We start from the raw sequence: 72089 nt of genomic DNA on the forward strand, positions 1-72089 counted from the left end.
ACGCAGGGCAGTCAGAGAACTGATCTTTTGTTATAAGTTCTTCTTTAAATACTCTGACAGAGATAGTTCCCGCTCCCTGCTGGGCCTGTCAGAATAGAGGCTAGGCGTGGTTTAAACTTACCCAGCCTATCGCTGGCGCTCAGGCTGATCCCAGTCCCTTGGCGCTCCACTGTTGTCAGGCGTTAGTTGTTATCTTTACAACTTGTCTCGAGTCAGCAACCTCAGACATAGTTTGTTCTTCTTCAGCTTTCGGTACTTTTCCACTCTAACTGTGCTCTATGTACACATGTCCTTGGGCGGTTTAACAAAGAGGCAGTGTGTGTGTGTGTGTGTGAGTCACAAGTCTTATCTCAGCCTACCCCCTAACGGTTCCCCACATTAATCACAGCTTGTTATATTAAACAATCTATATCAGTACAGTACAAACCTATTATGTTTAATCATTAATGCTTTCTTATTAAGCTAACAGCACATCTAAAACATAAGATAATAATTTCCCACAATAGATAAGCTCTCCTTCCCACCAGACTACCTGCAGGTGTCTCTCTCTGTCTCAGAAGAGGAGGTTGACTGTGGGAAAAGCTTAAATCGCAAGAAGCACCTAACTGAACATAGACTCACACAGGAGAGAAACAACATGGCTGCTCATTCTGTGGTAAAAGATTCACTCAGAAGACTCATCTGCTGAAGCATATGGATAATATCCACAAAGAGAGGAAAACCGAAAGAAGAAAGAACATCTTCAGTCAGAAGATGGGAATAAAAAGGCAGGATGTGAACAACACTCTTAGGAAAGGAGAGCATCTCCAGACCATTCATACTGTGGGTCTTAGATAAATAGATCTCTGATGGATTTAATGTCATAAAACATTGTATGTAAATAAAGTTTGATTTGATTTGAATTATTAGGTAAGGATCAAACAGTACAAAGTATTGTAGGAAATTCACAGGTCTTCATTTGAACAGGAATAACTAGTCATTTGATTTATCAGGCTGATGTAATTGATACAGGAAATGAAAAACGATTCCAATGCTGCTCATTCGTGACGTTGATTTAATCTTGTATGGAGTAATGATAAACAGTTGGCTCCTGATGAATAATGTATTTTCCCAGATCATCCTATAGTAATGATAACCACTGTTTATCTACATGTAGTCATCGTATTCCTTTACTACTGGTCTGTAGGCAGCCTTGCACAGTAAACTCCCATCCAGCTGGCGGCGCTGTTGGGGTTCGTCACCAACTACTAGAACAAAGGATGTCCTTAGATTCCTTCACTAGAACACGGAAGTAGGATTGGTAACGAGTTTTTTTTTGTGTGGCTTAAAGAAAGACATACTGACTAAGTTAAATAGGCTACTCAGCTCTCATTTTACTGAAAATGTCTAAACAACAGTTGTTGCGTGTGTTTTTAAATGAGCGTTTAACGGTGGCTGCTGTGGAGATTTTCGGGGCAGTTGAGAAAACGGTAGTGGAGTACCAGGAGGAGAATGATCAGCTACGGAGAATGCTGCGTTTGACTCCGGAGATACAACTATGTCGAATAGGTTCGTATGTAGATACTGATAGCTAGCTATAGTTCCACTTTATTGACGAACTGTTAACTGATCACGTCTTCATACATTTTGAAGAAGTTGTTTTTAAACTTACCGTGTATGGATAAAAATATTGTCTTAAAAACAGGAAGTGATTTTAATATATAATTCAAAAATGGTTAAACTTTAGTAATAAATAGCTTCTCCAATTACTGAGAAGTATTGAATTGGAATTATAGTTTACCTAGCCTTGAATTTACTGGCTTATAAATTCAAATTGACCCCAACCCTGATGTCTGTGGTCCTCTGTAGCTCAGCTGGTAGAGCACGGCGCTTGTAACGCCAAGGTAGTGGGTTCGATCCCCGGGACCACCCATACACAAAAATGTATGCACGCATGACTGTAAGTCGCTTTGGATAAAAGCGTCTGCTAAATGGCATATTATTATTATTATGTCTGAAGCCTGTATAGAACCCCACAGTGGAGGTGTCATAATACCCATAAAACCTAGCGGTCAAACAGGGAAATGGTTCCAATCGTTTTTCCACCATTGGAGACGGTTTTGTGTAGGCTTACCCTAGCGTGACGTTTTGATAACCATGTAAATCTCTCTCATAGAAGGTGACTTTTAGCAATATATTCGGCATTGGCGGTCGATGCCAATGTAACATTGCTAGGTTTAGGCTACTACATGATAATCACATGTTCCCTATACCCATCACGAGGTTGCTACAAACTAGCCTATGAATGAAAGTTTACAACGTAGATGCACAGGTTGAGAAACATTTGAGTAATCAAGGTGACAGACAGCGACACATTTAATACCGCCTTGCACACTCTTGCCTGCATCTAGTGGATCTAGGGTGTAATCATTAGTCCAACAGTTGCAAACAAGTGTTTCTATTGGACAAATTCAGGTATGTTTATTCCCATTCCGTTTGCTTCTGTTTAATAAAGTTTTTCAACAGAATCGGTGGAATGAATACACCCCTGATCACACGCAAACACAGTTCACTTTCATAGCAGCCACATACAAACAGTATGACCAGTTTGAACATTGTAGCTATAATTCCTTCTCACATTTACATGCTCTCCTCCTCTCACCTTTTCCCTTCAGTGCACAACACATCAGCTGTCTCTGACCAGGCGAAAAAACATTTACAAGCAACACCTTCATATCATAACCGCTAACCGCTACACACATCCTACATCGTTGTAACCGTTATTAGCTAACGTCATAGTCAGCAAAAAAATCTTTCCAATCCGAACCTTCATATATACAGTGGGGAGAACAAGTATTTGATACACTGCCGATTTTGCAGGTTTTCCTACTTACAAAGCATGTAGAGGTCTGTAATTTTTATCATAGGTACACTTCAACTGTGAGAGACGGAATCTAAAACAAAAATCCAGAAAATTAAGTAATTAATTTGCATTTTATTGCATGACATAAGTATTTGATACATCAGAAAAGCAAAACTTAATATTTGTTACAGAAACCTTTGTTTGCAATTACAGAGATCATACGTTTCCTGTAGGTCTTGACCAGGTTTGCACACACTGCAGCAGGGATTTTGGCCCACTCCTCCATACAGACCTTCTCTAGATCCTTCAAGTTTCGGGGCTGTCGCTGGGCAATATGGACTTTCAGCTCCCTCCAAAGATTTTCTATTTGGTTCAGGTCTGGAGACTGGCTAGGCCACTCCAGGACCTTGAGATGCTTCTTACGGAGCCACTCCTTAGTTGCCCTGGCTGTGTGGTTCAAGTCGTTGTCATGCTGGAAGACCAAACCACGACCCATCTTCAATGCTCTTACTGAGGGAAGGAGGTTGTTGGCCAAGATCTCGCGATACATGGCCCCATCCATCCTCCCCTCAATACGGTATAGTCGTCCTGTCCCCTTTGCAGAAAAGCATCCCCAAAGAATGATGTTTCCACCTCCATGCTTCACAGTTGGGATGGTGTTCTTGGGGTTGTAATCATCCTTCTTCTTCCTCCAAACACGGCGAGTGGAGTTTAGACCAAAAAGCTCTATTTTTGTCTCATCAGACCACATGACCTTCTCCCATTCCTCCTCTGGATCATCCAGATGGTCATTGGAAAACTTCAGGTGGGCCTGGACATGCGCTGGCTTGAGCAGGGGGACCTTGCGTGCGCTGCAGGATTTTAATCCATGACGGCGTAGTGTGTTACTAATGGTTTTCTTTGAGACTGTGGTCCCAGCTCTCTTCAGGTCATTGACCAGGTCCTGCCGTGTAGTTTTGGGCTGATCCCTCACCTTCCTCATGATCATTGATGCCCCACGAGGTGAGATCTTGCATGGAGCCCCAGAACGAGGGTGATTGACCGTCATCTTGAACTTCTTCCATTTTCTAATAATTGCGCCAACAGTTGTTGCCTTCTCACCAAGCTGCTTGCCTATTGTCCTGTAGCCCATCCCAGCCTTGTGCAGGTCTACAATTTTATCCCTGATGTCCTTACACAGCTCTCTGGTCTTGGCAATTGTGGAGAGGTTGGAGTCTGTCTGATTGAGTGTGTGGACAGGTGTCTTTTATACAGGTAACGAGTTCAAACAGGTGCAGTTAATACAGGTAATGAGTGGAGAACAGGAGGGCTTCTTTAAGAAAAACTAACAGGTCTGTGAGAGCCGGAATTCTTACTGGTTGGTAGGTGATCAAATACTTATGTCATGCAATAAAATGCAAATTAATTACTTAAAAATCATACAATGTGATTTTCTGGATTTTTTTTAGATTTTTAGATTCCGTCTCTCACAGTTAAAGTGTACCTATGATAAAAATTACAGACCTCTACATGCTTTGTAAGTAGGAAAACCTGCAAAATCGGCAGTGTATCAAATACTTGTTCTCCCCACTGCATATTTTTTTTTTGTCATTTAGCAGACGCTCTTATCCAGAGCGACTTACAGTTTTTTTAGTGAGTGTATACATTTTCATACTGGCCCCCCGTGGAAAACGAACCCACAACCCTGGCGTTGCAAACGCCATGCTCTACCAACAAATCTTTACAAGCCTTCATATCATAACCACTAACCGTTACACACAGCCTACATCGTTGTAACCATTATTAGCTAACGTCATAGTCAGCATAGCTACTAGAACTAACACGTTAGTAAAACCTCTACAATCATGCAGTACGGTGTAGTCAGCAAGCAGTTTAGCGGTTACACCAGTGGGCCCCGGTGGCAATAAATTAATACAACCAAAAGCTTACCTTGACTTGGAAGAGTTCAGTGTTAGCCATAGCCAGTGAAAAATATATGAAATATAGCTAGCTCTCTCTTCCAATTTTGAAGAAATGAATTCGTTCAAAAGTGTTCAACTATTGTCTTTCTCTCACTTTGAGTCAACTACTCACCACATTTTATGCACTGCAGTGCTAGCTAGCTGTAGCTTATGCTTTCAGTACTAGATTAATTATCCAATCCTATGATTGTGTGGACAACATGTTCGTTCATGCTGCAAGAGCTCTGATAGGTTGGAGGATGTCGTCCGGAAGTTGTCATAATTACTGTGTAAGTCTATTGAAGAGGGTGAGAACCATGAACCTCCTAGGTTTTGTATTGAAGTCAATGTACCCAGAGGAGGACAGAAACTAGCTGTCCTCCGGCTACACCATGGTGCTAACTTACAGAGTGCTGCTGAGGCTACTGTAGACTTTCATTGCAAAACAGTGTGTTTTAATCAATTATTTGGTGACGTGAATGTATTTAGTATAGTTTTATCTAAAAAGGATAACTTTTTTAATGTTTCACTATTTTATTTTTTTATGAAATTCACTGAGGAGGATGGTCTTCCCCTTGCTCTGAGGAGCCTCCGCTGATATTCGGCTCTATTTACTCTGATTCGAAAATGCTAATTAGCATCAAAGTAGACATAATACAAAACTACAAATCCCTGCAAGCGCCTGCACGTCATCTCTAACTGACACCTTTGCGATCAGGTATTTTGTCCATTTAAAACTTGCACAAGACAGTTCACAGAATTGTCAATTTGTAAGAAATGAAGCCAATTTATGCATTACTATATTTAGATAACATTAGATAGTTAATCCAGAGAATCTTAACTTTGCCTCGATTCGACAGTCTCGTCCAGATCATCATGGCGTTTGTAGTTCTTTATGATTAGCATTTCATTTTGGGGGGTTAAATACAGGCGAATATATTGATAAAAGTCACCTTGTCCTAGAGAGATTTACACAGTTATCAAAACATCACGCCAGGGTAAGCCTACATGAAACACAGTCCTTATTTTAAGTAATTGTAAAATCCCTTATGGGAAAAATGAATGGTGGAAAAACGATTAGAACCATTTCCCTGTTTGACCGTTAGGTTTTGTGGGTATTATGACTCATACTGTGGTTATTTGGTATTTTATATTGGGATTCCCATTAGCTGTTGCAAAAGCGCAGCTACTCTTCCTGGGGTCCACACAAAACATGAAACATGACATAATACAGAACATTAATAGACAAGAGCAGCTCAAGGACAGAACTACATAAATGTTTAAAAAGGGCACAAGTAGTGATATGACGACTGTTTGATACAGGATTCATTAATGTAGGTACAACTCCTAAGCTGCATGAGGGAGAGAGGACAAGGAGCCATGTGTTTATAGAAGTCACTGGTGAATGAGGGTCGGTGATAGATTGGGGGCCACTTGGGATAATCTTATAAGGTGTACGTGATGGACTGGCCTGGCTAGGGTGACACACAATCCCAAATATGTGGATGCTATTGTAGTAGATGAGTGACAGTCAATAATGGTTGGCAACTGTTTGGGACAGAAGCAGCTCGGAGAGCATTAAATAAACTTGAGAGATTTTCTATGGAAGTCATTCATATGACAAGAGGCTACGTCCGTACCGCCTGTCATTGAATCCAGTACTGTTACCATTAAATAGTGACTGAATCAAATCTCCATCTAAGTGTCGACTACTCTCTTGCATCCTGAACTTCTCGATACCAGAAACTCATCATAACACGTAGCCTACATATCAATACATACACACAACATATCTAAGTCAAATAGGGGAGAGGCGTTGTGCCGTGAGGTGTTGCTTTATCCGTTTTATTTAAACCAGGTTTGCTGTTCATTTGAGCAATATGAGATGGAACAGAGTTCCATGCAACAATGGCTCTATATAATACTGGACGCTTTCTGGAATTAGTTCTGGATTTGGGGACTGTGGTAACCTCTGCTCCTCTCCTTCCCTCCAGACTCCCTGCAGCTCTCTCTCTCTGTCTCTGAAGAGGAGGTTCCCCCTGAGCAGCAGCACTGTGAGCAGGAGTGGAGCCCCAGTCTGGGGCAGGAGGACCCAAAGCCCACACAGATTAAAGAGGAGCAGGAGGAACTCAGTATCAGTCAGGAGGAAGAGCAGCTTCAAGGGCTGGAGGCTGATATCATAGAGTTCATATTCACTCCTCCTTGTGTGAAAAGTGAATGTGATCTGGAGGACCCACGTCAAGAAGCCATACTAGCTGAACACCCAACTCTCAGTCCACTGAAAATCTCTAAACTACAGTTGTTTCGAGAGTTTTTAAATGAGCGTTTAACGGCGTTTGCTGCTGTGGAGATTTCCGGGGCATTTGCGAAAACATTAGCGGAGTACCAGGAGGAGAATGATCGACTACGGAGACTGCTGCGGATCTCACCGGAGATAAAACTATGTAGAATAGGTTTGTATGTAGATCTTCTGATATCTTCATACAGTTCTACTCAATTAATATGTTTTTATTTACTTTTACTGTACATGGATAAAGACGTGTCTGTGTCACGAAAACCAGGAAGTTATTTGAATGTATGAAAATAGGTTCTAGAATTTACTGACTTGAGAAACAGAAGAGAAAAAAAAAGATACACATTTCTTTAATTTTGGCTTTCGGTCATTCAACCTTCATCAGAGCAAATCTCCTCAAACAGTAGGAAAGATAAAGCCACTAACGCTGCGTTTATTGAGACCAATTCTGATAGTTTTTCTCCACGAATTGTTCTTTTGACCGATCACATCAGATCTTTTCGCATCAGATAATTTTTTTGTGCTGATCTGATTGGTCAAATGACCAATTAATGGGGAAAATATCAGACTTGGGCAGCCTTAGCGAGCCAGAGATAATTACAGACACCTGTATTCAGACCGCTTGACTTTTTCCACATTTTGTTACGTTACAGCCTTATTCTAAAATTGATGAAATTGTTTGTTTCCTCATCAATCTACACACAATACCCCATAATGACAAAGCAAAAACAGTTTTTTTGATTTAGAAGTTATAAAAACGGAAATATTACATTTATATAAGTATTCAGACCCTTTACTCAGTACTTTGTTGAAGCACCTTTGGCAGCGATTACAGCCTTGAGTCTTCTTGGGTATGACGCTACAAGCTTGGCACACCTGTATTTGGTGAGTTTCTCCCATTCTTCTCTGCAGATCCTCTCAAGATCTGTCAGGTTGGATGGGGAGCTTCGCTGCACAGCTATTTTCAGGTCTCTCCAGAGATGTTAGATAGGGTTCAAGTCCGGGCTCTGGCTGGGCCACTCAAGGACATTCAGAGACTTGTCCCGAAGCCATTCCTGCATTGTCTTGGCTGTGTGCTTAGGGTCGTTGTCCTGTTGGAAGGTGAACCTTCGCCTCAGTCTGAGGTCCTGAGTGCTCTGGAGCAGGTTTTCATCAAGGATCTCTCTGTACTTCAAATCAAATTTAATTGGTTACATACACCTATTTAGCAAATGTTATTGCGGGTGTAGCGAAATGCTTGTGTTCCTAGTGCCAACAGTGCAGTAGTATCTAACAATTCACAACAATACACAAATCTAAAAAGTAAAAGAATGAGATGAGTAAAGCACTATGTAAACATTATTAAAGTGGCCAGTGTTCCATTATTAAAGTGGCCAGTGATTCCATGTCTATGTATATAGGGTAGCAGCCTCTAAGGTGAAGGGTTGAGTAACCCGGGTGGTAACTGGCTAGTGATGGCTATTTAACAGTCTGATGGCCTTGAGATAGAAGCTCTTTTTCAGTCTCTCTGTCCCTGTTTTGATGCACCTGTACTGACCTCGCCTTCTGGATGATCATGGGGTAAACAGGCCGTGGCTCAGGTGGTTGATGTCCTTGATGATCCTTTTGGCCTTCCTGTGACATCGGGTGCTGTAGGTGTCCTGGAGGGCAGGCAGTGTGCTCCCGGTGATGCGTTGGGCAGACCGCACCACCCTCTGGAAAGCCTTGCGGTTGCGGGCGGTGCAGTTGCCGTACCAGGCGGTTATACAGCCTTTCAGGATGCTCTCAATTGTGCATCTGTAAAGGTTTCTGAGGGTCTTAGGGGCCAAGCCGAAATTTCTTCAGCCTCCTGAGGCTGTTGCGCCTTCTTCACCACACTGTCTGTGTGGGTGGACCATTTCAGATTGTCAGTGATGTGTACGCCGAGGAACTCTCCACTGCGGTCCCGTCGATGTGGATAGGGGCGTGCTCCCTCTGCTGTTTCCTGAAGTCCACGATCATCTCCTTCGTTTTGTTGACGTTGAGGGAGGGGTTATTTGCCTAGCACCATGCCAACAGGGCCCTCACCTCCTCCCTGTAGGCCGTCTCGTCATTTTTGGTGATCAGGCCTACTACTGTTGTGTCGTCTGCAAACTTGATGATTGAGTTGGAGGCCTAAAGTATGTATCCAGCAGAGTTGTCTCCTCCTCTTGGTGCCACTTCCACCTGGAATTGAAGAGAAGACACACTGAGAGCACCGGACAAAGTGACAAGCAACAAGATCATTTTCGTCCTTGCTACATCTCTGTTTCAAGCATCTGGATGTCTGGCCCACGTACATGTTGTCACAAACACAGCCTAGGATGTAAATCACATGTCATGTGACCACGCCTTTAACACTATCTTTTTTCCAGACCTAGGGTGTCGGAACTCTGAGGTTTTATATAGCTAGGTAACCTCTGGATCAAGGCTGTATAGCTAGGTAACCTCTGGATCAAGGCTGTATAGCTAGGTAACCTCTGGATCAAGGCTGTATAGCTAGGTAACCTCTGGATCAAGGCTGTATAGCTAGGTAACCTCTGGATCAAGGCTGTATAGCTAGGTAACCTCTGGATCAAGGCTGTATAGCTAGGTAACCTCTGGATCAAGGCTGTATAGCTAGGTAACCTCTGGATCAAGGCTGTATAGCTAGGTAACCTCTGGATCAAGGCTGTATAGCTAGGTAACCTCTGGGTCAAGGCTGTATAGCTAGGTAACCTCTGGATCAAGGCTGTATAGCTAGGTCACCTCTGGATCAAGGCTGTATAGCTAGGTAACCTCTGGATCAAGGCTGTATAGCTAGGTAACCTCTGGGTCAAGGCTGTATAGCTAGGTAACCTCTGGATCAAGGCTGTATAGCTAGGTAACCTCTGGATCAAGGCTGTATAGCTAGGTAACCTCTGGATCAAGGCTGTATAGCTAGGTAACCTCTGGATCAAGGCTGTATAGCTAGGTAACCTCTGGATCAAGGCTGTATAGCTAGGTAACCTCTGGATCAAGGCTGTATAGCTAGGTAACCTCTGGATCAAGGCTGTATAGCTAGGTAACCTCTGGATCAAGGCTGTATAGCTAGGTAACCTCTGGATCAAGGCTGTATAGCTAGGTAACCTCTGCTCCTCTCCTTCCCTCCAGACTCCCTGCAGCTCTCTCTCTCTGTCTCTGAAGAGGAGGTTCCCCCTGAGCAGCAGCACTGTGAGCAGGAGTGGAGCCCCAGTCTGGGGCAGGAGGACCCAGAGCCCACACAGATTAAAGAGGAACAGGAGGAACTCAGGATCAGTCAGGAGGAAGAGCAGCTTCAAGGGCTGGATGCTGATATCATAGAGTTCAAATTTATACCTTCCTGTGTGAAAAGTGAATGTGATCAGGAGGACCCACTTCGGTCCTTGACTCTTCCCCAAACCCAGACTGTGGAGAACAGAGAGAGTGACTCTAAACCAGTGGATCTCAAACCTTTTGGCACTGTGACCCACCTAAAGGGTCTCTACATTCCCTGTGACCCTCCAGATAATCAAAACAATGCTTCCAGCCACAGCTCAGCCGTAAGCAGCTTAACATTGGATCGAAACCCACCAATGGGTGAACACAGTTTCAAACCCAGCACCAAGTCTAGAAATACTCACTGCTGCTGTGACTGTGGTGAAACGTTTGCCCTGAAAGATGACCTGCAGAGGCATGTGACCCTCACCAAGAAGAGACTCGGTGAATGCCACTTCTGCAAAAAACTCTACAACTCCACCTGTAAACTGAAGGCCCACGTCAAACTCTGTCAAGGTGGGAATCCCTGCACCTGCCCTGTTTGTGGAAAGACCTTCAAATACAAAGGAGTTCTGTCCAAGCACATGATGATTCACACAGGAGATAAACCATTTAGCTGTGGTGACTGTGGGAAAAGCTTCAAACGGAAGGTGAGCCTAACTGAACATAAACTGACTCACACAGGAGAGAAACCATTTAGCTGTGGTGACTGCGGGAAAAGCTTCAATCGGAAGGGGCACCTAACCCTGCACAAGCTGACTCACACAGGAGAGAAACCATTTAGCTGTGGTGACTGTGGGAAAAGCTACAATCGGAAAGGGCACCTAACCCTGCACAAGCTGACTCACACAGGAGAGAAACCATTTAGCTGTGGTGACTGCGGGAAAAGCTTCAATCGGAAAGGGCACCTAACCATGCACAAACTGACTCACACAGGAGAGAGACCATTTAGCTGTGGTGACTGCGGGAAAAGCTTCAATCGGAAAGAGCACCTAACCCTGCACAAACTGACTCACACAGGAGAGAAACCATTTAGCTGTGGTGACTGCGGGAAAAGCTTCAATCAGAAGGGGGACCTAAGGAGGCACAAATTGATTCACACAGGAGAGAAACCACATGGCTGCTCATTCTGTGGTAAAAGATTCACTCAGAAGACTAATCTTCTGAATCATGTGGATAAAATTCACAAAGAAAGAACACAGGACAGAAACTGAAAGAGGAAAGAACATTAGGACAAAGAGATTATATTCACTTACCTGACAGACAAAGGCAGGATGTGGACAAATCTCTTAGGAAGCAACAGCGATATGGCCCTCATCAAATATGCAGACGACATGGCTCTGGTTGCTTGCCTGGAGGACAAGTCCATCTCAAGCTACTACCAGTCCATTTACTGCCTCTTGACGTGGTTTGACAATATCTTAGGAGCTCAGTCGGGGTCTCAACTTACTATTGAAAGTAAGAATAGTAGAATACACCAGGTGCAATTTAGACATTTGGTTGTGAGTCAGCAGTTTTTTTTTCTTATGTCAGTCACTGACAGTCAATCAATTAGCGATGTCAGCTAACAATTTTTTGATTGGAAGTTAGTCTAGCCAGCTATCTAAACTTAGTAGGAATCATGGCCGAATACCGACCGATAAGTGCGTTTTGTTTAGGTGCTAACTCTGTTTTAAGTGAACTACAGTGTTTTTTTTCTTTATCATTTCTTTATAATTTCTCTTGATAACTGCTTTCTCTGGTTTAGTGTACGCTGTCACATCAGTCCCAAGCCGTAGCAGCTGTCAGGAGTCACTGATCTTACAATGTGTTTTCTGGATTTTTATTAAGTGATCATCCTATATCACCACCCTGTTACTTATTATAACTATTTCCCCTCATTGTAGTTATCCATTTCCATTATCACTGGTCTGTACCTTAGTAAAACCCTGTAGAAAAGTCTGTCCTGCTCCCCTCCTCTCTACCCAACTTCCCCTCCCAGTCCCTTAAGTGGTCATGGGTAACTGCATATGGACGACCAAACCTGCTGTAATTAGAATTAAATAAATAAATGCACACATAAATTGGTGATAAAGTCTATGATATGCTGCTGTGCCGCATTCGCACCATAAAAAAAACACAAAAAAGAACAGATGGAACATTGCTTGAAACAGGTGAACAGTTTTGGAACACCGAGCCATTGACTGCCTGCCTGAACCAGGTGGCTGTTACAAGTGGGTTGCTTTTGACAATAAGCAAATATGCATGCACTGAAATAAAAGTTCCCAGAAATGTTCCATACACACAAAAAGCTTATTTCTTTCAAACGATGTGCACAAATGTGTTTACATCCTTGTTAGTGAGCATTTCTCCTTTGTCAATATAATCCAAAGCTGCCTCCAACAATGTTTTAGAGAATTTGGCAGTGCGTACAACCGGCCTCACAACCGCAGATCACGTTTGACCACGCCAGCCCAGGACCTCCACATCCGGCTTCTTCACCTGCCGGATCGTCTGAGGGGGGTGCTGATGTGTAATCACATATTTGAAATATCATATGCCTACCTGTGTCTTTTGAAAATGATTTATTTGAGGCTATGTATTTTTTTCAGCCACTCACGGTACAGTTTTGAATAAGTCATACAAATAAGCATTGGATATTAAATGCTCCAGGAATTAAATATAATTTTAGTATTGTGCACATGCTAGGCAGAGATGGTAGGGGGATTCACAACTCATAATACACATATTTTGTCTGTGTAGAGTAAGATGACGTCTTCAACTAGTAGGCATAAACCACCTGAATATTGATATTCATTAGGTTTTCCTTGAAGATTGGATGATTTTGAGAAATTAATTGTTATAAAAAAGAACATTTTCAATCACTTGGGAAACATAAGTCTGGGGTGGCCAACCCTCCTGGAGAGCTAGCAGGATTTTCTCCCAGACCTATTTTTAAAGAGCGAGTTCACCAAAATCACAAAATATAAAATGGTTGTGTCCTTACCTTTTTAAAGGCGGCAGGTGGCTTAGTGGTTAAGAGTGTTGTGCCAGTAACCGAAAGGTCTCTGGTTCTAATCCCCGAGCCGACTAGGTGAAAAATCTGTCGATGTGCCCTTGTTGCTCCTGTAAGTCGCTCTGGATAAGAGTGTCTGCTAAATGACTAAAATGTAAAATGTTAAAGCATTCTATGGACAAGCAGAGTCCATTCTAGGATTTGGTTACCCACTACCATCAACCATTAATATTTAAATATCCTGTGTAGATCCTTGGTGTAGAGGTGACAGTTCCCTGGCACGTGTAGCATGCAACTTTCCACCTTAGAACATAGATCAGGGTAGCCAACCCTCCTGGAGAGCAAGCAAGATTTTCCACAATGCCAAGAGTGCAAAGCTGTCGTCAAGGCAAGGGGTGGCTACTTTGAAGAATCTCAAATATATTTTGATTTGTTTAACACTTTTTTTTTTTATTACTACATGATTCCATACATTAACAGTCAAAAGTTTAGACAGGCTTACCCATTCCAGAGAATGAGTAAGTGTGTCCAAACTTTTGACTGGTACTGTATGTTATTTCATAGTTTTGATGTCTTCACTATTATTCTACAATGTAGAAAATAGTAAAAATAAAGAAAAACCCTGGAAAGAGTAGGTGTGTCCAAACTTTTACTGGTACTGTATATCTGACCAAATTATGAAAGACAAGCATTGTAATTTTGAATTCTGTAAAGTGAGTGTGGAAGAGGTGTAAAAAGTATTGTTGTCTATCAACAATGACAAGCCCCGGGGTCTGACAACTTGGATGGAAAATTACTGAGGATAATATTGGACGATATTGCAACTCCTATTTGCCATATTTTCAATTTAAGCCTACTAGAAAGTGTGTTCCTTCAACAAAAAACAAAAAAAGTCAGTCCGCTACCTATAGTAAAGCCCCCTTTACTGGCTCAAATAACCGACCAATCAGCCTATTACCAACCCTTAGTAAACTTCTGAAAAAAATTGTGTTTGACCAGATAAAATGCTATTTTACAGTAAACAAATTGACAACAGACTTTCAGCACGCTTATAGGGAAGGACATTCAACAGGTACAGCACTTACACAAATGACTGATGATTGGCTGAGAGAAATTGATGATAAAAAGATTTTGGGAGCGGTTTTGTTAGACGTCAGGGCGGCTTTTGACATTATCGATCATAGTCTGCTGCTGGAAAAACGTATGTGTTATGGCTTTACACCACCTGCTATAATGTGGATAAAGAGTTACCTGTCTAACAGAACACAGAGGGTGTTCTTTAAGGGAAGCCTCTCCAACATCATCCAGGTAGAATCAGGAATTCCCCAGGGCAGCTGTCTAGGCCCCTTCCTTTTTTTCAGTCTTTACTAATGACATGCCACTGGCTTTAGTGTCTATATATGCGGATGACTCAACACCATACATGTCAGCTACTACAGAGACTGAAATGACTGCAGCACTTAACAAAAAAAACAGATACAAATACACCTAATGGAACAGCAGGACTGTGAAGCAACACAAACATAGACACATGCATACACATACACATGGACTTTGTAATGTAGATTTGTGGTAGTGGTGGAGTAGGGGCCTGAGGGCACACAGTTTGTTGTGAGGTCTGTGAATGTATTTTAATGTTTTTAAAATTCTATAAACTGTCTTAATTTTGCTGGACCCCAGGAAGAGTAGCTGCTGCCTTGGGGATCCATAATAAATACAAATCCCTGCCTCCAACCTTCCCACTATTTCAAGCATTTGCCTGTCTCCCAATCTCATTTCATTACCGTCAGAATAAAGTGACAAACCACCTAAAAGAAAAATGTATTCAATGTCGTCGAATTTTGAGTGTTCATTTAATGTTCAAAGCATCCTAAATGCAGCTAATTGTCCACCCTGGTCATAGGCCTAAGCCATGTCAAAATATGTAGAATTGCAGGAAATGAGCTTTAAAACAGTAAAATCTTCCTGGGGGAGGACCCCCAGTCCCCTGGGGGAGGAGCCCAGTCCCCTGGGGGAGGAGCCCAGTCCCCTGTATAGGGATTGTGCCAGGGGCAGTGGTGATTTTAGCATGTAACTCTGGGTGGGGCTAACTCCACCCAATTTTTTTAGATGCATGACAGCAAAGCCACTACACAACACAACACTAAACAATACATTAATAGCACTATAACGGTGACAAACGGTGCCAGACATTTTCTGGCCAATGGCATGTGAATGTTTATCCTTTTAAACTTGTAAAAGAGACCCTTAAACCCAGACTTGGAACACACACCCACTCCACTGAGTAGCAGGCTAGTGATTGCTTTGCAGTGCTTGCAGTTAGCCACTGATTCCTTCCAAACCACTCATTGTTGAATTTGCTCCTCTGTCCTCCACTCGTTACCTGTATTAATGGCACCTGTTTGAACTTGTTATCAGTATAAAAGACACCTGTCCACAACCTCAAACAGTCACACTCCAAACTCCACTATGGCCAAGACCAAAGAGCTGTCAAAGGACACCAGAAACAAAATTGTAGACCTGCACCAGGCTGGGAAGACTGAATCTGCAATAGGTAAGCAGCTTGGTTTGAAGAAATCAACTGTGGGAGCAATTATTAGGAAATGGAAGACATACAAGACCACTGATAATCTCCCTCGATCTGGGGCTCCACGCAAGATCTCACCCCGTGGGGTCAAAATGATCACAAGAACGGTGAGCAAAAATCCCAGAACCACACGGGGGGACCTAGTGAATGACCTGCAGAGAGCTGGGACCAAAGTAACAAAGCCTACCATCAGTAACACACTACGCCGCCAGGGACTCAAATCCTGCAGTGCCAGACGTGTCCCCCTGCTTAAGCCAGTACATGTCCAGGCCCGTCTGAAGTTTGCTAGAGTGCATTTGGATGATCCAGAAGAGGATTGGGAGAATGTCATATGGTCAGATGAAACCAAAATAGAACTTTTTGGTAAAAACTCAACTCGTCGTGTTTGGAGGACAAAGAATGCTGAGTTGCATCCAAAGAACACCATACCTACTGTGAAGCATGGGGGTGGAAACATCATGCTTTGGGGCTGTTTTTCTGCAAAGGGACCACGACGACTGATCCGTGTAAAGGAAAGAATGAATGGGGCCATGTATCGTGAGATTTTGAGTGAAAACCTCCTTCCATCAGCAAGGGCATTGAAGATGAAACGTGGCTGGGTCTTTCAACATGACAATGATCCCAAACACACCGCCCGGGCAACGAAGGAGTGGCTTTGTAAGAAGCATTTCAAGGACCTGGAGTGGCCTAGCCAGTCTCCAGATCTCAACCCCATAGAAAATCTTTGGAGGGAGTTGAAAGTCTGTGTTGCCCAGCGACAGCCCCAAAACATCACTGCTCTAGAGGAGATCTGCATGGAGGAATGGGCCAAAATACCAGCAACAGTGTGTGAAAACCTTGTGAAGACTTACAGAAAACGTTTGACCAGTGTCATTGCCAACAAAGGGTATATAACAAAGTATTGAGAAACTTTTGTTATTGACCAAATACTTATTTTCCACCATAATTTGCAAATAAATTCATTAAAAATCCTACAATGTGATTTTCTGGAGAAAAAAAATCTGTGTAGAAAAAGAGGTCTATGAAGAGGGGTAGGGTTCTTTAAGATTCAGATTAGGCATAGATGCTTGTAATGTCCAACTGGTTTAGTCATGATGGTAACACTGACATAATAACATCATGACAGCCCTCCAAGTCAACACCTACGGTACCTCCTGTACACAGAAGGTTAGTGGCACCTTTAATTTGGGAGGACTGGCTCGTGGTAATGGCTAGAGCGGAACTAGTGGAATGGTATCAAATAAATTAAACACGTGGTTTCCGTGTGTTTTATGCCATTCCATATGCTCCGTTCCAGCCATTACTATAAGCCGTCCTCCACTCAGCAGACTCCACTGCTCCTGTACAATACAATAACGGGGGGAGGTTAGCATTTTTGGAAGGTATGATATTTGTGCGGCTTTAACTTTCTCACTCATCATTATTCACGATTCATTCAGGAGTATACGTAATCATGATAGCATCCACATGAATCTGTAAGTGTTTAGAAACATTCTATTCTTCTTTACAATAAAAGATAGGAATATGGGACCAAATACTAAACTTTTGACTACTTTAATACACATGTAAGTGAATATGTCCCAATACTTTCGGTCCCCTAAAATGGGGGGAATATGTATAAAAAGGGCTGTAATTTCTAAATGGTTCACCCAATACTTTTTGGACATATTATTGGGACAAATTAATGTATATGTGTATTAAAGTAGTCAAAAGCTACTTAACCCACTACCCTGGCGTTTCAAGCGCCATGCTCTACCAATTGAGCTACAGAGGAATCATGTAGTAACCAAAAATTGTTAAACAAAGCAAAATTTATTTTATATTTGAGATTATATTTGAGATTCTTCAAAGTAGCCATGCAACAGCTTTGCACACGCTTGGCATTCTCTTAACCAGCTTAATCTGGAATGCTTTTCAAACAGTCTTGAAGAGCTTCTGCTAAATGATGTAAATGTAAACGTAAGGAGTTCCCACATATGGACGGCTCATAATAATGGCTGGAATGGAGTCAATGGAATGGCATCTACCACATCAAGTGGTTTCCATGTGGATGATACCACTCAATTGACTCCATTCCAGACATTATTATGAGCCGTCCTCCCCTAAGCAGCCTCCACTGGTATGTAGTACCCTTTATTGGTCATAGTATGGATATAATTAATATGCTAAAAGTTCCCTGATGTTGTACTATATTAGCCAAAATACGAAGTATACAAGCAGTGGACACTGTTTCTGTACTTTTTGGGCCCATAATGCAATTCTTCCAGAAATGGGCGTGGCTTCACCATGTTTTCAGATTTGAAGAAAATGGCGGAAAATATGCAGCCGAAGTCCGACGAGAGAAGATACAAATTCATTGCTTGAACAAATTATGACAAATGTTGAGCAATGTAATAAAGTAATGACTTTAAGAATAAGTTACGTTGGCTGACAATTTGTTAGCTACGCTATCCTTACGAACCACATAGCATATCATTACAGCGATATGTGTACCGGTATGTTAGCTACCTACCTACCGTTAGTTGGCTACTAATACATAAAACTTGCGAGTATATTAACTATATGCTAATTTACTAACTACCCATAGTTTATTGACTTGATTATTCCTGTCATTTTTAGGGTGTGTTCGTAAATTTAATCTGGAGTGCCAGAGCGAATTATTGATGCTCTGGCCGAGGGCGGCAGGTAGCTTTGTGGGTAAGAGCGTTGTGCCAGTAACTGGTTCTATTCCCCGAGCCGACTAGGTGAAAAATGTGCCCTTAAGCAAGGCACTTAACCCTAATTGCTCATGTAAGTCGCTCTGGATAACGTTGGCTAGCTACTTCCAGACACAAATGAGAGAACACCTCACTCTGACCATTTCACTCGCCCTAGCAGAGCTGGTTAGGCTGTTTTCATGTTATCCAGAGCGTTGGTGAATGTAACTGCTAATGGCAAAAATTGAATTAGGCTTTTTTGCCGACTTTGAACATTTTCAATGAGAGAACACCTCACTCTGACCATTTCACTCGCCCTAGCAGAGCTGGTTAGGCTGTTTTCATGTTATCCAGAGCGTTGGTGAATGTAACTGCTAATGGCAAAAATTGAATTAGGCTTTTTTGCCGACTTTGAACATTTTCAATCGGAAGGGGAACCTGAACTTGCACATATGGACTCACACAGGAGAGAAACAACATGGCTGCTCAGTCTGTGGTAAAAGATTCACTCAGAAGACTCATCTGCTGAAGCATATGGATTATATCCACAAAGAGAGGAAAGAAGAAAGAACATCTTCAGTCAGGAAATGGGAATAACAAGGCAGGATGTGGACAACACTCTTAGGAAAGGAGAGCAACTCCAGACCATTCATACTGTGGGTCTCAGATAAATAGATCTCTGATGGATTTAATGTCGTAAAACATTGCATGTAAATAAAGTTTGATGTGATTTGAATTATTAGGTAATGATCAAACAGTACAGAGTATTGTAGGAAATTCACAGGTCTGCTGTTCAAATTCTGTTTAATTTTTCCCTTGATTTGAACAGTAATATCTGGTCATTTGATTTTGGTCAGGCTGATGTAATTGATACATTAAATGAAAAACAATTCCAGAAAAGGTCTCCTTGTATTTGTCCAAGACTATTTCTCATAAATTCTGACCTAATGCTGCTCATTCATGATGTTGATTTAATCTTGTATGGAGTAATGATAAACAGTTGACTCCTGATGAAGAATTGATTCCCCCAGATCATCCTATAGTAATGATAACCACTGTTTATCTACATGTAGTCATCGTTTTCCTTTACTACTGGTCTGTAGGCAGCCTTGCAAAGTAAACTCCCATCCAGCTGGCGGCGCTGTTGGGGTTCTTCACCAACTACTAGAACAAAGGATGTCCTTAGATTCCTTCACTAGAACACGGAAGTAGGATTGGTAACGTGTTAAAATAATATATAATCCGTTCCTTGTGTGGCGTAAAGAAAGAAATACTGACTGAGCTAAATAGGCTACCCAACTCTAATGTTACTGAAAATGTCTAAACTACAGTTGTTGCGTGTGTTTTTAAATGAGCGTTTAACGGTGGCTGCTGTGGAGATTTTCGGGGCAGTTGAGAAAACGGTAGTGGAGTACCAGGAGGAGAATGATCGGCTACGGAGAATGCTGCGTTTGACTCCGGAGATACAACTATGTCGAATAGGTTCGTATGTAGATACTGATAGCTAGCTATAGTTCCACTTTATTGATGAACTGTTAACTGATCACCACTTCATCCATTTTTAAGAAGTTGTTTTTAAACTTACCGTGCATGGATAAAACATTGTCCTAAAAACAGGAAGTGATTGTAATATATAATTCAAAAATGTATAAACTTTTGAACTAAATAGCTTCTCTTCAGTTACTGAGAAGAAATTGAAAAAGGATTCTAGTTTTTAATTATTGAATTGGAATGATAGTTTTCCTAGTCTTGAATTTACTGGTTTAAAAATTCAAATGGACCCCAACCCTGATGTCTAAAGCCTGTATAGAACCCCACAGTGGAGGTGTCATAATCCCCATAAAACCTAGCGGTCAAACAGGGAAATGGTTCCAATCGTTTTTCCACCATTAATTTTTCCCATAGGGGATTTGAGAAAAACCTTAAAATAAGGACTGTGTTTCGTGTAGGTTCACCCTGGCTTGATGTTTTGATAACCATGTAAATCTCTCTCAGACAAGGTCTTTTAGCAATATAATTATGAGCACAGCCTTATTTCTATTACAGCATATTGAATGACTCATTCATATTCCATTCACCCAGCTCAATGTAACAGTGCTAGGTTTAGGCTACTACATGATACTCACATGTTCCCTATACCCATCATGAGGTTGCTACAAACTAGCCTATGAATGAAAGTTTACAACGTAGATGCACAGGTTGAGAAACATTTGAGTAATCAAGGTGACAGACAGCGACACATTTAATACCACCTTGCACACTATTGCCTGCATCTAGCTGATATCATTAGTCCAACAGTTGCAAACAAGTGTTTCTATTGGACAAATTCCAGTATGTTTATCCCTGTTCCGTTTGCTTCCGTTTAGCTGTCTGTGGCGAAAAAATATTTCCAAGCCAAACCTTCATATCATAACCACTATCCGCTACACACAGCCTACATCGTTGTAACCATTATTAGCTAACGTCATAGTCAACGTAGCTACTAGAACTAACACGTTAGTAAACCCTCTACAATCATGCAGTACAGTGTAGTCAGCAAGCAGTTTAGCGGTTACACCAGTGGGCCCCGGGGGCAATAAATTAATAAAACCAAAAGCTTACCTTGACTTGGAAGAGTTCCAGTGCTGGATAACCATAGCCAGCTAGCTAACATAGGATCCATCTCTGTTTGAGCTGGGTGTTTGAGTAGGCTAAATTAGCTAGCTGCATTCGCTAAGTAATTAAAAATATACAAAATATAGCTAGCTCTCCTCCTAAAGTTGAAGAAATTAAGTCGTTCAAAAGTGTTCAACTATTGTCTTTCTCTCTGTTTGAGTCAACTACTCTCCACATTTTATGCAGTGCAGTACTGGCTATCTGTATCTTTCGCTTTCAGTACTAGATCCTTTGATTGGGGGGACAACATGTCAGTTCATGCTGCAAGAGCTCTGATAGGTTGGAGGATGTCGTCCGGAATTTGTCATAATTACTGTGTAAGTCTTTTGAAGAGGGTGAGAACCATGAACCTCCTAGGTTTTGTATTGAAGTCAATGTACCCAGAGGAGGACAGAAACTAGCTGTCCTCCGGCTACACCATGGTGCTACCCTACAGAGTGCTGTTGAGGCTACTGTAGACCTTCATTCCAAAACAGTGTGTTTTAATCAATTATTTGGTGACGTGAATATATTTAGCATTGTTTTATCTAAAAAGGTTAACTTTTTAAATGTTTCACTATTTTTTATGAAATTCACTGAGGAGGATGGTCTTCCCCTTGCTCTGAGGAGCCTCCGCTGATATTCGGCTCTATTTACTCTGATTCGAAAATGCTAATTAGCATCAAAGTAGACATAATACAAAACTACAAATCCCTGCAAGCGCCTGCACGTCATCTCTTACTGACACCTTTGCGATCAGGTATTTTGTCCACAGAATTGTCCATTTAAAGAAATGTAAACAATTTATTCATTACTACATTTAGATAACATTAGATAGTTCATCCAGAGATTCTTTCCTTTGCCTCGATTCGGCAGTCTCGTCCAGATCATCATGGCGTTTGTAGTTCTTTATGATAGCCACATTAGGAGCTAATTAGCATTTCATTTTTGGGGGATGAATAGAAGTGAATATATTGATAAAAGTCACCTTGTCCTAGAGTGATTTACACAGTTATCAAAACGTCACGCCAGGGTAAGCCTACATGAAACACAGTCCTTAGTTTAAGTCATTGTAAAATCCCTTATGGGACAAATGAATGGTGGAAAAACGTTTAGAACCATTTCCCTGTTTGACCGTTAGGTTTTGTGGGTATTATGACTCACACTGTTGTAATTTGGTATTTTATTAGGATTCCCATTAGCTGTTGCAAAAGCACAGCTACTCTTCCTGGGGTCCACACAAAACATGACATAATACAGAACATTAATAGACAAGAACAGCTCAAGGACAGAAATACATAAATGTTTAAAAAAGGCACACGTAGCCTACATATCAATACATACACACAACATATCTAAGTCAAATAGGGGAGAGGCGTTGTGCCGTGAGGTGTTGCTTTATCCGTTTTTTTAAAACCAGGTTTGCTGTTTATTTGAGCTGTATGAGATGGAACGGAGTTCCATGCAACAATGGCTCTATATAATACTGGACGCTTTCTAGAATTAGTTCTGGATTTGGGGACTGTGGTAACCTCTGCTCCCCCTCTCCTTCCCTCCAGACTCCCTGCAGCTCTCTGTCTCTGAAGAGGAGGTTCCCCCTGAGCAGCAGCACTGTGAGCAGGAGTGGAGCCCCAGTCTGGGGCAGGAGGACCCAGTGCCCATTCAGATTAAAGAGGAACAGGAGGAACTCAGGACCAGTCAGGAGGAAGAGCAGCTTCAAGGGCTGGAGGCTAATATCATAGAGTTCATATTCACTCCTCCCTGTGTGAAAAGTGAATGTGATCTGGAGGACCCACTTCAAGAAGCCATACTAGCTGAATACCCAACTCTCAGTCGACTGAAAATGTCTAAACTACAGTTGTTTAGAGAGTTTTTAAATGAGCGTTTAACTGCGTTTGCGGCTGTGGAGATTTCCGGGGCATTTGCAAAAACAGTAGCGGTGTACCAGGAGGAGAATGATCGACTACGGAGACTGCTGCGGATCTCACCGGAGATAAAACTATGTAGAATAGGTTTGTATGTAGATCTTCTGATATCTTCATACAGTTCTACTCAATTAAGATGTTTTTATTTACTTTTACTGTACATGGATAAAGACGTGTCTGTGTCACGAAAACCAGGAAGTTATTTGAATGTATGAAAATAGGTTCTAGAATTTACTGACTTAAGAAACAGGAAGAAAAAAAAGAAACCGATTCAAATGTCTTTATTGGCTTTCGGTCATTCAACCTTCATCAGAGCAAATCTCTACAAACAGTGGGACAGATAAGGCCACTAACGCTGCGTTTATTCAGACCAATTCTGTTAGGTTTTTTTTCCACTAATTGGTCTTTTGACCAATCACATCAGACATTTTTTTTGCGCTGATCTGATTGATCAAATGACCAATGAATGGGAAAAAGATCAGACTTGGGCAGCCTTAGCAAGCCAGAGATAATTACACACACCTGTTGTAATCTAAAGTAAACCAAAGGGCCACTAGATGTCATATCAGAGAGAACAGTACATATAGATGTAATTCTACTAGAACAAGACACATGTACAAATAGAAAATGAGGTGTTTGTATAAGGAACCTATACTCTCCAACAGAGAGCAATACAAACTATCAGACTAAAATGAAAGGTCAACACATACAGTGGGGGAAAAAAGTATTTAGTCAGTCACCAATTGTGCAAGTTCTCCCACTTAAAAAGATGAGAGAGGCCTGTAATTTTCATCATAGGTACACGTCAACTATGACAGACAAAATGAGGAAAAAAAATCCAGAAAATCACATTGTAGGATTTTTTATGAATTTATTTGCAAATTATGGTGGAAAATAAGTATTTGGTCAATAATAAAAGTTTCTCAATACTTTGTTGTATACCCTTTGTTGGCAATGACACAGGTCAAACGTTTTCTGTAAGTCTTCACAAGGTTTTCACACACTGTTGCTGGTATTTTGGCCCATTCCTCCATGCAGATCTCCTCTAGAGCAGTGATGTTTTAGGGCTGTCGCTGGGCAACACGGACTTTCAACTCCCTCCAAAGATTTTCTATGGGGTTGAGATCTGGAGACTGGCTAGGCCACTCCAGGACCTTGAAATGCTTCTTACGAAGCCACTCCTTCGTTGCCCGGGCGGTGTGTTTGGGATCATTGTCATGCTGAAAGACCCAGCCACGTTTCATCTTCAATGCCCTTGCTGATGGAAGGAGGTTTTCACTCAAAATCTCATGATACATGGCCCCATTCATTCTTTCCTTTACACGGATCAGTTGTCCTGGTCCCTTTGCAGAAAAACAACCCCAAAGCATGATGTTTCCACCCCCATGCTTCACAGTAGGTATGGTGTTCTTTGGATGCAACTCAGCATTCTTTGTCCTCCAAACACGACGAGTTGAGTTTTTACCAAAAAGTTGTATTTTGGTTTCATCTGACCATATGACATTCTCCCAATCCTCTTCTGGATCATCCAAATGCACTCTAGCAAACTTCAGACGGGCCTGGACATGTACTGGCTTAAGCAGGGGACACGTCTGGCACTGCAGGATTTGAGTCCCTGGCGGCGTAGTGTGTTACTGATGGTAGGCTTTGTTACTTTGGTCCCAGCTCTCTGCAGGTCATTCACTAGGTCCCCCCGTGTGGTTCTGGGATTTTTGCTCACCGTTCTTGTGATCATTTTGACCCCACGGGGTGAGATCTTGCGTGGAGCCCCAGATCAAGGGAGATTATCAGTGGTCTTGTATGTCTTCCATTTCCTAATAATTGCTCCCACAGTTGATTTCTTCAAACCAAGCTGCTTACCTATTGCAGATTCAGTCTTCCCAGCCTGGTGCAGGTCTACAATTTTGTTTCTGGTGTCCTTTGACAGCTCTTTGGTCTTGGCCATAGTGTAGTTTGGAGTGTGACTGTTTGAGGTTGTGGACAGGTGTCTTTTATACTGATAACAAGTTCAAACAGGTGCCATTAATACAGGTAACGAGTGGAGGACAGAGGAGCCTCTTAAAGAAGAAGTTACAGGTCTGTGAGAGACAGAAATCTTGCTTGTTTGTAGGTGACCAAATACTTATTTTCCACCATAATTTGCAAATAAATTCATTAAAAATCCTACAATGTGATTTTCTGGATTTTTTTTTCTCAATTTGTCTGTCATAGTTGACGTGTACCTATGATGAAAATGACAGGCCTCTCTCATCTTTTTAAGTGGGAGAACTTGCACAATTGGTGGCTGACTAAATACTTTTTTTCCCCACTGTATATAACACTACAGTGCATTCGGAAAGTATTCAGACCGCTTGACTTATTCCACATTTTGTTACGTTACAGCCTTATTCTAAAATTGATTAAATCGTTTTTTTTCTCATCAATCTACACACAATACCCCATAATGACAAAGGAAAAACTGTTTAGATATTTTTACAAATGTATGTAAAACTGAAATATTACATTTGCCTAAGTATTCAGACCCTTTGCTCAGTACTTTGTTGAAGCACCTCTGGCAGCGATTACAGCCTCAAGTCTTCTTGGGTATGACGATACAAGCTTGGCACACCTGTATTTGGGGAGTTTCTCCCATTCTTCTCTGCAGATCCTATCAAGCTCTGTCAGGTTGGGTGGGGAGGGTCGCTGCACAGCTAATTTCCGGTCTCTCCAGAGATGTTAGATTGGGTTCAAGTCCGGGCTCTGGCTGGGCCACTCAAGGACATTCAGAGACTTTTCCCGAAGCCATTCCTGCGTAGTCTTGGCTGTGTGCTTAGGGTCGTTGTCCTGTTGGAAGGTGAACCTTCGCCCCAGTCTGAGGTCCTGAGTGCTCTGGAGGAGGTTTTCATCAAGGATCTCTCTGTACTTCAAATAAAATGTAATTGGTTACATACACATATTTAGGAAATGTTATTGCGGGTGTAGCGAAATGCTTGTGTTCCTTGGTCCAACAGTGCAGTAGTGTCTAACAATTCACAACAATACACAAATCTAAAAAATAAAATAATGGAATTAAGAAATATATAAATATTAGGACGAGCAATGTCGGAGTGACATTGACTAAAATACAGTAGAATGCTGTACAGTGAGGGAAAAAAAGTATTTGATTCCCTGCTGATTTTGTACATTTGCCCACTGACAAAGACATGATCAGTCTATAATTTTAATGGTAGGTTTATTTGAACAGTGAGAGACAGAATAACAACAACAAAAATTCAGAAAAACACATTTCAATTTTTATAAATTGATTTGCATTTTAATGAGGGAAATAAGTATTTGACCCCTCTGCAACACATTACTTAGTACTTGGTGGCAAAACCCTTGTTGGCAATCACAGAGGTCAGACGTTTCTTGTAGTTGGCCACCAGGTTTGCACACATCTCAGAAGGGATTTTGTCCCACTCCTCTTTGCAGATCTTCTCCAAGTCATTAAGGTTTCGAGGCTGACATTTGGCAACTCGAACCTTCAGCTCCCTCCACAGATTTTCTATGGGATTAAGGTCTGGAGACTGGCTAGGCCACTCCAGGACCTTAATGTGCTTCTTCTTGAGCCACTCCTTTGTTGCCTTGGCCGTGTGTTTTGGGTCATTGTCATGCTGGAATACCCATCCACGACCCATTTTCAATGCCCTGGCTGAGGGAAGGAGGTTTCTCACCCAAGATTTGACGGTACATGGCCCCGTCCATCGTCCCTTTGATGCGGTGAAGTTGTCCTGTCCCCTTAGCAGAAAAACACCTCCAAAGCATAATGTTTCCACCTCCATGTTTGACGGTGGGGATGGTGTTCTTGGGGTCATAGGTAGCATTCCTCCTCCTCCAAACACAGCGAGTTGAGTTGATGCCAAAGAGCTCGATTTTGGTCTCATCTGACCACAACACTTTCACCCAGTTCTCCTCTGAATCATTCAGATGTTCATTGGCAAACTTCAGACGGGTCTGTATATGTGCTTTCTTGAGCAGGGGGACCTTGCGGGCGCTGCAGGATTTCAGTCCTTCACGGCGTAGTGTGTTACCAATTGTTTTCTTGGTGACTATGGTCCCAGCTGCCTTGAGATCATTGACAAGATCCTCCCGTGTAGTTCTGGGCTGATTCCTCACCGTTCTCAGATCATTGCAACTCCACGAGGTGAGATCTTGCATGGAGCCCCAGGCAGAGGGAGATTGACAGTTATTTTGTGTTTCTTCCATTTGCAAATAATCGCACCAACTGTTGTCACCTTCTCACCAAGCTGCTTGGCGATGGTCTTGTAGCCCATTCCAGCCTTGTGTAGGTCTACAATCTTGTCCCTGACATCCTTGGAGAGCTCTTTGGTCTTGGCCATGGTGGAGAGTTTGGAATCTGATTGATTGATTGCTTCTGTGGATAGGTGTCTTTTATACAGGTAACAAGCTGAGATTAGGAGCACTCCCTTTAAGAGTGTGCTCCTAATCTCAGCTCGTTACCTGTATAAAAGACCCCTGGGAGCCAGAAATCTTTCTGATTGAGAGGGGGTCAAATACTTAATAAACCTACCATTTAAAATTATAGACTGATCATTTCTTTGTCAGTGGGCAAACATACAAAACCAGCAGGGGATCAAATATATAGGGCAGCAGCCTCTAAGGTGCAGGCTTGAGTAACCGGGTGGTAGCTGGCTAGTGATGGATATTTAAAAGTCTATTGGCCTTGAGATAGAAGATGTTTTTCTGTCTTTCGGTCTCAGCTTTGATGCACCTGTAGTGACCTGGCCTTCTGGATGATAGCGGGGTGAACAGGCTGTGGCTAGGGTGGTTGATTTCTTTGATATTTGTGGCCTTGCTGTGACATTGGGTGCTGTCGGTGTCCTGGAGGCCAGGCAGTGTGCCCCCGGTGATACGTTGTGCAGACCGCTCAACCCTCTAGAGAGCCCTGCGGTTGTGGGCAGTGCGGTTGCCGTACCAGGCGGTTATACAGCCTGTCAGGATGCTCTCAATTGTGCATTTGTAAAAGTTTCTGAGGGTCTTAGGGGCCAAGCCGAAATTCTTCAGCTTCCTGAGGTTGAAGAGGCGCTATTGCGCCTTCTTCACCACACTGTCTGTGTGGGTGGACCATTTCAGATTGTCAGTGATGTGTACGTCGAGGAACTTGAAACTTTCCACCTTCTCCACTGCAGCCTCGTTGATGTGGATAGGGGCGTGCTCCCTCTGCTGTCTCCTGAAGTCCACGATCAGCTCCTTTGTTGACGTTGAGGGAGAGGTTATTTTCCTGCCACCACTCCGCCAGGGCCTTCACCTCCTCCCTGTAGGCAGTCTCGTAATTTTTGTTAATCAGGCCTACTACTGTTACAGTGGGGGGAAAAAAGTATTTAGTCAGCCACCAATTGTGCAAGTTCTCCCACTTAAAAAGATGAGAGAGGCCTGTAATTTTCATCATAGGTACACGTCAACTATGACAGACAAATTGAGGGGGAAAAATCCAGAAAATCACATTGTAGGATTTTTAATGAATTTATTTGCAAATTATGGTGGAAAATAAGTATTTGGTCACCTACAAACAAGCAAGATTTCTGGCTCTTGTAACTTCTTATTTAAGAGGCTCCTCTGTCCTCCACTCGTTACCTGTATTAATGGCACCTGTTTGAACTTGTTATCAGTATAAAAGACACCTGTCCACAACCTCAGTCACACTCCAAAGTCCACTATGGCCAAGACCAAAAAGCTGTCAAAGGACACCAGAAACAAAATTGTAGACATGCACCAGGCTGGGAAGACTGAATCTGCAATAGGTAAGCAGCTTGGTTTGAAGAAATCAACTGTGGGAGCAATTATTAGGAAATGGAAGACATACAAGACCACTGATAATCTCCCTCAATCTGGGGCTCCACGCAAGATCTCACCCCGTGGGGTCAAAATGATCACAAGAACGGTGAGCAAAAATCCCAGAACCACACGGGGGGACCTAGTGAATGACCTGCAGAGAGCTGGGACCAAAGTAACAAAGCCTACCATCAGTAACACACTACGCCGCCAGGGACTCAAATCCTGCAGTGCCAGACGTGTCCCCCTGCTTAAGCCAGTACATGTCCAGGCCCGTCTGAAGTTTGCTGAAGAGTGCATTTGGATGATCCAGAAGAGGATTGGGAGAATGTCATATGGTCAGATGAAACCAAAATATAACTTTTTGGTAAAAACTCAACTCGTCGTGTTTGGAGGACAAAGAATGCTGAGTTGCATCCAAAGAACACCATACCTACTGTGAAGCATGGGGGTGGAAACATCATGCTTTGGGGCTGTTTTTCTGCAAAGGGACCAGGACGACTGATCCGTGTAAAGGAAAGAATGAATGGGGCCATGTATCGTGAGATTTTGAGTGAAAACCTCCTTCCATCAGCAAGGGCATTGAAGATGAAACGTGGCTGGGTCTTTCAGCATGACAATGATCCCAAACACACCGCCCGGGCAGAAGCATTTCAAGGTCCTGGAGTGGCCTAGCCAGTCTCCAGATCTCAACCCCATAGAAAATCTTTGGAGGGAGTTGAAAGTCCGTGTTGCCCAACGACAGCCCCAAAACATCACTGCTCTAGAGGAGATCTGCATGGAGCAATGGGCCAAAATACCAGCAACAGTGTGTGAAAACCTTGTGAAGACTTACAGAAAACGTTTGACCTGTGTCATTGCCAACAAAGGGTATATAAAAAAAGTATTGAGAAACTTTTGTTATTGACCAAATACTTATTTTCCACCATAATTTACAAATAAATTCATTTAAAAATCCTACAATGTGATTTTCTGGATTTTTTTCCTCATTTTGTCTGTCATAGTTGATGTGTACCTATGATGAAAATTACAGGCCTCTCTCATCTTTTTAAGTGGGAGAACTTGCACAATTGGTGGCTGACTAAATACTTTTTTTCCCCACTGTATGTCGTCTGTAAACTTGATGATTGAGTTGGAGGCCTAAAGTATGTATCCAGCAGAGTTGTCTCCTCCTCTTGGTGCCACTTCCACCTGGAATTGAAGAGAAGACACACTGAGAGCACCGGACAAAGTGACAAGCAACAAGATCATTTTCGTCCTTGCTACATCTCTGTTTCAAGCATCTGGATGTCTGGCCCACGTACATGTTGTCACAAACAGCCTAGGATGTAAATCACATGTCATGTGACCACGCCTTTAACACTATATTTTTTCCAGACCTAGGGTGTCGGAACTCTGAGGTTTTTATCCAGGGACCTCACGATACGATAAATCCTAATTTAGTGTTAACGGCTGTAGGGTATCAAGGCTGCAGAGGTAACCTGGTTAGTTTTATTGTTGTTTCGGTTATTTCTAATTGTACTATATCACTGTAGACCCCCCAGCCTAGCTAAACATGCCTTAGATAGCTCCTTTGCCCCTCCCCCTATACACGCGGAGACCGACTCAATTGATGCCTCCAGCGATGCTATCTCTTTCATTGTTACCCAACGCTTAGGTTTACCTCCACTTTACTCATATCCTTCCATATCCTTGTCTGTACATAATGCCCTGAATCTTTTCTATAACACCCGGAAATCTGCCCCCTTTATTCTATGTACCCAACGCACTAGAAGACCAGTTCTTAAAGCCTTTAGCCGTATCCTTATTCTAGTCCTCCTCTGTTCCTCTGGTGATGTAGAGGCTAACCCAGGCCCTGCAGCCCTCAGTATCACTCCTACTCCCCAGGCGCTATCATTTGATGACTTCTGTAATCGCAAAAGTCTTGGTTTCTTGCACATAAATATCAGAAGTCTACTTCCTAAGTTTGAGTTATTCACTGCGTTAGCACATTCTGCCAACCCTGATGTTCTAGCAGTGTCTGAATCCTGGCTCAGGAAGGCCACCAAAAATTCTGAAATTTCCAACCCCAACTATAACATTTTCCGTCTAGATAGAACTGCCAAAGGGGGGTGGAGTTGCAATCTACTGTAGAGATAGCCTGCAGAGCTCTATCATACTATCCAGGTCTGTGCCCAAACAGTTTGAGCTTCTACTTCTAAAAATCCACCTTTCCAGAAATAAGTCTCTCACTGTTGCCGCTTGCTACAGACCCCCTCAGCCCCCAGCTGTGCCCTGGACACCATATGTGAATTGATTGCCCCCCATTTATCCTCAGAGTTTGTACTGCTTGGTGACCTAAATTGGGATATGCTTAATACCCCCAGCCATCCTACAATCCAAGCTAGATGCCCTCAACCTCACACAAATTATCAACGAACCTACCAGGTACAACCCTAAATCCGTAAACATGGGTACCCTCATAGATATCATCCTGACTAACTTACCCTCTAAATACACCTCAGCTGTCTTCAACCAGGATCTCAGCGATCACTGCCTTATTGCCTGCATCCGTAACGGGTCCGCGGTCAAACGACCACCCCTCATCACTGTCAAACGCTCCCTAAAACACTTTAGCGAGCAGGCCTTCCTAATTGACCTGGCCCAGGTATCCTGGATGGATATAGATCTCATTCCGTCAGTAGAGGATGCCTGGTTGTTCCTTAAAAGTAATTTCCTCTCAATCTTAAATAAACATGCCCCATTCAAAAAATACAGAACTAAGAACCGATATAGCCCCTGGTTCTCCTCAGACTTGACTGCCCTTGACCAGCACAAAAACATCCTGTGGCGTACAGCATTAGCATCAAATAGCCCCCGCGATATGCAACTTTTCAGGGAAGTTAGGAACCAATATACACAAGCAGTCAGGAAAGCAAAGGCTAACTTTTTCAAACAGAAATTTGCATCCTGTAGCACTAACTCCAAAACATTTTGGGACACTGTAAAGTCCATGGAGAATAAGAGCACTTCCTCCCAGCTGCCCACTGCACTGAGGCTAGGAAACACTATCACCACCGATAAATCTACAATAATCGAGAATTTCAACAAGCATTTTGCTACAGCTGGCCATGCTTTCCATCTGGCTACCACTAACCCGGCCACCAACTCTGCACCCTCTGCTCCAACTTGCCCATGCCCCCGCTTCTCCTTCACACAAATTCAGACAGCTGATGTTTTGAAAGCGCTGCAAAATCTGGACCCCTACAAATCAGCTGGGCTAGACAATCTGGACCCTTTCTTTCTAAAACTAGCCGCGAAATTGTCGCAACCCCTATTACTAGTCTGTTCAACCTCTCTTTCATAACGTCTGAGATCCCCAGAGATTGGAAAGCTGCCGCGGTCATCCCCCTCTTCAAAGGGGGTGACACTCTAGATCCAAACTGCTACAGACCTATATCCATCCTGCCCTGCCTTTCGAAAGTATTCGAAAGCCAAGTTAACAAACAGATCACCGACCATTTCGAATACCACCGTACCTTCTCCGCTATGCAATCCGGTTTCGAGCTGGTCACGGGTGCACTTCAGCCACGCTCAAGGTCCTAAACGATATTATAACGCGCGATTGATAATAGACAGTACTGTGCAGCCGTCTTCATCGACCTGGCCAAGGCTTTCGACTCTGTCAACCACCGCATTCTTATTGGCAGACTAAATAGCCTTGGTTTCTCAAATGACTGCCTCGCCTGGTTCACCAACTACTTCTCAGATAGAGTTCAGTGTGTCAAATCGGAGGGCCTGTTGTCTGGACCTATGGCAGTCTCTATGGGGGTGCCACAGGGTTCAATTCTTGGGCCGACACTTTTCTCCGTGTATATCAATGATGTCGCTCTTGCTGCTGGTGACTCTCAGATCCACCTCTACGCAGACGACACCATTTTGTATACATCTGGCCCTTCATTGGACACTGTGTTAACAAACCTCCAAACGAGCTTCAATGCCATACAACAATCCTTCAGTAGCCTCCAACTGCTCTTAAACACTAGTAAAACTAAATGCATGCTTTTCAATCGAAAGCTGCTGGCACCCGCCCACCCGACTAGAATCACCACTCTCGACGGGTCTGACCTAGAGTATGTGGACAACTACAAATACCTAGGTGTCTGGTTAGACTGTAAACTCAACTTCCAGACTCACATAAAGAATCTCCAATCCAAAGTTAAATCTAGAATCGGCTTCCCTATTTCGCAACAAAGCCTCCTTCACTCATGCTGCCAAACATGCCCTCGTAAAACTGACTATCCTACCGATCCTTGACTTCGGCGATGTCATTTACAAAATAGCCTCCAACACTCTACTCAGCAAATTGGATGTAGTCTATCACAGTGCCATCCGCTTTGTCTCCAAAGCCCCATACACTACCCACCACTGTGACCTGTACGCTCTTGTTGGCTGGTCCTCACTACATGTTCATCGTCAAACCCACTGGCTCCAGGCCATCTATAAATCACTGCTAGGCAAATCCCCGCCTTATCTTAGCTCATTGGTCACCATAGCAGCACCCACCCGTAGTCTGCGCTCCAGCAGGTATATCTCACTGGTCATTCCCAAAGCCAACACCTCCTTTGGCCGCCATTCCTTCCAGTTCTCTGCTGCCAATGACTGGAACGAATTGCAAAAATCTCTGAAGCTGGAGACTCTTATCTCCCTCAATAACTTTAAGCATCAGTTGTCAGAGCACCTTACCGATCACTGCACCTGTGAACAGCCCATCTGAAATTAGCCCACCCAACTACCTCATCCCTATATTGTTATTTATTTTGCTCTTTTGCACCCCAGTATCTCTATTTGCACATAATCTCTTGCACATCTAGCATTCCAGTGTTAATACTATTGTAATTATTCTGCACTATAGCCTATTTATTGCCTTACCTCCATAACTTGCTACATTTGCACACACTGTATATATATTTTCTGTTGTATTTTTGACTTTATGTTTTTTACCCCATATGTAACTCTGTGTTGTTTTTATTGCACTGCTTTGCTTTATCTTGGCCAGGTCGCAGTTGTAAATGAGAACCTGTTCTCAACTGGCTTACCTGGTTAAATAAAGGTGAAATAAAAAATAAAATAAAAAAAACTCTGGATCAGAGGTACAGTGGCTTGCGAAGGTATTCACCCCCCTTGGCATTTTTCCTATTTTGTTTCCTTATAACCTGGAATTAAAATGGATTATTTGGGGGTTTGTATCATTTGATTTACACAGCATGCCTACCACTTTGAAGATGCTAATTATTATTATAGAGCGTGCATAACTATTCACCCCCCCAAAGTCGATCCTTTGTAGAGCCACTTTTTGCAGCAATTACAGCTACAAGTCTCTTGGGGTATGTCTCTATAAGCTTGGCACATCTAGCCACTGGGATTTTTGCCCATTCTTCAAGGCAAAACTGCTCCAGCTCCTGGATTTGTGACAGTTCTGTGGAGTGTACGGCTTAAAGTGGTCCTATGGACAGATACTCCAATCTCCGCTGTGGAGCTTTGCAGCTCCTTCAGGGTTATCTTTGGTCTCTTTGTTGCCTCTGATTAATGCCCTCCTTGCCTGGTCTGTGAGTTTTGGTGGGCGGCCCTCTCTTGGCAGGTTTGTTGTGGTGCCATATTCTTTCAATTTTTTAAAAATGTATTTAATGGTGCTCCGTGGGATGTTCAAAGTTTCGGATATAGTTTTTTAACCCAACCCAGATCTGTACTTCTCCACAACTTTGTTCCTGACCTGTTTGGAGAGCTCCTTGGTCTTCATGGTACCGCTTGCTTGGTGGTGCCCCTTGCTTAGTGGTGTTGCAGACTCTGGGGCCTTTCAGAACAGGTGTATATATACTGAGATCATATATACTAATTATTTGACTTCTGAAGGTAATTGGTTGCACCAGATCTTATTTAGGGGCTTCATAGCAAAGGAAGTGAATACATATGCACGCACCACTTTTCCGTTATTTATTGTTTCGAATTTTTTGAAAAAAGTTATTTTTTTCATTTTACTTCACCAATTTGGACTATTTTGTGTATGTCCATTACATGAAATCCAAATAAAAATCCATTTAAATTACAGGTTGTAATGCAACAAAATAGGTAAACGTCAAGGGTGATTAATACTTTTGCAAGGCCTCTGTTTTAAGGCTGTATAGCTAGGTAACCTCTGGATCAAGGCTGTATAGCTAGGTAACCTCTGGATCAAGGCTGTATAGCTAGGTAACCTCTGGATCAAGGCTGTATAGCTAGGTAACCTCTGGATCAAGGCTGTATAGGTAGGTAACCTCTGGATCAAGGCTGTATAGGTAGGTAACCTCTGGATCAAGGCTGTATAGCTAGGTAACCTCTGGATCAAGGCTGTATAGCTATGTAACCTCTGGATCAAGGCTGTATAGCTAGGTAACCTCTGGATCAAGGCTGTATAGCTAGGTAACCTCTGGATCAAGGCTGTATAGCTAGGTAACCTCTGGATCAAGGCTGTATAGCTAGGTAACCTCTGGATCAAGGCTGTATAGCTAGGTAACCTCTGGATCAAGGCTGTATAGCTAGGTAACCTCTGGATCAAGGCTGTATAGCTAGGTAACCTCTGGATCAAGGCTGTATAGCTAGGTAACCTCTGGATCAAGGCTGTATAGCTAGGTAACCTCTGGATCAAGGCTGTATAGCTAGGTAACCTCTGGATCAAGGCTGTATAGCTAGGTAACCTCTGCTCCTCCTCTCCTTCCCTCCAGACTCCCTGCAGCTCTCTGTCTCTGAAGAGGAGGTTCCCCCTGAGCAGCAGCACTGTGAGCAGGAGTGGAGCCCCAGTCTGGGGCAGGAGGACCCAGAGCCCACACAGATTAAAGAGGAACAGGAGGAACTCAGGATCAGTCAGGAGGAAGAGCAGCTTCAAGGGCTGGAGGCTGATATCATAGAGTTCAAATTTATACCTTCCTGTGTGAAAAGTGAATGTGATCAGGAGGACCCACTTCAGTCATTGACTCTTCCCCAAACCCAGACTGTGGAGAACAGAGAGAGTGACTCTAAACCAGTGGATCTCAAACCTTTTGGCACTGTGACCCACCTAAAGGGTCTCTACATTCCCTGTGACACTCCAGATAATCAGAACAATGCCTCCAGCCACAGCTCAGCCGTAAGCAGCGACACAGTAGGACTTGACAGCAGTCCACTATTGGATCCCAGCCTAACATTGGATCGAAACTCACCAATGGGTGAACACAGTTTCAAACCCAGCACCAAGTCTAGAAATACTCACTGCTGCTGTGACTGTGGTGAAACGTTTGCCCTGAAAGATGACCTGCAGAGGCATGTGACTCTCACCAAGAAGAGACTCGGTGAATGCCACTTCTGCAAAAAACTCTACAACTCCACCTGTAAACTGAAGGCCCACGTCAGACTCTGTCAAGGTGGGAAACCCTGCACCTGCCCTGTTTGTGGAAAGACCTTCAAACACAAAGGAGTTCTGTCCAAGCACATGAGGATTCACACAGGAGAGAAACCATTTAGCTGTGGTGACTGCGGGAAAAGCTTCAATCGGGTGAAAACAACGACTACAGAAAACCATTTAGCTGTGGTGACTGCGGGAAAAGCTTCAATCGGAAGGGGCACCTAACCCTGCACAAACTGACTCACACAGGAGAGAAACCATTTAGCTGTGTTGACTGCGGGAAAAGCTTCAATCGGAAGGGGCACCTAACCATGCACAAACTGACTCACACAGGAGAAAAACCATTTAGCTGTGGAGACTGCGGGAAAAGCTTCAATCGGAAGGGGCACCTAACCCTGCACAAACTGACTCATACAGGAGAGAAACCATTTAGCTGTGGTGACTGCGGGAAAAGCTTCAATCGGAAGGGCCACCTAACCATGCACAAACTGACTCACACAGGAGAGAAACCATTTAGCTGTGGTGACTGCGGGAAAAGCTTCAATCAGAAGGGGGACCTAAGGAGGCACAAACTGATTCACACAGGAGAGAAACAACATGGCTGCTCAGTCTGTGGTAAAAGATTCACTCAGAAGACTAATCTGTTGAGGCATGTGGATAAAGTCCACAAAGAAAGGAAACAGGACAGAAACTGAAAGAGGAAAGAACATTAGGACAAAGAGATTGTCTGTCAGGTAAGTGAATATAAAGGCAGGATGTGGACAAATCTCTTAGGAAGCAACAGCGATATGGCCCTCATCAAATATGCAGACGACATGGCTCTGGTTGCTTGCCTGGAGGACAAGTCCATCTCAAGCTACTCCCAGTCCATTTACTGCCTCTTGACGTGGTTTGACAATATCTTAGGAGCTCAGTCGGGGTCTCAACTTACTATTGAAAGTAAGAATAGTAGAATACACCAGGTGCAATTTAGACATTTGGTTGTGAGTCAGCAGTTTTTTTTTCTTATGTCAGTCACTGATAGTCACTCAATTAGCGATGTCAGCTAACAATTTTTAGATTGGAAGTTAGTCTAGCCAGCTATGTAAACTTAGTAGTAATCATGGCCGAATACTGACCGGGCAGGGCACGTGCCCAGGGGCCCTGACCTCTAGGGGCCCTGACCTCTAGGGGGCCCTGACCTCTAGGGGCCCTGACCTCTAGGGGCCCTGACCTCTAGGGGCCCTGACCTCTAGGGGCCCTGACCTCTAGGGGGCCCTGACCTCTAGGGGGCCCTGACCTCTAGGGGCCCTGACCTCTAGGGGCCCTGACCTCCAGGGGCCCTGACCTCCAGGGGCCCTGACCTCTAGGGGCCCTGACCTCTAGGGGCCCTGACCTCCAGGGGCCCTGACCTCTAGGGGCCCTGACCTCTAGGGGCCCTGACCTCTAGGGGGCCCCTGACCTCTAGGGGGCCCTGACCTCCAGGGGCCCTGACCTCTAGGGGCCCTGACCTCTAGGGGCCCTGACCTCCAGGGGCCCTGACCTCTAGGGGCCCTGACCTCTAGGGGGCCCCCATTGATTTTGTTAGTCATTCTCACTCAGATATAATATTAACATGGAATAAGTCATTACAAAATGTGTAGAATTGCAGGAAATTAACTTTAAAACATAATTTACATTTCTCTTCACCATCGGGGGGGGGGGGGCTAGAGCCGGTCCTGGATTTACTTTTGTAAAACACATTCATTTCGTTTACTTAGTAGAAATCATGGCCGAATACCGACCGATAAGTGCGTTTTGTTTAGGTGCAAACTCTGTTTTAAGTGAACTACAGTGTTTTTCCAGCCCCAATTCAATAATATTCTTTATAATATCTCTTGATAACTGCTTTCTCTGGTTTAGTGTACGCTGTCACATCAGTCCCAAGCCGTAGCAGCTGTCAGGAGTCACTGATCTTACAATGTGTTTTCTGTATTTTTATTAAGTGATCATCCTATATCACCACCCTGTTACTTATTATAACTATTTCCCCTCCTTGTAGTTATCCATTTCCATTATCACTGGTCTGTACCTTACTAAAACCCTGTAGAAAAGTCTGTCCTGCTCCCCTCCTCTCTACCCAACTTCCCCTCCCAGTCCCTTAAGTGGTCATGGGTAACTGCATATGGAGGACCAAACCTGCTGTAATTAGAATTAAATAAATAAATGCACACATAAATAGGAAATTGGAGATAAAATCTATGATATGACGCACCATAAAAAACACAAAAAGAAGAACAGATGGAACTTTGCTTGAAGTAGAACCAGGTGAACCGTTTTGGAACACTGAGCCATTGACTGCCTGCCTGAACCAGGTGGCTGTTACAAGTGGGTTGCTTTTGACAATAAGGCACCGGACTACAGCCATATATACTGAACAAAAATATAAATGCAACATCTAAAGTGTTGGTCCATGTTTCATGCGCTGAAATAAAAGTTCCCAGAAATGTTCCATACACACAAAAAGCTTATTTCTCTCAAATGTTGTTTACATCCCTGTTAGTGAGCATTTTTCCTTGTCAGTATAATCCAACCACTTGACAGGTGTGGCATATCAAGAAGCTGATTAAACAGCATGTGCCAAGTGGGCTGGCCTATACCCACCCAGGCCCACCCATCACTGCACCCCTGCCCAGTCATGTGAAAATTCATAGATTTTATTTAAATTGACTTGATTTCGTATGTGTTATGGCTTTACACCCCCTGCTATATTGTGGATAAATAGTTACCTGTCTAACGGAACACAGAGGGTGTTTTTTTAATGGAAGCCTCTCCAACATAATCCAGGTAGAATCAGGAATTCCCCAGGGCAGCTGTCTAGGCCTCGTACCTTTTTTCAATCTTTACTAACGACATGCCGCTGGCTTTGAATAATGCCAGTGTGTCTATGTATGCGGTTGACTCAACACTATACACGTCAGCTACCACAGCGACTGAAAATGACAGCAACACTTAACAAAGAGCTGCAGGTAGTTTCAGAATGGGTGGGAGGGAATAAGTTTGTCCTAAATATTTAAAAAACTAAAAGCATTGTATTTGGGACAAATCATTCACTAAACCCTAAACCTCAACTAAATCTTGTAATAAATAATGTGGAAATGGAGCAAGTTGAGGTGACTAAATTGCTTCGAGTAACCCTGGATTGTAAACGGTCATGGTCAAAACATATTGATACAACAGTAAGTAGGATGGGGAGAAGTCTGTCCATAATAAAGTTCTGCTTTTTTGTGTGCAATTTGCTCAGAACAGGGCAGCACGGCTGGCACTTGGATGTACACAGAGAGCTAACATTAATAATATGCATGTCAATCTCTCCTGGCTCAAAGTGGAGGAGAGATTGACTTCATCACTACTTGTATTTGTGAGAGGTATTGACATGTTGAATGCACCAAGCTGTCTGTTTGAACTACTGGCGCACAGCTCGGACACCCATGCATACCCCACAAGACATGCCACCAGAGGTCTCTTCACAGTCCCCAAGTCAAGAACAGACTATAGGAGGCGCACAGTACTATATAGAGCCATTCCACATTCTATTCCACATCAAGTAACTGATGCAAGCAGTAGAATTCGATTTTTTTTAAATGATACAAATACACCTTATGGAACAGCGGGGACTGTGAAGCAACACAAACATAGGCACACACACATTTTGTAGATTTGTGGTAGTGGTGGAGTAAGGCCCTTAGAACACAGTGTGTTGTGAGGTCTGTGAATGTATTGTAATGTTTTTAAAATTGTATGAATTGCCTTAATTTTGCTGGACCCCAGGAAGAGTAGCTGCTGCCTTGGGGATCCATAATAAATACAAATCCCTGCCTCCCAACCTTCCCACTGTTTCAAGCATTTGCCTGTCTCCCTATCTAATTTCCTTACTGTCTGAATAAAGTGTCAAACAACCTAACAAAAATAGGTTTAACAAAATCGTCGCATTTTGAGTGTTCATTTAATGTTCAAAGCATCCTGAATACAGCTAATTGTCCACCCTGGTCATAGGCCTAAGCCATGTCAAAATATGTAGAATTGCAGGAAATTAGCTTTAAAACAGTAAAATCTTCCTGGGGGAGGAGCCCAGTCCCCTGGGGGAGGAGCCTAGTCCCCTGGGGGAGGAGCCCAGTCCCTTGTATAGGGATTGTGCCAGGGGCTATGGTGATTTTAGCATGTAACTCTGGGTGGGGCTAACTCCCCCATTGTTTTTTAAATGTATTCCAGCAAAGCCACAACACTAAACAAAACATGAATTGCACTATAACGGTGACAAATGGTGCCCACAAACTGTTAGGGCCAACATGAAGCTGTCCCAACTCAAGAGCTTTCTTTTCAGCACCATGGAGTGAATCCTTACCACTGCTACACCTGGCTATCAGCGGGAGCCTTGTCTGGCAGCGAAACAGTTCATTCAGCCTCATTTACTGCCTTAAAAAAAAAAACATAGCTGATATGGCTGACTTGCTTAAACAAATGTGGTTTCTACTGACAATTGAGATGTACAAACTATGTTCAGCACTTTTGAAATGTACAGCGACAGAATGTACACCAAGTCAGAACCGTAGGATAAATAAAGGGGGCATATAAGCAGACAATGAAAGCTCTTACAATATTTGATAATTACATTTCTCTAAAACAGGCTATAGGCTACATGTGCACCACCAAGTCAGAACAGTAGGCTAAGTTATGTGGGGGAAAAGGGACCAAATTATTAGGGTGAGGCACATGGGCTACTAACAGCTTACTACACAACATACACTTAGTATTACTTTCTTAGCTACAGTATACATATCTCCCTGGCATATTACATCATTAATGCAGCAGCATACAATACATTTTTGGACTCACCTTCTTGGGCTGTGCTCACTTGAACAGGAAGGTGGCACGGCGGTCCTTGTGGGTAAATTTTGTCATCAAAGTCTGGCATTCTCTGGATTTATGGTGCTTTCAAGACAACTGTGAACTCTGAAAAAAAAAAAAAGTTGAATCATGAGGTCAGTGATCTTCAAGTAAGAGCTCTAGAAAGAGGCCAGAGTTCTTGACTTGGAATTCCGAGTTGGATAACTGTTCAAAACGTATTTTCCCAGTCGGAGCTCGTTTTTTTTCAGAGTTCCCAGTTGTCTTGAACTCGCTGAAGTCTGACATTTCCCAGTTCCGAGTTTCCAGTTGTTTTGAACGCGGCAGAAGTCATGCTGGATTGACAACATGGCCAATGTATTCAATGTTTTCTGGCCAATGGCATGTGAATGTTTATCCTTTTAAACTTGTAAAAGAGACCCTTAAACCCAGACTTGGACCACACACCCTCTCCACTGAATAGCAGGTTAGTGATTGCTTTGCAGTGCTTGCAGTTAGCCACTGATTCCTTCCAAACCACTCATTGTTGAATTTGCGATTTCCAACTTGTTGTGTAATGTTTATGTCCAATGGCCGATGTGCACCGATACGTTTTATCTATAACTCTTCTTCATATGACAAGGATTGAAAAGGATTTGCCAGCAGATTGTCGACATGATTCATGATGATGACTGCTTGTCTAGCTTGCTAACTAAGATTTTGAAAGTATGATGTTGACATGATCAGTACAATCAAAGCTACGGTAGATATATAACGTGATTTTACATAATTGTATCTGTGGCCAATGACCTTGAGCCTTCTTGGATGGGCACTTCTAATGTAACTCAATGGCAGCACCCAAGGGACTTGAATTTTCAAGCTCTCCCGTACATTTACGGTGACGTAGTGTCCCCATGAGTGACAGAACACTGAGTCAATTACGGCGCAACTAGAGAACATTACCAACCTCTACGCTCTGTATTTTCCACTGGCTGCCCCACCACCACAGAAAGCACTGAGCTTGGCTGAAACACCTGCATTTTGGAGCTGCCTTACTCAAGAAAGCAAAAAAGAGACCATGTTTGTATGCAGCTTTATTAACTCAATTATTATTGTATTTCTGACATTGTTTGCAAATGGATGTCAATACACACCATCATACACTGCTCAAAAAAATTAAGGGAACACTTAAACAACACAATGTAACTCCAAGTCAATCACACTTCTGTGAAATTAAACTGTCCACTTAGGAAGCAACACTGATTGACAATACAGTGGGGAGAACAAGTATTTGATACACTGCCGATTTTGCAGGTTTTCCTACTTACAAAGCATGTAGAGGTCTGTAATTTTTATCATAGGTACACTTCAACTGTGAGAGACGGAATCTAAAACAAAAATCCAGAAAATCACATTGTATGATTTTTAAGTTATTAATTAGCATTTTATTGCATGACATAAGTATTTGATACATCAGAAAAGCAGAACTTAATATTTGGTACAGAAACCTTTGTTTGCAATTACAGAGATCATACGTTTCCCGTAGGTCTTGACCAGGTTTGCACACACTGCAGCAGGGATTTTGGCCCACTCCTCCATACAGACCTTCTCCAGATCCTTCAGGTTTCGGGGCTGTCGCTGGGCAATACAGACTTTCAGCTCCCTCCAAAGATTTTCTATTGGGTTCAGGTCTGGAGACTGGCTAGGCCACTCCAGGACCTTGAGATGTTTCTTACGGAGCCACTCCTTAGTTGCCCTGGCTGTGTGTTTCGGGTCGTTGTCATGCTGGAAGACCCAGCCACGACCCATCTTCAATGCTCTTACTGAGGGAAGGAGGTTGTTGGCCAAGATCTCGCGATACATGGCCCCATCCATCCTCCCCTCAATACGGTGCAGTCGTCCTGTCCCCTTTGCAGAAAAGCATCCCCAAAGAATGATGTTTCCACCTCCATGCTTCACGGTTGGGATGGTGTTCTTGGGGTTGTACAAATCCTTCTTCTTCCTCCAAACACGGCGAGTGGAGTTTAGACCAAAAAGCTCTATTTTTGTCTCATCAGACCACATGACCTTCTCCCATTCCTCCTCTGGATCAACCAGATGGTCATTGGCAAACTTCAGACGGGCCTGGACATGCGCTGGCTTGAGCAAGGGAACCTTGCATGCGCTGCAGGATTTTAATCCATGACGGCGTAGTGTGTTACTAATGGTTTTCTTTGAGACTGTGGTCCCAGCTCTCTTCAGGTCATTGACCAGGTCCTGCCGTGTAGTTCTGGGCTGATCCCTCACCTTCCTCATGATCATTGATGCCCCACGAGGTGAGATCTTGCATGGAGCCCCAGACCGAGGGTGATTGACCGTCATCTTGAACTTCTTCCATTTTCTAATAATTGCGCCAAAAGTTGTTGCCTTCTCACCAAGCTTGCCTATTGTCCTGTAGCCCATCCCAGCCTTGTGCAGGTCTACAATTTTATCCCTGATGTCCTTACACAGCTCTCTGGTCTTGGCCATTGTGGAGAGGTTGGAGTCTGTTTGATTGAGTGTGTGGACAGGTGTCTTTTATACAGGTAACGAGTTCAAACAGGTGCAGTTAATACAGGTAATGAGTGGAGAACAGGAGGGCTTCTTAAAGAAAAACTAACAGGTCTGTGAGAGCCGGAATTCTTACTGGTTGGTAGGTGATCAAATACTTATGTCATGCAATAAAATGCAAATTAATTACTTAAAAATCATACAATGTGATTTTCTGGATTTTTGTTTTAGATTCCGTCTCTCACAGTTGAAGTGTACCTATGATAAAAATTACAGACCTCTACATGCTTTGTAAGTAGGAAAATCTGCAAAATCGGCAGTGTATCAAATACTTGTTCTCCCCACTGTACATTTCATATGCTGTTGTGCAAATGGAATAGACAACAGGTGGAAATTATAGGCAATTAGCAAGACACCCCCAATAAAGGACTGGTTTTTCAGGTGGTGACCACAGACCACTTCTCAGTTCCTATGCTTCCTGGCTGATGTTTTGGTCACTTTTGAATGCTGGCGGTGCTTTCACTCTAGTGGTAGCATGAGACGGAGTCTACAATCCACACAAGTGGCTCAGGTAGTGCAGCTCATCCAGGATGGCACATCAATGCGAGCTGTGGCAAGAAGGTTTGCTGTGTCTGTCAGCGTAGTGTCCAGAGCATGGAGGCGCTACCAGGAGACAGGCCAGTACATCAGGAGACATGGAGGAGGCCGTAGGAGGGCAACAACCCAGCAGCAGGACTGCTACCTCCGCCTTTGTGCAAGGAGTAGCAGGAGGAGCACTGCCAGAGCCCTGCAAAATGACCTGCTCAAACAGTCAGAAACAGACTCCATGAGGGTGGTATGAGGGCCCGACGTCCACAGGTGGGGGTTGTGCTTACAGCCCAACACCGTGCAGGACGTTTGGCATTTCCCAGAGAACACCAAGATTGGCAAATTCGCCACTGGCGCCCTGTGCTCTTCACAGATGAAAGCAGGTTCACACTGAGCACGTGACAGACATGACAGAGTCTGGAGACGCCGTGGAGAACGTTCTGCTGCCTGCAACATCCTCCAGCATGACCGGTTTGGCGGTGGGTCAGTTATGGTGTGGGGTGGCATTTCTTTGGGGGGCCGCACAGCCCTCCATGTGCTCGCCAGAGGTAGCCTGACTGCCATTAGGTACCGAGATGAGATCCTCAGACCCCTTGTGAGACCATATGCTGGTGCGGTTGGCCCTGGGCTCCTCCTAATGCAAGACAATGCTAGACCTCATGTGGCTGGAGTGTGTCAGCAGTTCCTGCAAGAGGAAGGCATTGATGCTATGGACTGGCCCACCCGTTCCCCCGACCTGAATCCAATTGAGCACATCTGGGACATCATGTCTCGCTCCATCCACCAACGCCACGTTGCACCACAGACTGTCCAGGAGTTGGCGGATGCTTTAGTCCAGGTCTGGGAGGAGATCCCTCAGGAGACCATCCGCCACCTCATCAGGAGCATGCCCAGGCGTTGTAGGGAGGTCATACAGGCACGTGGAGGCCACACACACTACTGAGCCTCATTTTGACTTGTTTTAAGGACATTACATCAAAGTTGGATCAGCCTGTAGTGTGGTTTTCCACTTTAATTTTGAGGGTGACTCCAAATCCAGACCTCCATGGGTTGATAAATTTGATTTCCATTGATAATTTTTATGTGATTTTGTTGTCAGCACATTCAACTATGTAAAGAAAAAAGTATTTAATAAGATTATTTCATTCATTCAGATCTAGGATGTGTTATTTTAGTGTTCCCTTTATTTTTTTGAGCAGTGTATTTTCGGAACATAAACTCTCACTGGATAACTGACACTTCCTACCCTGACCTTATCTGGTAACAACTCTGCATCAAAACTCAGCATGACAGATAATGTGTTCTCCGTCTCATCAAGCGGCGGGTGTCACAGACTCCCCACAAGTCACACATTTTTTTGGCCACATATGGCGCACGTGCAGGACTTTCAATTTATTTATTTAAATGTTTTAATTACCCCCCAATCCCCCCTTCCGTGATACATGTGTAAGTATTGTTCAATCATTTGTGCCTTGGAATTACGCTTTGACCCAGTTTTTTCACTTTAAAATGTATGCCAAACAAAAACCATTGATTTTAAAGCTTAACAAACCATACAAACTCCATGCACAATACATTTTTTGTAACAATTGTTGTTGAAATTACCACCAGCGACACCTGAAGTCAATCTTAAATGAATCATTCTTTATTATCAGCAAGCTGGAGAGGTTCCAACAAACTCAATGCACCATAGTACATGTCGGTCGGGAGCTCCACCGGGGCAGTCCCGTTAGTTCTCTTATATACGGCTTACACAGACAAGTTATATTTGCATGATTTAGCTTACTCATTATTCATAATTAATTCATCGTTAACGTTTGGTTCATGCATGTGACCGACCAATACCTCACGAGGCTTCTTCTGTCCAAGCTGAGACCTTGAAACTGAGATACCCCTTTCGGTTCTCAAAACAATGTTCTGGGCGTACTGCCAAATTGCTTATAGTGAGTGAGGATTCCTCCCACGCACGATCAATCAGTCACTTGCATGAACCCAGTCGAATTGGTTATTAGAAAAGCACAAACATAAAATGTTCCTTCACACAATTTCCACTGAAACATTTATAAAAACTAATTTAGTGGAAGAACTGTGGAGATGCAAACTTCGGTAACGGAATTACAGAAAAATCTCCCTCAGGTTTTTATGCGACCACATTTTCTAAAACCTCTGTTAAATATCTGCTCTGAATTAAGATTCAAAAATACCTGCAGAAAGAATGGGGTGTCAGCTATGACATGACACCTTGAGTTAAAAAATATATATTTTGGTTATTGAACTACAGTCCCTGATCTGTACTACACAAAAATGCATATTTATGGATATGAATGTCATTCTCCTCATGTTTCACAAGTTCGGACAGCACAGCACAGTACAGCTGTCACGACTTCCTCCGAAGCTGCCTCCTCTCCTTGTTCGGTCAGGCTTCGGCGTTCGTGGTCACCGGCCTTCTAGCCACTGCCACTCCTCTTTTAATCATTCCATTCGTTTTTCACACCCACCTGGTTCATATCCCCTCATCAGTCTCTGTATAATTATTCCCTCTGCTCCCCCATGTCTTTGTGTGTTATTGTTCCATGTGGAGGTGTCACTAGCTCGTGTTGAGCATTATGTTACTTTTATCGGCGGGATATTCACCCGTGTGTTTTGTTTTCCCAGTACGCATTTAAGTCGCACTGTATTTGGTTTACTCATTGCTGTGGACTGCTGTATTGGCCAAATAATCTCTATTCTATGATTAACACCTCCTGCGCCTGGCTCCGTCCTACTCACCTTGTTACAACAGCAGAGTACTGTACTATACTACACTTTTCTTTTCTGTACTCTACTGTGCTCTACTCACTGTACTGTACTGTACTGTGCTATCCAAACTTGTGAATCGTACGTCTATGATTAGGTTCAGATTTGGTCCAGTCCATCTGTGGACGTTAACATCAAGGCCAGGGTGAACTGACCAAATTTCAACTACTTGTCAACGTTCATGGACGTCCGGTGTCGGTCGGTGCTCAGTGGGTGAGGATGCTGGTTACAGTAAACGGAAAGAGAGGGGGCTCATGGGTAGGTGTCAGTAAGAGCCGGGAGAGGTGACTGGAGAGTGAGAGAGAGAGAGAGAGGCAGAGAGAGAGACGGAGGGGTTGTCTCGACTTGACCACCAGACAACAGAAAGACAAAGAAAACAGTTATGAGCTGAACAACAGTATACCAGTAGAAGGGAGGACAGTAGCAGGTGACCCAACTGAGGTTTGTGACTATTGTGGTTTCCCATTGTAGCCAATTGCAATTGCAGTAATTCCGTTACTGATTTGTTGGTAATTCTGTTGCCAATTTGGTAACCAAATTATGAGTTTTAATCGCTTAATAATTCATAAACAAAATTGACATCAGTTAAATGACTATAACTAATTGGTAGGTCTACCTTGTTACTTCTGTGAACTTTCATTGTCCTTCCTCATGAGGGAGAGAAATTAGAATATATCTTAAAGATATGTGGGTTTTTGGTAACGGAATTACACACAAAGCAATATTTTCTTAAACTTACAGAAGGTAAACCATTTCTCCAAAACTAAATATGTGTTGATATTAGTTGGCAAAGGGTCTTTACGTCAACATTACTGTGTTTTTATGTATTTCTGATACCTTTTCAGATGTTTTTCTGGTAAATATTTGTATCCAATCACAGCCTTTACTTATGCCTAATGGTTAAAAAAAGTAAAAATAATAATAATAAAAAGACAAATTTTGAAAATGGTTGGAAAATGTATCCATGCCTTCATTTCCCAAAAATACTCTTAGCTTTCATTTGATATGCTCCTACGAACTTCACATGTTGGTGCTCATGGGTCCTTTTACAGTGAGGGAAAAAAGTATTTGATCCCCTGCTGATTTTGTACGTTTGCCCACTGACAAAGAAATGATCAGTCTATAATTTTAATGGTAGGTTTATTTGAACAATGAGAGACAGAATAACAACAACAAAAATCCAGAAAAACGCATGTCAAAAATGTTATTCATTGATTTGCATTTTAATGAGGGAAATAAGTATTTGACCCCTCTGCAAAACATGACTTAGAACTTGGTGGCAAAACCCTTGTTGGCAATCACAGAGGTCAGACGTTTCTTGTAGATGGCCACCAGGTTTGCACACATCTCAGGAGGGATTTTGTCCCACTCCTCTTTGCAGATCTTTTCCAAGTCATTAAGGTTTCGAGGCTGACGTTTGGCCACTCGAACCTTCAGCTCCCTCAACAGATCTTCTATGGGATTAAGGTCTGGAGACTGGCTAGGCCACTCCAGGACCTTAATGTGCTTCTTCTTGAGCCACTCCTTTGTTGCCTTGGCCGTGTGTTTTGGGTAATTGGCATGCTGGAATACCCATCCACGACCCATTTTCAATGCCCTGGCTGAGGGAAGGAGGTTCTCACCCAAGATTTGACGGTACATGACCCGTCCATCGTCCCTTTGATGTGGTGAAGTTGTCCTGTCCCCTTAGCAGAAAAACACCCCCAAAGCATAATGTTTCCACCTCCATGTTTGACGGTGGGGATGGTGTTCTTGGGGTCATAGGCAGCATTCCTCCTCCTCCAAACATGGCGAGTTGAGTTGATGCCAAAGAGCTCGATTTTGGTCTCATCTGACCACAACACTTTCACCCAGTTCTCCTCTGAATCATTCAGATGTTCATTGGCAAACTTCAGATGGGCCTGTATATGTGCTTTCTTGAGCAGGGGGGCCTTGCGGGCGCTGCAGGATTTCAGTCCTTCACGGCGTAGTGTGTTACCAATTGTTTTCTTGGTGACTATGGTCCCAGCTGCCTTGAGATCATTGACAAGATCCTCCCGTGTAGTTCTGGGCTGATTCCTCACCGTTCTCATGATCATTGCAACTCCACGAGGTGAGATCTTGCATGGAGCCCAAGGCTGAGGGAGATTGACAGTTATTTTACTTACAGTATGCTCTTATTCTTATATTTTATTATTTCTTATTGTCATCCAGAAAGAACATGCAAGTGAGAATTTCGTTGGACGGTGTATACCATGTGTATCCTGTATATATGACTAATAAAACTTCAAACTTGTATTGCAGTTCTATCAAGTACAATTGGCAGACTTTGTATACCACTGGCACATTTTTACGTGGGATAGAACAGTACATGGGGAGCTACACTCACCGGACAGTATATTAGGTACACACATCTAGTACCGGGTTGAACCCCACCTTTAACTCCAGAACAGCCTGAATTCTTCGGGGCATTCTACAAGTTGTCGGAAACGTTCCATAGGGATATTGGTCCATGCTGACATGGCATCACGCAGGTGCTGCAGATTGTACATTCATGCTGTGAACAGCCTGTTCCATCTCATCCCAAAGATGCTCTATTGGGTTGAGGTCTGGGGACTGCGCAGGCCACTCAAGTAAACTGAACTCGCTGTCATGTTCCAGGCAATGTTTTTCCACTGCTTAATTGTCCAGTGTTGATGATCGCGTGCCCACTGGAGTGTCTTCTTGTTTTTAGCAGATAGGAGTGGAACCCGGTGTGGTCGTCTGCCATCTAGCTTCCGGGTCAGTAGCTTCTGCCCCACATCACACACACACACACACACACACACACACACACACACACTCACAAGTACCTGATTGACTGACTCTATTAGCCAATAATGTTATTGTCATGCTTTGTGTTAAAAATGTTTACCTTTACTTTACCAGGTAGGTTGACTGAGAACACATTCTAATTTACAGCAATGACCTGTGGAATAGTTACAGGGGAGTGGAGGGGGGATGAATGAGCCAATTGGAAGCTGGGGATGATAAGGTGACCATGATCAAATACCAAATCAAATACTAAGGAAGTCTCAAGGTTTTGCTCGCCTGAGGTAGAGTATCTTATGATAAGCTGCAGACCACACTATTTACCAAGAGAGTTTTCATCTATATTTTTCATAGCTGTCTATTTACCACCACAAACCAATGCTGGCATTAAGATTGCACTGAATGAGTTGTACAAGGCCATTAATCAACAGGAAAACGCTCATCCAGATGCAGCGCTCCTAGTAGCAGGGGACTTTAATGCAGGGAAACTTAAATCCGTTCTACCTAATTTCTACCAGCATGTTAAATGTGCAACCAGAGGGGAAAACTCTAGACCACCTTTACTCCACACACAGAGACGCATACAAAGCTCTCCCTCGCCCTCCATTTGGCAAATCTGACCATAACTCTATCCTCCTGATTCCTGCTTATAAGCAAAAACTGAAGCAGGAAGCACCAGTGATTCAGCTAATAAAAAAGTGGTCAGATGACGAGATGCTAAGCTACAGGACTGTTTTGCTAGCACAGACTGGAACATGTTCCGGGGATTCTTCAGACAGCATTGAGGAGTACACCACATCAGTCACTGGCTTCATCAATAAGTGCATCGATGATGTCGTCCCCACAGTGACCGTACGTACATACCCCAACCAGAAGCCATGGATTACAGGAAACATCCGCACTGAGCTAAAGGGTAGAGCTGCCGCTTTCAAGGAACGGGACTCTAACCCGGACGCTTATAAGAAATCCCCGCTATGACCTCCGACGAACCATCAAACAGGCAAAGAGTCAATACAGGTCTAAGATTGAATCATACTACACTGGCTCTGACGCTCGTCGGATGTGGCAGGGCTTGAAAACTATTACAGACTACAAAGGGAAGCACAGCCGCGAGCTGCCCAGTGACACAAGCCTACCAGACGAGCTAAACCACTTCTATGCTCGCTCGAGGCAAGCAACACTGAAGCATGCATGAGAGCACCAGCTGTTCCGGACGACTATGTGATCACGCTCTCCGTAGCCGATGTGAGTAAGACTTTTAAGCAGGTCAACATTCACAAGGCCGCAGGGCCAGACGGATTACCAGGACGTGTACTCCGAGCATGTGCTGACCAACTGGCAAGTGTCTTCACTGACATTTTCAACATGTCCCTGACTGAGTCTGTAATACCAACATGTTTCAAGCAGACCACCATAGTCCCCGTGCCCAAGAACTCTAAGATAACCTGCCTAAATGACTACCGACCCGTGGCACTGACGTCTGTAGCCATGAAGTGCTTTGAAAGACTGGTCATGGCTCACATCAACAGCATAATCCCAGAAACCCTAGACCCACTCCAATTTGCATACCGCCCCAACAGATCCACAGATGATGCAATCTCTATCGCACTCCACACTGCCCTTTCCCACCTGGACAAGAGGAACACCTACGTGAGAATGCTATTCATTGACTACAGCTCAGCATTCAACACCATAGTGCCCTCAAAGCTCATCACTAAGCTAAGGATCCTGGGACTAAACACCTCCCTCTGCAACTGGATCCTGGACTTCCTGACGGGCCGCCCCCAGGTGGTAAGGGTAGGTAACAACACATCTGCCACACTGATCCTCAACACGGGGGCCCCTCAGGGGTGCGTGCTCAGTCCCCCTCCTGTACTCTCTGTTCACCCATGACTGCATGGCCAGGCACGACTCCAACACCATCATTAAGTTTGCCGACGACACAACAGTGGTAGGCCTGATCACCGACAACGATGAGACAGCCTATAGGGAGGAGGTCAGAGATCTGGCCGTGTGGTGCCAGGACAACAACCTCTCCCTCAACGTGACCAAGACAAAGGAGATGATTGTGGACTACAGGAAAAAAAAGAGGACTGAGCACGCCCCCATTCTCATCGACGGGGCTGTAGTGGAACAGGTTGAGAGCTTCAAGTTCCTTGGTGTCCACATCACCAACGAACTATCATGGTCCAAACACACCAAGACAGTCGTGAAGAGGGCACGACAAAGCCTATTCCCCTCAGGAGACTAAAAAGATTTGGCATGGGTCCTCAGATCCTCAAAAAATTCTACAGCTGCACCATCGAGAGCATCCTGACTGGTTGCATCACCGCCTGGTATGGCAACTGCTTGGCCTCTGACCGCAAGGCACTACAGAGGGTAGTGCGTACGGCCCAGTACATCACAGGGCAAAGCTCCCTGCCATCCAGGACCTCTATACCAGGCGGTGTCAGAGGAAGGCCCTCAAAATTGTCAAAGACTCCAGTCACCCTAGTCATAGACTGTTCTCTCTGCTACCGCACGGCAAGCGGTACCGGAGTGCCAAGTCTAGGTCCAAAAGACTTCTCAACAGCTTCTACCCCCAAGCCATAAGACTCCTGAACAGCTAATCATGGCTACCCGGACTATTTGCACTGCCCCCCACCCCATACTTTTTACGCTGCTGCTACTCTGTTAAGTATTTATGCATAGTCACTTTAACTCTACCCACATGTACATATTACCTCAACTACCTCAACTAGCCGGTGCCCCCCGCACATTGACTATGCAACGGTACCCCCTGTATATATAGCCTCCCTACTGTCACTTTATTCTATTGTATATATAGCCTCCCTACTGTCACTTTATTTTTACTTCTGCTCTTTTTTTCTCAACACTTTTTTGTTGTTGTTTTATTCTTACTTTTTTTGTTTAAAATAAATGCACTGTTGGTTAAGGGCTGTAAGTAAGCATTTCACTGTAATGTCTGCACCTGTTGTATTCGGCGCATGTGACCAATAAAATTTGATTTGATTTGATTTGATTTGATGGTATGAGGGCCAGATTGGGAATTTAGCCAGGACACCGGGGTTAACACCCCTACTCTTACGATAAGTGCCATGGGATCTTTTAGTGACCACAGAGAGTCAGGACACCCGTTTAACGTCCCATCCGAAAGACGGCACCATACACAGGGCAATGTCCACGATCACTGCCCCTGGGCATTGAGATTAAAAAATATAAAACATTCGGAAAGTATTCAGGCCCCTTGACTTTTTCCACATTTTGTTACATTATAGCCTTATTCTAAAATTGATTAAATTGTTTTTCCACCCTCATCAATCTACACACAATACCCCAAAATGACAAAGCAAAAACTGTTTTTTATAAATAATAACTGAAATATCACATTTACATAAGTATTTAGACCCTTTACTCAGTACTTTGTTGAAGCACCTTTGGCAGCGATTACAGCCTCAAGTCTTCTTGGGTATGACGCTACAAGCTTGGCACACCTGTATTTGGGGAGTTTCTCCCATTCTTCTCTGCAGATCCTCTCAAGCTCTGTCAGGTTTAATGGGGAGCGTCACTGCACAGCTATTTTCAGGTCTCTCCAGAGATGTTCGATCGGGTTCAAATCCGGGCTCTGGCTGGGCCACTGAAGGACATTCAGAGACTTGTCCCGAAGCCACTCCTGCGTTTTCTTTGCTGTGTGCTTAGGGTCGTTGTCCTGTTGGAAGGTGAATCTTTGCCCCAGTCTGAGGTCCTGAGCGCTCTGGAGCAGGTTTTCATCAAGGATCTCTCTGTACTTTGCTCCATTCATCTTTCCCTCAATCCTGACTCGTCTCCCAGTCCCTGCCGCTGAAAAACGTGACGCTTGGCATTCAGGCCAAAGATTTCAATCTTGGTTTCATCAGACCAGAGAATCTTGTTTCTCATGGTCTGAGAGTCTTTTAGGTGCCTTTTGGCTAACTCCAAGCGGGCTGTCATGTGCCTTTTACTGAAGAGTGGCTTCCGTCTGGCCACTCTACCATAAAGGCCTGATTGGTGGGGTGCTGCAGAGATGGTTGTCCTTCTGGAAGGTTCTCCCATCTCCACAGAGGAACTCTGGAGCTCTGTCAGAGTGACCATCGGGTTCTTGGTCACCTCCCTGACCAAGGCCCTTCTCCCCCGAATTCTCAGTTTGGCTGGGCAGCCAGCTCTAAGAAGAGTCTTGGTGGTTCCAAACTTCTTCCATTTAAGAATGATGGAGGCTACTTTGTTCTTGGGGACCTTCAATGCTGCAGAAATGTTTTGGTACCCTTCCCCAGATCTGTGCCTCGACCCAATCCTGTCTCGGAGCTCTACGCACAATTCCTTCGACCTCATGGCTTGATTTTTGCTCTGACATGCATTGTCAACTGTGGGACCTTATATAGACAGGTGTGTGCCTTTCCAAATCATGTCCAATCAATTGAATTTACCACAGGTGTACTCCAATCAAGTTGTAGAAACATCTCAAGGATGATCAATGGAAACAGGATGCACCTGAGCTCAATTTCGAGTCTCATAGCAAAGGGTCTGAATACTTATGTAAATAAGGTATTGCTTTGTCATTATGGGGTATTGTGTGTAGATTGATGTGGAACATTTTTATTTAATCCATTTTAGAATAAGGCTGTAATGTACCAAAATGTGTCTGAATACTTTCCGAAGGCGCTGTATATCCATGTTATTTCAAGTTATCCCCTTGGAGCACATGCAAAAGCGATTTAGAGTTGTTGAACGGGAGTGACAAAATGTATTACAATTGAATTTGAATTAACTGAATGATGAGGATGAAGAAGAAGAGTGTGATTGAATTTAGAACAATAGTGTACTAATGGCTCTTCCTCTGTCCCGCGCGCACACTAAATAAAATACACTAGCATTAAAACACACACACTCTACTTTGTCGTTAGAAACTGTAGCTCGGCCGTAGCTTACAGTTTACTGGTTTTTATTCTAAGACAAACGAAAATGGTCTGTTATATTCCATTATATTCTTAAAATATATGACTGAATATACACAAGTGATGTCTTTACGTAACAAAATCTGGAAAGGGAAGGGGTCTGAATACTTTCTGAATGCGCTGTATATATATATATACAGTATGTCTATCTCCAATAAGCTACTCAGGAAGAAGAAGAAAAATATCCCATATTAATATACGTAGCCTTAGAAATAAGGTTTATGAAATCCATAACTTGCTAACATCAGATAACATTCATATATTGGCCATTTCTGAGACTCACTTAGATAATTCCTTTGATGATACAGCAGTAGCAATACAGGGATATAACATCTACAGAAAAATACAGGAATGTCTATGGTGGAGGTGTTGTTCAGAGCCATATTCCTGTCAATCTTAGAGGATCTCATGAATAATGCTGTTGACGTGTTGTGGTTGCAGGTTCACCTGCCTCATCTAAAGCCTCATCTTTTGGTGTGCCGCTATAGGCCACCAAGTGCTAACAGTCAGTATCTGGATAATATGTGTGCAATGCTTGATAATGTGTGTGATGTTTAACAGAGAGGTCTATTTTCTGGGTGACCTGAATATACACTTGTTTTCATCAAGCTCTGTCCGCTCAAGAGAATGCTGCTCACTGTAACCAGTGCCTGTAATCTGGTTCAGGTTATTAATCAACCTACCATGGTTTTACAAACAGTGCAGGAACTATATCATCCATTAGTATTGATCACACATTTGTACTAATGCTACAAAACTCCGCTCTAAAGCTGTACCCATTGGATGTACTGACCATAATATAGTAATATAGTGGACAAAGGCTGGGCCTAAAATGGTGTAAATTATAAGAGATCACACAAAACGTTCTGTAATGATTACTATGTTGAAAATACAAAACATATTTGTTGGTCTGATGTGTGTGTAATGAGGAGCATCCAGACGCTGCACTTGATGCATTTATGAAATTGCTTCTTCCAATTACTAATAAGCACCCATTAAGAAAATGACTGTAAAAAAAAAACTGCTAAACCCCAGTGGATTGATGAGGAATTGAAGAACTATCTGGTTAAGAGCGACGAAGGCAAAAGGAATGGCAAACATGCTGTAAATTGAGAAATCATGTCACTAAATTAAACAAAAAGAAGAAGAAACTGCACTATGAAACAAAGATAAATGACAAAGTATAATGGAAAAAAAGCTTTGGAATACTTTAAATTAAATTATGGGCAGAAAGACTAATTCAACTCCATCGTTCACTTGAATCAGATGGCTCATTTTCCACAAAACCTTTTGATGTTGCCAATTACTTGAATTACGATTTAATTGGCAAAGTAAGCAAACTTAGGCATGAAATGCCAACAACAAACTGTGAGCCATAATTTTCAAGCAAAAAAAACCTAATAATGAAAAAAAAAATAAACCTAACAATTTCGAATTTTGTAAAGTTAGTGTGGGTGACATGGGGAAATTATTGTTGTCCATCAATAATGAGAAACTACCTGGTATTGACAACTTAGATGGAAAGATACTGAGGATGGCCCAATCAGCTTGCTGCTGACTCTTAGCAAACGTATGGGCAAAAATGGTTTTGACCAGATACAATGCTATTTCTCTGTAAACAAATTAACAACAGACTTTCAGCATGGTTATAGAGAGGGGCATTCAACATGTACTGCAATGACACAAATGACTGATGACTGGTTGAAATAAATTGATAATACAAAGATTGTGGGAGCTGTACTGTTAGATTTCAGTGCAGCCTTTGATATTATTGACCATAACACAAAAAAAATGGTGTTATGGCTTTTCAACCTCTGTCATATCGTCGATTCAGAGCCATCTATCTAATAGAACACAGAGGGTTTTCTTTAATGGAAGCTTCTTTAATGTTAAGCATGTAAAGTGTGGTGTACCGCAGGGCAGCTCTCTTGGCCCTCTACTCTTTTCTATTTTTACCAATGACCTGCCACTGGCATTAAACAAAGCTTGTGTGTCCATGAATGCTGATGATTCAACCCTATACGCATCCGCACCCACTGCTAGTGAAATCACTGCAACACTAAACAGAGAGTTGCAGTCAGTTTTAGAATGGCTGGCCTGTAATAAACTAGTCGTTAACATCTCTAAAACTAAGAGCATTGTCTTTGGTACAAATCATTCCATAAGGTCTAGAGCTCAGCTGAATCTGGTAATGAATAATGTGGCTATTGAGCAAGTTGAAGAGACTAAATTACTTAGTGCAAAGAAGCGACCTAGAAAATGGCAGCTACCCCAGAATAGAGCGACACATCTTGCTCTTCACTGTAATCAGGGGGCTAATATAAATACTATGCATGCCAGTCTCTCTTGGCTAAAAGTAGAGGAGGGACTGACTGCATCACTTTTATAAGAAACATGAATGTGTTGAAAATTCAAAATTGTTTGAATGGTCTTTTTACATCAGCAGATGTCACAAAGTGCTATACAGAAACCCAGCCTAAAACCTCAAACAGCAAGCAATGCAGATGTAGAAGCACGGTGGCTAGGAAAAACTCTCTAGAAAGGCAGGAACCTTGGAAGAAACCTAGAGAGGAACCAGGCTCTGAGGGGTGACCAGTCCCCTTCCGGCTGTGCCGGGTGGAGATTATAACAGTACGTGGCCATTAAGGCCAGATTTTTCTCCAAGATGTTCAAACGTTCATAGATGACCAGCAGGGTCAAATGATAATCACAGTGGTTGTAAAGGTTGCAACAGGTCAGTTCATCAGGAGTAAATGTCACTTGGCTTTTCATAGCCGGGCATTTAGAGGTTGAAATAGCAGGTGCGGTAGAGAGAGAGAGTTGAAAAACAGCAGGTCTGGGACAAGGTAGCACGTCCTGTGAACAGGTCAGGGTTCCATAGCTGCAGGCAGAAGAGTTGAAACTGGAGCAGCAGCACGACCAGGTGGACTGGGGACAGGCAGGAGTCATCAGGCCAGGTAGTCCTGAGGCATGGTCCTAGGGCTCAGGTCCTCCGGGAGGGGAGGGAGACAGGAAGAGAGAGAATTAGAGGGAGCATACTTCAATTCACACAGGACACCAGATAAGACAGGAGAATAACACCAGATATAACAGACTGACCCTAGCCCCTCGGCACATAGACTATTGCAGCATACAGTGAGGGAAAAAAGTATTTGATCCCCTGCTGATTTTGTACGTTTGCCCACTGACAAAGAAATGATCAGTCTATAATGTTAATGGTAGGTTTATTTGAACAGTGAGAGACAGAATAACAACAACAAAATCCAGAAAAACCGCATGTCAAAAATGTTATAAATTGATTTGCATTTTAATGAGGGAAATAAGTATTTGACCCCCTCTCAATCAGAAAGATTTCTGGCTCCCAGGTGTCTTTTATACAGGTAACGAGCTGAGATTAGGAGCACACTCTTAAAGGGAGTGCTCCTAATCTCAGTTTGTTACCTGTATAAAAGACACCTGTCCACAGAAGCAATCAATCAATCAGATTCCAAACTCATGGCCAAGACCAAAGAGCTCTCCAAGGATGTCAGGGACAAGATTGTAGACCTATACAAGGCTGGAATGGGCTACAAGACCATCGCCAAGCAGCTTGGTGAGAAGGTGACAACAGTTGGTGCAATTATTCGCAAATGGAAGAAACACAAAATAACTGTCAATCTCCCTCGGCCTGGGGCTCCATACAAGATCTCACCTCGTGGAGTTGCAATGATCATGAGAACGGTGAGGAATCAGCCCAGAACTGCACGGGAGGATCTTGTCAATGATCTCAAGGCAGCTGGGACCATAGTCACCAAGAAAACAATTGGTAACACACTACGCCGTGAAGGACTGAAATCCTGCAGCGCCCGCAAGGTCCCCCTGCTCAAGAAAGCACATATACAAGGCCATCTGAATGATTCAGAGGTGAACTGGGTGAAAGTGTTGTGGTCAGATGAGACCAAAATCGAGCTCTTTGGCATCAACTCAACTCGCCGTGTTTGGAGGAGGAGGAATGCAGCGTATGACCCCAAGAACACCACCCCCACCGTCAAACATTATGCTTTGGGGGTGTTTTTCTACTAAGGGGACAGGACAACTTCACCGCATCAAAGGGACAATGGACGGGGCCATGTACCGTCAAATCTTGGGTGAGAACCTCCTTCCCTCAGCCAGGGCATTGAAAATGGGTCGTGGATGGGTATTCCAGCATGACAATTACCCAAAACACACGGCCAAGGCAACAAAGGAGTGGCTCAAGAAGAAGTACATTAAGGTCCTGGAGTGCCCTAGCCAGTCTCCAGACCTTAATCCCATAGAAAATCTGTGGAGGGAGCTGAAGGTTCGAGTTGCCAAACGTCAGCCTCGAAACCTTAATGACTTGGAGAAGATCTGCAAAGAGGAGTGGAACAAAATCCCTCCTGAGATGTGTGCAAACCTGGTGGCCAACTACAAGAAACGTCTGACCTCTGTGATTGCCAACAAAGGTTTTGCCACCAAATACTAAATCATGTTTTGCAGAGGGGTCAAATACTTATTTCCCTCATTAAAATGCAAATCAATTTATAACATTTTTGACATGCGTTTTTCTGGATTTTTTTGTTGTTATTCTGTCGCTCACTGTTCAAATAAACCTACCATTAAAATTATAGACTGATCATGTCTTTGTCAGTGGGCAAACATACAAAATCAGCAGGGGATCAAATACTTTTTTCCCTCACTATAGATACTGTCAACTTACACACAGCACTGACACACAGCACTGACCCCACCAGCCATGCCACCAGGGGTCTTTTCACAGTCCCCAAATCCAGAACAAATTCAAGAAAGCGTACAGTATTATATAGAGCCATGATTGCATGAAACTCCCTTCCATCTCAGATTGTTCAAATGAACAGCAAACCTGGTTTCAAAAAACACAAAGCAACACCTCAAGACACAACGCCTCTCCCCTATTTCACCTAGATATGTTGTGTGTATGTATTGATATGTAAGCTATGTGTGACGTTTTTAAATGTATGTTCTGTCCTTGAGCTGTTCTTGTCTATTAATGTTTTATTATGGGGTTTTTTACACTTCCACAGGAAGAGTAGCTGCTGCTTTCGCAACAGCTAATGGGGATCCTGATAAAATACCAAACAATTGTTATTATGTCTCCAGAGAAATAGGTGGCTGTTCTTGATTTGGAGGGGTGGTAGCATTAAATTCTTCAAATGTTTCATGACTTTGTCAATCAGCTTGTTATTAAAAAAATCGTAATTATTGTTTAGTGTTTCTGTATCAATATGGACTTTGTAAAAATCTACAAATTCGGTTTGGAAGCTGGCCTAGCGATTTGCACTCAGGCATGTCTAAAAGCTGTATAGATAAAATGTTCAACTGTATGATTCAAGTGTTCTATTTAATTATGTGGTATATAGATAAGCTCTCCTTCCCTCCAGACTCCCTGCAGCTCTCTCTCTCTGTCTCTGAAGAGGAGGTTCCCCCTGAGCAGCAGCACTGTGAGCAGGAGTGGAGCCCCAGTCTGGGGTAGGAGGACCCAGAGCCCACACAGATTAAAGAGGAACAGGAGGAACTCAGGACCAGTCAGGAGGAAGAGCAGATTCAAGAGCTGGGGCCTGATATCACAGAGTTCAATTTCACTCCTTCCTGTGTGAAAAGTGAATGTGATCAGGAAAACCCACTTCAGTCCTTGACTCTTCCCCATTGGATCCTAGTTTAACATTGGATCCGAACCCCCCCCATTGGGGGAACCGTGCACCTGCTCCTTTTGTGGCAAGACCTTCAAACATCTGTCCATGTACATGAGGATTCACATAGGAGAGAAACAATTTAGCTGTGGTGACCGTGGGAAAAGCTTCAATCCCAAGTAACACCTAACCAGACATTATATGCATTCACAGAGGAGAGAAGCCATTTAGCTGTGATGACTGTGGGAAAAGCTTGAATCACACGAAGCACCTAAATGAACACAGTCAGACTCACACAGGAGAGAAACAAAATGGCTGCTCAGTCTGTGGTAAAAGATTCACTCAGAAGACTAATCTGCTGAAGCATATGGATAATATCCACAAAGAGAAGAAAGAAGAAAGAACATCTTCAGTCAGGAAATGGGAATAACAAGGCAGGATGTGGACAACACTCTTAGGAAAGGAGAGCAACTCCAGACCATTCATACTGTGGGTCTCAGATAAATAGATCTCTGATGGATTTAATGTCGTAAAACATTGCATGTAAATAAAGTTTGATTTGATTTGAATGATGAGGTAATGATCAAACAGTACAGAGTATTGTAGGAAATTCACAGGTCTGCTGTTCAAAGTCTGTTTAATTTTTCCCTTCATTAGAAACAGGAATATCTGATCATTTGATTTTGGTCAGGTTGATGTAATTGATACATTAAATGAAAAACAATTCCAGAAAAGTTATCCTTGCATTTGTCCAAGAGTATTTCTCATAATTCTGACCTAATGCTGCTCATTCATGATGTTGATTTAATCTTGTATGGAGTAATGATAAACAGTTGACTCCTGATGAAGAATTGATTCTCCCAGATCATCCTATAGTAATGATAACCACTGTTTATCTACATGTAGTCATCGTTTTCCTTTACTACTGGTCTGTAGGCAGCCTTGCACAGTAAACTCCCATCCAGCTGGCGGCGCTGTTGGGGTTCTTCACCAACTACTAGAACAAAGGATGTCCTTAGATTTCTTCACTAGAACACGGAAGTAGGATTGGTAACGAGTTATTTTTGTGTGGCTTAAAGAAAGACATACTGACTAAGTTAAATAGGCTACTCAGCTCTCATTTTACTGAAAATGTCTAAACAACAGTTGTTGCGTGTGTTTTTAAATGAGCGTTTAACGGTGGCTGCTGTGGAGATTTTCGGGGCAGTTGAGAAAACGGTAGTGGAGTACCAGGAGGAGAATGATCAGCTACGGAGAATGCTGCGTTTGACTCCGGAGATACAACTATGTAGAATAGGTTCGTAGGTAGATAATGATAGCTAGCTATAGTTCCACTTTATTGATGAACTGTTAACTGATCACCACATCATCCATTTTGAAGAAGTTGTTTTTAAACTTACCGTGTATGGATAAAACATTGTCCTAAAAACAGGAAGTGATTTTAATTTATAATTCAAAAATGAATAAACTTTAAAGTAAATAACTTCTCTCCAATTACTGAGAAGTAATTGAAAATGGATTCTAGTTTTTAATTATTGAATTGGAATGATAGTTAACCTAGTCTTGAAATTCAAATTGACCCCCACCCTAAAGCCAGTGTAGAGCAAACAGGGAATTGGTTCCAATCGTTTTATCCACCATTGTTTTGGGGGGGGGGGATTTGAGAAAAACCTTAGAAATAAGGACTGTGTCTCGTGTAGGCTTACACTGGCATGACGTTTTGATAACCATGTAATTCTCTATCAGACAAGGTGACTTTTAGCAATATATTCGGCAGTGGCGGTCAGTTCTGTTTAATGAGCACGGCCTTATTTCTATTACAGCATATTGAATGACTTATTCAAATTCCATTCACCCAGCTCAATGTAACATTGATAGGTTTAGGCTACTACATGATACTCACATTTTCCATATAACCATCATGAGGTTGCTACAAACTAACTTATGAATGAAAGTTTAAAACAATGATGCATATGTTGAGAAATATTTTAGTAATCAAGGTGACAGACAGCGACACATTTAATACCGCCTTGCACACTCTTGCCTGCATCTAGCTGATCTAGGGTGTAATCATTAGTCCAACAGTTACAAACAAGAGTTTCTATTGGGTAAATTCAGGTATGTTTTATCCCGTTTCGTTCCGTTTGCTTCCGTTTAAGAAACATTTTCAGGCGGAATGAATACACCCCTGATCACACATAAACACAGTTCACTTTCATAGCATCCACATACAAACAGTATAATCACTTTTATCGTTGTAGCTACAATACCTTCTCGCATTTACGTGCTCTCCTCCTCTCACCTTTTCCCTTCAATGCACAACACATCAGCTGTCTGTGACAAGGCGAAAAAATCTTTACAAGCCAAACCTTCATATCATAACCACTAACCGTCATAGTCAGCATAGCTACTAGAACTAACACGTTAGTAAACCCTCTACAATCATGCAGTACAGTGTAGTCAGCAAGCAGTTGAGCAGTTATGCCGGTGGGCCCCGGTGGCAATCAATTAATAGAACCTAAAGCTTACCTTGACTTGGAAGAGTTGCAGTGTTGGATAGCCATAGCCAGCTAGCTAACATAGCATCCCTCTCTGTTTGAGCCGGGTGTTTGAGTTGGATAAACTAGCTAGCTGCGTTCGCTAGCTAAGTAAGTGGAAGTGGAAGTGAAATATATACGAAATATAGCTAGCTCTCTCTCTAGCTTCTCCTTCATTTTTCTCCTTCATTTTTGAAGAAATTAATTCGTTCAAAAGTGTTCAACTATTGTCTTTCTCTCTTTGAGTCAACTACTCACCACATTTTATGCACTGCAGTGCTAGCAAGCTGTAGTTTATGCTTTCAGTACTAGATTAATTATCCGATCCTATGATTGTGTGGACAACATGTCAGTTCATGCTGCAAGAGCTCTGATAGGTTGGAGGACGTTGTCCGGAAGTTTTCATAATTACTGTGTTAGTCTATGGAAGGTGGTGAGAACCATGAACCTCCTAGGTTTTGTATTGAAGTCAATGTACCCAGAGGAGGACAGAAACTAGCTGTCCTCCGGCTACACCATGGTGCTACCCTACAGAGTGCTGCTGAGGCTACTGTAGACTTTCATTGCAAAACAGTGTGTTTTAATCAATTATTTGGTGACGTGAATGTATTTAGTATAGTTTTATCTAAAAAGGATAACTTTTTTAATGTTTCACTATTTTACTGTGATTCTAAAATGCTAATTAGCATCAAAGTAGACATAATACAAAACTACAAATCCCTGCAAGCGCCTGCACGTCATCTCTAACTGACACCTTTGCGATCAGGTATTTTGTCCATTTAAAACTTGCACAAGACAGTTCACAGAATTGTCAATTTGTAAGAAATAAAGCCAATTTATGCATTACTATATTTAGATAACATTAGATAGTTAATCATGAGATTCTTACCTTTGCCTCGATTTGGCAGTCTCGTCCAGATCATCATGGCGTTTGTAGTTCTTTATGATAGCCACATTAGGAGCTAATTAGCATTTCATTTTGGGGGGATAAATAGAGGCGAATATATTGATAAAAGTCACCTTGTCCTAGAGAGATTTACACGGTTATCAAAACGTCATCCCATGGTAAGCCTACATGAAACACAGTCCTTGTTTTAAGTCATTGTAAAATCCCCTATGGGAAAAATGAATGGTGGAAAAACGTTTAGAACCATTTCCCTGTTTGACCATTAGGTTTTATGGGTATTATGACTCATACTGTGGTTATTTGGTATTTTATTAGGATTCCCATTAGCTGTTGCAAAAGCGCAGCTACTCTTCCTGGGGTCAACACAAAACATGAAACATGACATAATACAGAACATTAATAGACAAGAACAGCTCAAGGACAGAAATACATAAATGTTTAAAAAAGGCACACGTAGCCTACATATCAATACATACACACAACATATCTAAGTCAAATAGGGGAGAGGCGTTGTGCCGTGAGGTGTTGCTTTATCCGTTTTTTAAAACCAGGTTTGCTGTTTATTTGAGCAATATGAGATGGAACAGAGTTCCATGCAACAATGGCTCTATATAATACTGGACGCTTTCTAGAATTAGTTCTGGATTTGGGGACTGTGGTAACATCTGCTCCCCCTCTCCTTCCCTCCAGACTCCCTGCAGCTCTCTGTCTCTGAAGAGGAGGTTCCCCCTGAGCAGCAGCACTGTGAGCAGGAGTGGAGCCCCAGTCTGGGGCAGGAGGACCCAGAGCCCACACAGATTAAAGAGGAACAGGAGGAACTCAGGACCAGTCAGGAGGAAGAGCAGCTTCAAGGGCTGGAGGCTGATATCATAGAGTTCATATTCACTCCACCTTGTGTGAAAAGTGAATGTGTTCTGGAGGACCCACTTCAAGAAGCCATACTAGCTGAACACCCAACTCTCAGTCCACTGAAAATGTCTAAACTACAGTCGTTTCGAGAGTTTTTAAATGAGCGTTTAACAGCGTTTGCTGCTGTGGAGATTTCTGGGGCATTTGCGAAAACAGTAGCGGAGTACCAGGAGGAGAATGATCGACTACGGAGACTGCTGCGGATCTCACCGGAGATACAACTATGTAAAATAGGTTTGTATGTAGATCTTCTGATAGCTTCATACAGTTCTACTCAATTAAGATGGTTTTATTTACTTTTACTGTACATGGATAAAATCGTGTCTGTGTCACGAAAACCAGGAAGTTATTTGAATGTATGAAAATAGGTTCTAGAATTTACTGACTTAAGAAAGGAAAAAAAGAAACAGATTCACATTTCTTTATTGGCTTTCGGTCATTCAACCTTCATCAGAGCAAATCTCTACAAACAGTGGGACAGATAAGGCCACGAACTCTGCGTTTATTCAGACCAATTCTGATAGTTTTTTTCCCACTAATTGGTCTTTTGACTAATCACATCAGATCATTTTCTGTGCTGATCTGATTGGTCAAATGACCAATTAATGGGGAAAAGATCAGACTTGGGCAGCCTTAGCGAGCCAGAGATAATTACAGACACCTGTCGTAATCTAAAGTAACCCAAAGGGCCACTAGATGTCATATCAGAGGGAACAGTACATATAGATGTAATTCTACTAGAACAAGACACATGTACAAATAAAAAATGAGGTGTTTGTACATTTGAAGTCGGAAGTTTACATACACCTTAGCCAAATACATTTAAACTTAGTTTTTCACAATTCCTGACATTTAATCCTAGTAAAAATTCCCTGTTTTAGGTCAGTTAGGATCATCACTTTATTTTAAGAATGTGAAATGTCAGAATAATAGTTGAGAGAATTATTTATTTCAGCTTTTATTTCTTTCATCACATTCCCAGTGGGTCAGAAGTTTACGTACAATCAATTAGTATTTGGTAGCATTGCGTTTAAATGGTTTAACTTGGGTGAAACGTTTCGTGTAGCCTTCCACAAGCTTCCCACAATAAGTTGGGTGAATTTTGGCCCATTCCTCCTGACAGAGCTGGTGTAACGAGTCAGGTTTGTAGGCCTCCTTGCTCGCACACGCCTTTTCAGTTCTGCCCACAAATGTTCTATAGGATTGAGGTCAGGGCTTTGTGATGGCCACTCCAATACCTTGACTTTGTTGTCCTTAAGCTTTGTCCCCATGTGCAGTTGCAAACCGTAGTCTGGCTTTTTTTATGGCGGTTTTGGAGCAGTGGCTTCTTCCTTGCTGAGCGGCCTTTCAGGTTATGTCGATATAGGACTCGTTTTACTGTGGATATAGATACTTTTGTACCTGTTTCCTCCAGCATCTTCACAAGGTCCATTGCTCTTGTTCTGGGATTGATTTGCACTTTTCGCACCAAAGTACGTTCATCTCTAGGAGACAGAAAGCATCTCCTTCCTGAGCGGTATGACGGCTGCGTGGTCCCATGGTGTTTATACTTGCGTACTATTGATTGTACAGATGAACGTGGTACCTTCAGGCGTTTGGAAATTGCTCCCAAGGATGAACCAGACTTGTGGAGGTCAACACATTTTTTTTCGGAGGTTTTGGCTGATTTCTTTTGATTTTCCCATGATGTCAAGCAATGAGGCACTGAGTTTGAAGGTAGGCCTTGAAATACATCCACAGGTACACCTCCAATTGACTCATATTATGTCAATTAGCCTATCAGAAGCTTCTAAAGCCATGACATCATTTTCTGGAATTTTCCAAGCTGTTTAAAGGCACAGTCAACTTAGTGTATGTAAACTTCTGACCCACTGGAATTGTGAATGATAAGTGAAATAATCTGTCTGTTAACAATTGTTGGGAAAATTACTTGTGTCATGCACAAAGTAGATGTCCTAACCGACTTGCCAAAAGTATAGTTTGTTAACAAGAAATTTGTGGAGTGGTTGAAAAACGAGTTTTAATGACTCCAACCTAAGTGTATGTAAACTTCCGACTTCAACTATATAAGGAACCTATACTCTCCAACAGAGAGCAATACAAACTATCAGACTAAAATGAAAGGTCAACACATATATAACACTACAGTGCATTCGGAAAGTATTCAGACCGCTTGACTTATTCCACATTTTGTTACGTTACAGCCTTATTCTAAAATTGATTAAATCGTTTTTTTCCTCATCAATCTACACACAATACCCCATAATGACAAAGGAAAACCCGTTTAGATATTTTTGCAAAGTTATGAAAAACTGAAATAATTTTTCAGACGCTACAAGCTTGGCACACCTGTATTTGGGGAGTTTCTCCCATTCTTCTCTGCAGATCCTCTCAAGCTCTGTCAGGTTGGATGGGGAGCGTTGCTGCACAGCTATTTTCAGGTTTCTCCAGAGATGTTACATCGGGTTCATGTCCTGCCTCTGGCTGGGCCACTCAAGGACATTCAGAGACTTGTCCCGAAGCCACTCCTGCGTTGTCTTGGCTGTGTGCTTAGGGTTGTTGTCCTGTTGGAAGGTGAACCTTCGCTACAGTCTGAGGTCATGGAGGAGGTTTTCATCAAGGATCTCTCTATACTTCAAGTAAAATTGAATTGGTCAAATACACATATTTAGCTAATGTTATTGCGGGTGTAGCGAAATGCTTGTGTTCCTTGGTCCAACAGTGCAGTAGTATCTAACAATTCACAACAATACACAAATCTAAAAAGTAAAAGAATGGAATTAAGAAATATATAAATATTAGGATGAGCAATGTCGGAGTGGCATTGACTAAAATACAGTAGAATATAATACAGTATTTACAGTTGAAGTCGGAAGTTTACATACTCTAAGGTCGGTTAGGACATCTACTTTGTGCATGACACGTAATTTTCCCAACAATTGTTTACAGACAGATTATTTCACTTATAATTCACTGTATCACAATTCCAGTGGGTCAGAAGTTTACATACACTAAGTTGACTGTGCCTTTAAACAGCTTGGACAATTCCAGAAAATGATGTCATGGCTTTAGAAGCTTCTGATAGGCTAATTGATATCATTTGAGTCAATTGAAGGTGTACCTGTGGATGTATTTCAAGGCCTACCTTCAAACTCAGTGCCTCTTTGCTTGAAATCATGGGAAAATCAACAGTAGACCTCCACAAGTCTGGTTCATCCTTGGGAGCAATTTCCAAACGCCTGAAGGTACCACGTTCATCTGTACAAACAATAGTACGCAAGTATAAAGACCATGGGACCACGCAGCCATCATACCGCTCAGGAAGGAGACGTGTTCTGTCTCCTAGAGATGAATGTACTTTGGTGCGAAAAGTGCAAATCAATCCCAGAACAACAACAAAGGACCTTGTGAAAATGTTGGAGGAAACGGGTACTAAAGTATCTATATCCACAGTAAAATGAGTCCTATATCGACATAACCTGAAAGGCCGCTCATCAAGGAAGAAGCCACTGCTCCAAAACCGCCATAAAAAAGCCAGACTACGGTTTGCAACTGCACATTTGGACAAAGATCGTACTTTTAGGAGAAATGTCCTCTGGTCTGATGAAACAAAAAAAGAACTGTTTGGCCATAATGACCATCGTTATGTTTGGAGGAAAAAGGGGGACGCTTGCAAGCCGAAGAACACCATCCCAACCGTGAAGCACGGGGGTGGCAGCATCAGGTGCTTTGCTGCAGGAGGGACTGGTGCACTTTACAAAATAGATGGCATCATGAGGAAGGAAAGTTTTGTGGATATATTGAAGCAACATCTCAAGACATCAGTCAGGATGTTAAAGCTTCGCAAATGGGTCTTCCAAATGGACAATGACCCCAAGCATACTTCCAAAGTTGTAGCTAAGGACAACAAAGTCAAGGTATTGGAGTGGCCATCACAAAGCCCTGACCTCAATCCTATAGAACATTTGTGGGCAGAACTGAAAAACCGTGTGCGAGCAAGGAGGCCTACAAACCTGACTCAGTTACACCAGCTCTGTCAGGAGGAATGGGCCCAACTTATTGTAAGAAGCTTGTGGAAGGCTACCCAAAACGTTTGACACAAGTTAAACAATTTAAAGGCAATGCTACCAAATACTAATTGAGTGTATGTACGCTTCTGACCCACTGGGAATGTGATGAAAGAAATAAAAGCTGTAATAAATCATTCTCTCTACTATTATTCTGACATTTCACATTCTTAAAATAAAGTGGTGATCCTAACTGACCTAAGACAAGGAATTCTTACTAGGATTAAAAATCAGGAATGGTGAAAAACTGAGTTTAAATGTATTTGGCTAAGGTGTATGTAAACTTCCGACTTCAACTGTACATATGAGATGAGTAAAGCAGTATGTAAACATTATTAAAGTGACAAGTGTTCCATTATTAAAGTGGCCAGTGATTCCATGTCTATGTATATAGGGTAGCAGCCTCTAAGGTGAAGGGTTGAGTAACCGGGTGGTAGCCGGCTAGTGGTGGCTATTTAACAGTCTGATGGCCTTGAGATAGAAGCTGTTTTTCAGTCTCTCGGTCCCAGCTTTGATGCACCTGTACTGACCTCGCCTTCCGGATGATAGCGGGGTGAACAGGCCATGGCTCTTCCATGGCCTGCATACTCACCAGACATGTCACCCATTGAGCATGTTTGGGATGCTCTGGATCGGCGTGTACGACAGCTTGTTCTAGTTCCAGCCAATATACAGCAACTTCACACAGCCATTGAAGAGTGGGAAAACGTTCCACAGGCCACAATCAACAGCCTGATCAACTATGCAAAGGATATGTGTCGCGCTTCTTGAGGCAAATGGTGGTCACACCAGATACTGACTGGTTTTCTGATCCACGACCCTACTTTTATTTTTTTTGGAAGGTATCTGTGACCAACAGATGGATATCTGTATTCCCAGTCATGTGAAAGATTAGGGCCTAATTTATTTATTTAAATTAACTGATTTCCATATATGAACTTAAACTCAGTAAAATCTTTGAAATTGTTGCATGTTGTGTTTATATTTTTGTTCAGTTTAGATAAAATAAATGACAATAGGAATTTACAACATGACCCTAAATTATATATCCTATATGACATATAAATCCTCAATCAGTCCTAACGGCTGTAGGCAGCAGAGTCGGAACTCTGAGGTTTTATATAGCTAGGTAACCTCTGGATCAAGGCTGTATAGCTAGGTAACCTCTGGATCAAGGCTGTATAGCTAGGTAACCTCTGGATCAAGGCTGTATAGCTAGGTAACCTCTGGATCAAGGCTGTATAGCTAGGTAACCTCTGGATCAAGGCTGTATAGCTAGGTAACCTCTGGATCAAGGCTGTATAGCTAGGTAACCTCTGGATCAAGGCTGTATAGCTAGGTAACCTCTGGATCAAGGCTGTATAGCTAGGTAACCTCTGGATCAAGGCTGTATAGCTAGGTCACCTCTGGATCAAGGCTGTATAGCTAGGTCACCTCTGGATCAAGGCTGTATAGCTAGGTCACCTCTGGATCAAGGCTGTATAACTAGGTCACCTCTGGATCAAGGCTGTATAGCTAGGTAACCCCTGTATCAAGGCTGTATAGCTAGGTAACCTCTGGATCAAGGCTGTATAGCTAGGTAACCTCTGGATCAAGGCTGTATAGCTAGGTAACCTCTGCTCCTCCTCTCCTTCCCTCCAGACTCCCTGCAGCTCTCTCTCTCTGTCTCTGAAGAGGAGGTTCCCCCTGAGCAGCAGCACTGTGAGCAGGAGTGGAGCCCCAGTCTGGGGCAGGAGGACCCAGAGCCCACACAGATTAAAGAGGAACAGGAGGAACTCAGGACCAGTCAGGAGGAAGAGCAGCTTCAAGGGCTGGATGCTGATATCATAGGGTTCATATTTACTCCTCCCTGTGTGAAAAGTGAATGTGATCAGGAGGACCCACTTTGGTCCTTGACTCTTCCCCAAACCCAGACTGTGGAGAACAGAGAGAGTGACTCTAAACCAGTGGATCTCAAACCTTTTGGCACTGTGACCCACCTAAAGGGTCTGGACATTCCCTGTGACCCTCCAGATAATCAGAACAATGCCTCCAGCCACAGCTCAGCCGTAAGCAGAGACCCAGTAGAATTTGACAGCAGTCCACCATTGGATCCCAGCCCACTATTGGAGAAACACTGTTCCAAACCCAGCACCACATCTAGAAAAACTCACAACTGCCGTGACTGTGGTGAAACGTTTGCTCTGAAAGCTGACCTGCAGAGGCATGTGACTCTCACCAAGAAGAGACTCAGGAAATGCCGCTACTGCAAAAAACTCTACAACTCCACCTGTAAACTGAAGACTCATGTCAGACTCTGTCATGGTGGAAAACCCTGCACCTGCTCGGTTTGTGGCAAGACCTTCAAACAAAAAGGTCATCTGTCCAGGCATATGAGAATTCACACAGGAGAGAAACCGTTTAGCTGTGGTGACTGTGGGAAAAGCTTCCGTCTGAAGGGGCATCTAACCAGGCACAAACTGATTCACACAGGGGAAAATCCATTTAGCTGTGGTGACTGTGGGAAAAGATTCAGTCTCAAACAGCACCTAACCAGACACAAACTGATTCACACAGGAGAGAAACCTTTTAGCTGTGGTGACTGTGGGAAAAGCTTCAATCTCAAGAAGACACTAACTGAACATATACGGACTCACACAGGAGAGAAACCTTTTAGCTGTGGTGACTGTGGAAAAAGCTTCAGTGTCAAGAAGACACTAATTGAACATATACGGACTCACACAGGAGAGAAACCGTATAGCTGTGGTGACTGTGGGAAAAGCTTCAGTGTCAAGAGGAACCTAACCAAGCACAAACTGACTCACACAGGAGAGAAACAACATGGCTGCTCAGTCTGTGGTAAAAGATTCATTCAGAAGACTAATCTGTTGAGGCATGTCAAAAACAACCACAAAGAAAGAGAAGATGAAGGAACAAAGAAAGAAAATTAGGACAGAGAGACTAAGAGTATTGAGATACACCCAGAGAGTGGACTAAGAGAGTATTGAGATACACCCAAGATCACCTGTGGACTCTAACTGGTCCTCCTTATCCTGCTCAGTCCAATGTCACACCAATTATCTAATGTATCTATGTCCCTGTTGTTACTTTGTTCATGAAAGGGGCAATCTGCAGTTC

The 72089-nt window shown here is 43.0% G+C and overlaps 3 protein-coding genes across 3 annotated transcripts in view; all 3 read left to right on the plus strand.

Moving 5' to 3' along the window:
• The first annotated feature begins 10295 nt into the window (after positions 1 to 10295).
• Positions 10296 to 38890, plus strand: LOC121554362 (gastrula zinc finger protein XlCGF7.1-like). Its single transcript, XM_041867921.2, has 2 exons — positions 10296 to 11985; positions 38156 to 38890. The coding sequence occupies exon 1, from the start codon at positions 10645 to 10647 to the stop codon at positions 11539 to 11541; it is 897 nt and encodes a 298-aa protein (XP_041723855.1). The 5' UTR covers positions 10296 to 10644; the 3' UTR covers positions 11542 to 11985; positions 38156 to 38890.
• LOC121554353 (gastrula zinc finger protein XlCGF7.1) lies at positions 35805 to 37442 on the plus strand. The gene is given in 2 exon segments (XM_041867903.2): positions 35805 to 36534; positions 36537 to 37442. Coding segments are annotated over 2 exon segments (873 nt in total). The 5' UTR covers positions 35805 to 36191; the 3' UTR covers positions 37067 to 37442.
• Positions 38891 to 64770: 25880 nt separating the features above from the next.
• LOC121554356 (zinc finger protein OZF-like) overlaps positions 64771 to 72089 on the plus strand; it is an 8916-nt gene continuing 1597 nt past the window's right edge. Inside the window, exons 1-2 of the mRNA XM_041867911.2 lie at positions 64771 to 65139; positions 70614 to 72089. The exon at positions 70614 to 72089 is cut by the window's right edge and continues 1597 nt beyond it. Of these exons, the coding sequence (XP_041723845.1) occupies positions 64971 to 65139; positions 70614 to 71902 (1458 nt within the window). The 5' untranslated portion in view covers positions 64771 to 64970 and the 3' untranslated portion in view covers positions 71903 to 72089. The remainder of the gene's footprint in view (positions 65140 to 70613) is intronic.

Source organism: Coregonus clupeaformis, chromosome 39 (assembly GCF_020615455.1).
Source record: "Coregonus clupeaformis isolate EN_2021a chromosome 39, ASM2061545v1, whole genome shotgun sequence".
NCBI classification, from domain to species: Eukaryota; Metazoa; Chordata; class Actinopteri; order Salmoniformes; family Salmonidae; genus Coregonus; species Coregonus clupeaformis.

What these genes read in the sequence shown, in the direction of transcription:
- LOC121554362 (XM_041867921.2), top strand. Translation starts at nt 10,645, where the DNA reads ATGGGTGAACACAGTTTCAAACCCAGCACCAAGTCTAGAAATACTCAC.